At 47.9% G+C, this 63,397-nt stretch overlaps 2 protein-coding genes across 3 annotated transcripts; one reads left to right on the top strand and one right to left on the bottom strand.

The window, feature by feature from the left end:
• The first annotated feature begins 2,788 nt into the window (after positions 1–2,788).
• LOC123353837 (EVI5-like protein) lies at positions 2,789–31,146 on the top strand. 2 transcript variants are annotated; one of them, XM_044995253.1, is made up of 6 exons: positions 2,789–2,853; positions 6,239–6,320; positions 11,110–11,250; positions 12,508–12,597; positions 24,896–24,948; positions 27,441–27,643. In XM_044995253.1, exons 1-6 carry the CDS (start codon positions 2,813–2,815, stop codon positions 27,445–27,447), a joined length of 414 nt encoding a protein of 137 aa, XP_044851188.1. In that variant the 5' UTR covers positions 2,789–2,812; the 3' UTR covers positions 27,448–27,643. The 2 variants fall into 2 exon arrangements, 1 of the variants encoding a protein (XP_044851188.1); XR_006574573.1 differs by lacking the exons at positions 2,789–2,853; positions 6,239–6,320 and adding exons at positions 8,380–8,502; positions 30,515–31,146 and having other exon boundaries at positions 27,441–27,548.
• LOC123353789 (gametocyte-specific factor 1-like) lies at positions 31,143–51,133 on the bottom strand. The gene is made up of 8 exons (XM_044995201.1): positions 51,113–51,133; positions 50,792–50,906; positions 45,184–45,284; positions 43,605–43,759; positions 38,503–38,567; positions 35,788–35,836; positions 35,245–35,339; positions 31,143–33,703 (listed from the first exon to the last, which is right to left on the bottom strand). The coding sequence occupies exons 1-8, from the start codon at positions 51,128–51,130 to the stop codon at positions 33,480–33,482; spliced, it is 822 nt and encodes a 273-aa protein (XP_044851136.1). The 5' UTR covers positions 51,131–51,133; the 3' UTR covers positions 31,143–33,479.
• Between the last annotated feature and the right edge of the window lie 12,264 nt (positions 51,134–63,397).

Raw genomic sequence — 63,397 nt, forward strand, 5'->3', positions numbered from 1 at the left:
TTATTATTTGCGCATGGAATTACTATCCATAGAGATTCCATCAGACAGTTTGGTTCATTTAAGATTTTTACTTCATTTGACTTAACGCTTTCTATTGCCACACCCTCACCAGCATTTCCTGTTCTGTCCTTCCGATATATTTTGTAACTTGGTATTACTGTGTCGCGTTGATTATCCTCATTCCACCAAGTTACTGTGATGCCTATTATATCCATACCCTCATGTAATACAACATACTCTAGTTCACCTATCTTATTGTTTAGACTTCTAGCATTGGTATATGAGCACTTTAAAAACTTGTCACTTTTTAGCTCTCTGCCATTACATGATGTAATTGAATGGGACTCTTTTTTATTTGACTGTTTCTCATCAGAGCCTACCTGTATTTTATCATCTTCCATCCTCTCCTTAGCCACCTCCTTACTAGGACATAGAGAATCTCCATTAATAGATCCGCCCCTAAGGGATGTCTCTGTCCAAACCACATGCTCCTCCACACATAGAATAGAATCATAGAATCATAGAATCTCAGAGTTGGAAGGGACCTCAGGAGGTATCTAGTCCAACCCCCTGCTCAAAGCAGGACTAAACCCAACTAAATCATCCCAGCCAGGGCTTTGTCAAGCCTGACCTTAAAAACCTCTAAGGAACGAGATTCCACCACCTCCCTAGGTAACCCATTCCAGTTCTTCACCACCCTACTAGTGAAAAAGTTTTTCCTAATGTCCAACCCAAACCTCCCACTCTGCAACTTGAGACCATTACTCCTTGTTCTGTCATCTTCTACCACTGAGAACAGTCTAGATCCATCCTCTTTGGAACCCCCTTTCTGGTAGTTGAAAGCAGCTATCAAATCCCCCCTCATTCTTCTCTTCTGTAGGCTAAACAATCTCAGTTCCCTCAGCCTCTCCTCCTAAGTCATGTGCTCCAGCCCCCTAATCATTTTTGTTGCCCTCTGCTGGACTCTCTCCAATTTATCCACATCCTTCTTGTTTGTGGGGCCCCAAACTGGACACAGTACTCTAAATGAGGCCTCACCAGTGCTGAATAAAGGGGAATGATCACGTCCTTCGATCTGCTGGAAATGCCCCTACTTATACAACCCAAAATGCCATTAGCCTTCTTGGCAACAAGGGCACACTGTTGACTCATATTCAGCTTTTCATCCACCGTAACCCCTAGGTCCATGTTGGCTTTCCCTCAGTCCTTAGTTTAAAAACTGCTTTATGACTTCTTTAATTTTAAGTGCCAGCAATGTGGTTCCATTTTGGTTTAGGTGGAGCCCATCCTGCCTGAATAGACTCCCCCTTTCCCAAAAGGTTCCTCAGTTCCAAATAAATCTAACCCCTTTGTCCCTAAGCCATCGGCTCATCCATGCATTGAGACCCTGCATTTCTGCCTGTCTAACTGGCCATATGTGTGGAACTGGAAGTGTGTCAAAAAATGTTACCATGGAGCCTAAATTTGGCCTCCAGGATCTCTCTCCCATCCGTCCCTATGTTCTTACCCAGGGGGATTCTATGATTCTATGATAGACTCCACTGGGCAATGGCAAACAGGAGAGGAAAAAAATTCTTTAGCCACAGGGAATGTGTTGTTCTAAAGCAGACAGAGGAGGAAATAAGGCAGGTGAACCACACCACACTGCTCACCACAATCCAGACAGGACAGGGGTATCCACCAGGAAACACCTGAGAAAGAGGAAGTCACTGAGAAGAAATTGACTTTATATGGGCAAAACCCACTTGTGTGTGTAGTGTTTTTCCTCAGTGGAAGGTTGATCTATTTGGAAGAAACACATATGTGACACTGATTGGACCCGAGCTGTTCCTCTAGGAGGGGCCACAAGAAAAGGGGACCTGGTAAGACCCACACATGAGAGTGATCCTAGGAAGAGGAGCTTGCGTGTATTTCTTTGTCTCTCTTCACCTTGAGCTCATGGTCACCAGGATGGGAGGACTGGAGAGCCCCAAGTCCTGAGGAGTCCCTCCTTTGAAGCACCTGCCATATGGGACCATCAACAAGGACCATCTGTCGGGAATCAGGGCCTGCAGCAGAGCCAGTCTCCAGGCAACCTAACGAGCTCAGGAAGCCTGTACCAAGCTGACTGATTGGTGGGAAGGGTCAGTAGAGAGGCTCTTAAGCCCAGCAGTGGCAGTTCAGTAGCTGCTCAAAGCTTTTGCCCACAGCTATGGTAGCTCCGGCCTTGGTCCAGCCCAGCTCCTGCCTTGTCTCTCTCCAGGTAACCTGGTTTTGACCCTCAGCTCTGATTCCTCATCTCCAGCTTCGGCTCCGACCCCGATTCTGACCCTGGGTTCCGACTTCTGGCTCCTGCCCCTGGCTCTGACCCTTGGCGCTGGCATTTGGCTCCTGGCTCTGACCCACAGCTCTGGTTCTTGGCTGCAGGTCCTGCTCTGACCACTAGACCTGACCACCCACATCCCGCTCTCTGACACCATCAAGCACGGATAGTCATTAGCCGCCTCTTCCATCTTCTTCCTGTGTTAACGCTGTTACTACGGCACCACCTGGAACGGGACTGATGTTCTGTCTGCGTCTCCAAGACGACAGCTGCAGACAAGAGCTAAGGTCACAGCTGAGACTTGGATAGCACCAACTCATGCATAGGGAGCCACACTGTGAGCTGGATGAAGATCTGTTCTTTGGTTTGTTTCTGTTAAGAAGAGCTACTGCTCAGAATGTGACTTCGGCATTACAGCTGCACCACCTTAGATGACTGCTTAAAGCAAGACACAAACAACCCCAGGACACTGACATCTTTGACCATTATGTTAGCAACCAGCCACTCAGTATGAGCACCTCTTCAGTTTTACTGAATGCAGGATTTAAAAGGTTAGTTGTGAACAGATACTTCACACTGGTTAATTTTAATGAGAGGGAAGGAACACTGGCCAGAATAGGGAAATAATAGATACAGAATATTTACTAAGTGAGATCTATGCAACTCTGCAGGGCCGGATGAAATTCACCCTAGAGTACTTAAGAAACTAGCTGAAGCAATCTCTGAACCATTAGCGATAATCTTCCAGAACTCATGGAGGGTGGGTGAGGTTCATAACAAGGACAAACTTAAAAAAAAAAGGTTCTCAGGGAAGTAAAGATGGGACAGGCTAACTTCAATCCCCCAAAAAGATACTGGAAAAAATGATTAATCTACCAATTTATTAAAAGCTAGAGGATAATAGGTGATAAGTAAGAACCAACATGGATTTGTCAAGAACAAGCAGGTGGCTCTAGGCACAAGCAAAGCAAGCACGTGCTTGGGGCAGCCCATTTGCCGGGGCAGCAGGGAAGCTGAGAACCAACAGGGGGCTCTGGGAGCTGTAGTTCCTTGGTTAGCTCCCTGCCTATAGAGCCAGCCCTGGAGCAGGGAAAGAACTACATTTCCCAGCATTCCCTTGGCCACTACCAACTGGGAAGGAAGGAGGGGGACCTCATGCGGCAGCCTGCTGTGAGTGCTGTGAATGGTAGGGAGACCAGACTTTAACATTCAAAAAACAGGAGAGTCCACGGGGAGGGAAGCCCCCCCCCCCCCGCCACCATCCACTCCCTCCGACTGCCCCCCACAGAAACCCCAACCCATCCAACCCCCCCCCCCCGCTCCCTGTCCCCTGATCACCCCCTGCTGGAACCCCTGCCTCTAACTGCCCCCCAGGACCCCACCCCCTATCTAAGCGCCGCTGGTCCTTGTTGCCCGATTGCCCCATCCCGGGACCCCAGCCCCCAACTGCCCCTTGGGACCCCAGCCCCCACCTAAACCTCCCTTCTCCTTGTCCCCAACTGCCCCCCCAGAACCCCACCCCCTAGCTGTCCCCTGACAAACCCCTGGGACTCCCATGCCTATCCAACCGCTGCCTGTCCCCTTACGGCCCCCCCGAACCCCTGACCCATCTAACCCCCCCCTTCTCCCTGTCCCTTGACTGCCCCCCCAAACCCCTTACCCCTTCTCCAACCCCCCCAGCCCCCTTACCGTGCCACTCAGACCAGCTTGTCTGGTTCCGCGCAGCGCCAGACACACTGCTGCACTGTGACGGAGCGATTCTGGCGGGACCCAACTGAGAGTGCCAAATCAGGACCAATTGCTTAAACTGGGCAGTCACAGCCCTAGGCTGGGGTTTTTCCACCTCTAAGGCAAACCAAACCAGCCAGACAAAAAGGACTTTGGTCTCACCCCACTGGCTAACCACAAGTCACACGAGCAATTTCCTTAGACACTCCAGTCTCCCAGTATCACCACCAGTGCACTCGTCCCGGGGATGAATGGTTATGAAAACCAACACCCCAATAAAAGAAAAAGGTTCCCTCGATCCCAAAGGACCAAGCCCCAGACCCAGGTCAATATACACATCAGATCTTACCCACAAATCACGCTGTTGCCAATCCTTTAGAATCTAAAATCTAAAGGTTTATTTACAAAGGGAAAAAGGTGGAGATGAGAGGTAGAATTGGTTAAATGGAATCAATTACATACAGTAATGGCAAAGTTCTTAGTTCAGGCTTGCAGCAGTGATGGAGTAAACTGCAGGTTCAAATTGAGTCTCTGGAACATCCCCCACTGGGATGGGTCGTTCAGTCCCTTGTGTAAAGCTTCAGTTTGTAGCAAAGTCCTTCCCGAGGTCAGAAGCAGGATTGAAGACAAGATGGAGATGAAGCATCAGCCTTATATAGACTTTTCCAGGTGTAAGAATCTCTTTGTCTTCACTGTGGAAATTTACAGCAAAATGGAGCCTGGAGTCACATGGGCCAGTCCCTGCATACTTTGCTGAGTCACAAGGCGTGTCTGCCTTCTCTCCATGGGTCCATTGTGTAGCTGACGGTCCTTAATGGGCCATCAAACAGGCTAGGCAGAGCTAACACCAGCTTGTCTGGGAGGCTTCCCCCAGAAGCACAGCACAAACTTGAAATACAGACAGCATAGAGCCAACATTCATAACTTCAACTAAAAATGATACAGACATATAGACAGCATAATTATAATCAGCAACCCAGAACCTGGTCTTAGACACCTTATATGACCCCCTTTACTTAGGATTTGGAGCCACTACAGGACCTTGGTTGCAACCCATGTTCTATATGGTCCCCATTTATATCAATAACGTCACACCCCCCCCTTCTCCCTGTCCCTTGACTGCCCCCCCAAACCCCTTACCCCTTCTCCAACCCCCCCAGCCCCCTTACCGTGCCACTCAGACCAGCTTGTCTGGTTCCGCGCAGCGCCAGACACACTGCTGCATACATGCTGCCGTGCTCCCCCGCGGAGCCCATGGAGCCCACAGCCCCCCCTCCACCCCCACCCCAGCACCTGCCTTCCAGATTTGAACACCTCAAAATTCAGGAGTGCTCAAGCTTAGTTTGGGCAGCTGCTACTTCTTTTCTCCCAAATCAAGTATACTGATCCACTGTAACTTGCTGTAGAAAAACTAGGATAAAATTGAGCAAGAAATGCTTCCCAGCGGTTATTAGGACTGGAATTGCTATTTTCAATAGCCATTGCCTTTTGTTTGTTTGTTTAAAAGGAAGACCGTGATATTGCATTGGCAAATTCCCCATAGAAACAAAGAGTGGAACAAAAGAATAATAAAGCCACCTCAACTTTTCCTCATTTATGTAGGACAGTCTTATAATATGCATCCAGATATCCTCCAATCACACAAGGTGAAAATTGTTCCACTTTACTGCAGCTCTGTAACCATATGGGACCCAATCCTGTTTGTGTTCTGTGCACATCCAAAATTCCTGCTGAATGACCCGCCCTGGGAGCGAGTTACCAGTGACCCAGGGCTGTGGCGGAAGGAGGGTGCGGGTGAGGGGGGAGACCCCAGGGCTGGGGTTGCAGGAGGTGTGGGGGGGCACTGGTGGGGGGGCAAGCCCAGGGCTGGGGCAGCAGGAGCGTGCGGGGGGAGCCCAGGGCTGGGACGAGGGGCAGCCAAATTTTTTTTTGCTTGGGGCAGCAAAAAACCTAGAGCCGGCCCTGGCCACCTGAATGCTACCATTCTGTCCCTCATCAACAGCACGAAAAAATAATGATGTTTCATTGGCAGTTACTTGCACAGCCTATGGCAATAGAGTAATCAAAATTGTACAGCAAAGTTTGTTGCAGTTGCAACTTTAGAACTGGCCATGGATATTAAACCTCACAAACATCTTGAAAAAAATACAGCAACGAGGCATAAACCATATTACACCTGTCTTTCTACAATTTTCTAAATTTTAATAGGGTTCCAAGATTGGACAATGCGGACGGCAAAAGCGTATATCTCATGATGGCAGTTCCTAGACGGCTGCAGGAGCCAGTTAAGGTATATTAGGCAAATAGTGTGGGGACGCTTGTAAACAAGCCATATGTCCAGCATTACTCCTCTGTGACTGTGTGAGTGCTACGCCACAATTGATATTAATAACACAAGTAAAGTTTGGGCTGAACTAGGACAAAAGAAACTGGTTAATGAGGTAGTACAAATTCAGGATGGGATCTGTGCTATAGGTTTTCATAATTTTTTCCATAGCTGGCAACATTTGCCCTACAAGTGATGCTGGATTCTGCATACTTGTTACCAGCAGAATACCAAATAGGAGCCCAGGCCTCTGGCCAACAAGCAAAGGCAGTACTGTCATTGAAATGATCATTCCACCTGAACACTTACAAGACTTACTGATTGAGCTGTTCCCCCCAGTGGAACACTTGCAGTTGGATAGACATGATTTGGTGGCGAGAACCAAGGAACCTCTAATACAAATAACTTAATTGATCCAGCAGCAAATGAATGAAATAGAAAATGTACAAAGAGAGGTGGAAAGACTCTGGTGGGCAATTCTGGAGGATGTGACTTTACATCCAGTGGCCCGAACCCTTAGCGTAAGCCTAATGGGAGTCCACGCCCTAACAATTGTTATTCTCATGGGAATGTGCTGTTACATGTTATGTCAAACCAAGAAAACTAAGCTACAGTACTGAGTGAAGAAGGGGATGCGAATGTGAATCAGTACCGCTGTGGTAATGAATAATCATTTTAAGGAGTAAGGTGTTAAAGCATATACTTCTAACATATACAGCATATAAGCCCCCGTCATATATCACATATAATCATTTATCAGCCACATAGTAATCACAACATATATTCATTTATATATATCCATATATTTATTTTATTTATAAAATTTAGATTTTTTTTCTTAACAAAGCCCCAAGTGTGGACTAACAAATACCGGCAAAGGCCATCTCATACCATTCAGTGAAGTCAACAACACACAAGCACAGACCCCACAACTCAGTCGAGGTCCCGAAACTAACATTCCCAGGCCCACCATAAGGGACTAATAATAATTGGATAATAAAATTTGTCTAGCAGTCGTACGAGGGAATGTGCCGACTAAGGGACAGATGGGGCATGAGTGTATGGACGGTAAAATAAGGTAACCACATAATAATGTTTAGCCCACTGGGTTCTCTTTACTCCACGCATTATGATTTTCTGGGATGATGGGAAAACATCCTCCCCATAAAAAGACAAAAAGTGGGGGAATGTAGTAAGATGAGGTCCTGAAAGAAAAGTCCTTGTATCAGAGGCCCGGTCTGAGGCCTAAGGCCTGAGCTAAGGTAATGGTCAAGACTTTGTTGATATAAAACAAAGTTCAGCTCTGAGCCAGAGGCAGACCCTGCTCCCAGAATCTGGCATGTAGTGGGCTGATGCTATAAAAACACACATACCGAAAAGGTTCTGGGCACAAGTGATGTAAAGATGTGCCAGGATGGTACCAGAAAACTCCTGCATGGATTAGACGGTCCAGTGCCAGTCAGCTTCTCCACATCTGCTTTCCATGATCCTGTCCCATAGCTCAGCTCGCTGCAATAGCCGCCCAGCATGTAGAGCAGTGATACATGGACCTCAGCGGCTCAGGAGCTGAATTAGCCATCACCATTATGCAGTAGGTGAATTGATTGTTTCATTTCCTATAGTACTATTCATATTTAAAAATTATTATGGGAAATATTTCATTTTTTATCTATATCTATTATTCTCACAACAAATAAGTTAGTAGTTTAGTGCAAGTTGATAACTTAATGGGTTAATAACATAGTAAAAGCATCCACATTGGTTAATAACTTAGATCTGGTAATAATTAAATCACCATGTTTCAATAGCGTGTGCTGCAGAGCTGCAGGAGACACATTGAAGAGCTTCTTGCACTTCACGAGTGGTAGTCTGAAAATCACTGCTATAGAGAGATGATAGCTCCTAAGCTGTCCCACGTGGAGCAGGCTGTGTGACACCCCCCCCCCCTTCCCGTCCCTGTTGTGGATTCCGGGACGCAGCTAGCACTGCTGTTTGCAGATCCAGTGCTCAGTCACGGGGCAGGTGGCATCGTTCCACTTCCCGTCGAAGCAGAGGCTGCCACAGTCCTCCCCTTGCTGCCCAACATTGCTGGGTTCCCCGGACCCCCAGAACCTGAAATGCAAACCGAAGCCCCATGGAATTAGAGGTGGGTATGGAAGTTCTACAAGGGAGGTGGGGTACCAAAAACTTTGGATGGAAGGACCCTGGTGGATGCCAGCTGCTTCATACAGCTCTAGCTGCCTTTAAACGTCACCATCCAAACAGCAGGGATTGGCAGGCCAGGTGGTGCAGTCGCTGGGTAAGAGGAAGTTGGATGGATGGAAGAACGCAGAGGATGGGTGGCTGCTCATCTCAGCAGAGAGGGCAGTCGGGGCACAAAGAGACCGATGCTTGACTGTGCCTGCACTGCAGAAACATGATTTAGATGGCTCTGCTCCTACAGCAACTCCCACCGGTGGATGCCGTGTATCCCAGCACCCCTGCAAATGCTCCACTTGTTCCTGGCTTACACAGGCTGCCCTGGTGACAATCATCTCCCATCCAATCCCCAGTGTGGCTGGAGTCATAGCAACAGAACAGAGTCCACATGCGAACAGTGTCTCTGGTTCGAAAACCTCCTCCATGCAGGTTGAGTGAAATGAGCCAGCTCCTAGGGGACAGGTCTCCATGTCACCAAGGCCAATGGGCCGTGACTGGTCTGATAGTTTTAGCAGAGAGAGTCAAGGTGGGCATGGACTGATCTACCTACTCAATGCTTGAGGTGGTGCCTGGAGATCAGGGCCATGGCAGGTTGGTGCTAACCACTGAATAGGGGGAAGCTGGCCCAGCCACTGCTCAAGCCAGAGCTATTCTCAGCTTGGAGGACATCAGTTTCCAGTACATTTTACAGGGGAGGAAACTGAGGCATAGAGCAGGGAGAGACGTGCCTCACAGTCTGCCAGCAGAGAACACTCATGGGGCTGGGATTAGAACCCAGGAGTGCTGCCTCATTCTCCATGGCCCTGTCCCCATGGCCATGTTGCTGTTCTCCCCAGCACCTGAGTGGAGATCATATAGCATGAGATTATGCAGCACCTGTCCCAGCAAAGTTGCTAGCCCAAAGCTCTTCCCAATTCAATTAAATGCTGTGGAAATGTCACAGGATCTTTCACTCCCCCCCCCCAAGACTTGGCAGAAGGGACTTAGTTTAATGGCTCACTCAAAGGACCCCTGCCGCTTACTGCACTGTCAGTACAAATGCAAACCCTGGGACCGGAGTTAGTGACCTTCTGGACTGTGAATGCAGCCAGCTTGAGTTGTGCTGACTCATTTCTAGTTCTCTGCCATTTCTGGAAAGTGTCCTCTCTCAGGAGCCAGAGTGCCTTTTTTAGGGAACAGGAATTTTCCATTGACATTGAGCATAAAATATGGCATCCTTCCTGCATTTGTGTAACAGAGCAAAGCCTGTTTAAAAGCCCAAATCCACCACCTCACTCTGTGAAGCACATGCCGTGGAGGGTTTTAAGGAAGGACTTTTAAAGAAGAAAAGCTAAGTACAGTACTTGTTTTGTCATGAAGCCCTGCTGGAAATGCCTCTGAAACACTTCACAGGTGAATCAACACACTTATGCATCTGGCCAGGAATTTAGATGCTTTCTCTCATAATCAGCAAACCACTTGGCAAATATTTTGAATATTCCTTTGTTTCCTCTGTGCTTGTTTTGACCCTTATCTCTCACTAGTGATCCCTAAAATTGGAATGAAAGGGGTGGGTGGAGAAAAGTCATTGGGCCTCCCCTTCACCTTTTTAGAATCTCTCTGGATCAGACTAATCTGTTTGTAAAGTCCAGCATAAATTTACTGTATGCTCTGTACAAATGACACACAAAATCAATGTAGACCTACTGGGGAGAAGAGGGCCCAGCATGGTAAGGTACTAGTCAGTATGTGAGTGGGATTACATTCTCCACTGGGCATGTGTTTTATGTAAGCAGTCGCTGGCCAAGCTATTTTCCTGTTTCCACGTGATCACTGCCCAGAAGTGTCAGGAATCAAACCCAAATGTAACGCATTGTTCTATGTAAAGCTGCTCCACCTCTCATAACAAGTGTTTGTCTGATCTATCATAGAATCATAGAATCTCAGGGTTGGAAGGGACCTCAGGAGGTCATCTAGTCCAACCCCCTGCTCAAAGCAGGACCAAACCCAACTAAAACTATGTTAGAGCATCATTCTGGGGTGGTTCTGTGCCAGGTTCTGTTGCGAGACTAATGTGGGATTTGTCTCGTTTTGAACCTGTAGATGCCTGAAGAAGAGGCTTTCTGTGTGTTTGTGCGACTGATGCAGGAATATCGATTACGAGGGCTATTCAAACCCAGCATGGCTGAGCTGGGCCTCTGCATCTACCAGTTTGAGTACATGCTGCAGATAAATACAGTGAGGAGACCAGAGTGATAGTAGCTTAGACAATGAGGCCATGTGATCCAGAGTAGTAGCAGGCTAAGTATGGGGAACTGGCCAGTGGTTTCTTTGTGCACATAATGGTCTGTGAATCCAGGCTGGAGAAGTCTGGCTCCTTTCCAGATTCCCCTGGGAGTGTTAGAGAAGACCGGGGCTGCTAATGGAATTGGTTCCTGCAATGGAGTCCTTAGCTCTAATAGTTGAGAGCCTCCTCTGGCCAAGAGACTCCCATATCCCAGAGGGGATGGTGGGACCCAGTTGGCTGTAATTATCAGCAGTAGTAAAATATCTGCTGTGTCTTTCTCATATTTAGGAGCAGCTGCCGCTGAACATCCACTTCCGCTCCCAGAGTTTCCTCACCTCCATGTACTCGTCATCCTGGTTTCTCACCCTCTTCCTCACGACCTTCCCTTTGCCTGTTGCCACCCAAGTGTTTGACATTTTCATGTATGAGGTAAAGTGCTTTATTCCAGGACGACTGGGGGCATGAGCATGGGCTCACAGGGATTTCTGATATTGCTTTTCTCAGTGCAGTGTTCAAAGGCAGCATCTGGGAGGGATTAATTAAGAACAAGATAAATCATTTAAAAAAGACACAGCTGCATTTTCTGCTTGAATAGAAGAATATCATTAGATCTTGCTTAGGCTGCCTTGTAAAATAAGAAAGGGGTTTCCCTGCTACACAGTGCTTAACGTGTTTAAAAACCTGTGTCCTGATTTTCTTTTTTCCAATGACACTGAGCACCCCAGACTCCCATTGAATCTCTTTCGTTCCTGGGCGACTAGATGAGATTACACTGAAAATCAGCAATGATTAGCCCTGATGGACCAACAAGGGGAACAGCTTAGTGGCAAGAGCCCTATACTGCACTTCACGGAGTCTGGCCCTATTGGCTGAAGTATCCTTGGGCCATATGTGTATGGCCCGCTGTTGTGTGTGTAAATTGGAGTCATTTTTATGCTAGCGGTGGCCAAACTGCAACACATGGGGTTGTGGGGAGATAAGTCCTAGTCAGGCTTCTTGAGCTGAGGAGTCTTGCTAGGGTGACCAGACAGCAAATGTGAAAAATCGGGACAAGGGTGGGAGGTAATAGGAGTTTATATAAGAAAAAGACCCCAAATTTGGGACTGTCCCTATAAAATCGGGACATCTGGTCACCCTAGGTCTGGCTGACCAGACCTGCACTCAGGATGAGGTATTTGCATATTCCCATTTTCCGCAAGTTAGTTGTTTGCCCTCCCTGAGCCTGGCAAGTTGCCTTTAGGGACCATTGAGCTGGTCAGAGTTTGGGTTCCCCACACAGTATGTGCAGATTTGAGATGCAAGCTTTAACTTGTAGCTGATCCTAAGGAAACTGACACAATTTCCCCCCAGTGAGGCTTTTGTGTGACCCACTAGAAATTCAGGGCCTAATTCTCAGTTATGCTAAAGGCCCCTCTATGTGGCTCTGGCAGTGAAGTTCCTGTATCATCATTGCTTTGGCAGAGTAAAGGGAGCTTAGTGTGGGCATAAATTACATTTACTTTAAGGCTCTTTTTATTGCCAGAGTGATGTCCGGGCCCGGTTGTAAATGAGAATCAGGCCTTGGGTGCCTTTCCCTGTCCTCCTCCTCTCTGCATCTCAGAGCTTGGGCACCTAATTTTTATTGCACTCTCAAATGCCACATGAGCCTTGTGTTGGGGGCTGAAACTTCTCTGTACTTTGCCATAGGGGCTGGAGATCGTCTTCCGTGTGGGGATGGCCCTCCTGCAGTTCAACCAGGCAGAGCTGATGCAGCTGGATATGGAGGGGATGTCGCAGGTCAGAGCAGCTCCGCATTGCACTCAAACTGCCCTCTAGGGAGGGATTTATACTTCAGCCATGCAGTTGTGGTAGAAAGAGCCCCACCAAATTCACGGTCCATTTTGGTCAATTTCACGGTCATAGGATTTTAGAAATCGTAAATTTCATGATTTCAGCTATTTAAATCTGAAATGTCATGGTGTTGTAATTGTAAGGGTCCTGACACAAAAAGGAGTTGTGGAGGGGGGTTGCAAGGTTATAATACGGGGAGGGTTGTGATACTGCTACCCTGACTTCTGCGCTACTGCTGGTGGCAGCACTGCCTTCCGAGCTGGAGAGCGCTGGCTGCTGGCCAGGAAGTAAGGGTGACATGATATGGTATTGCCACCCTTACTTCCATGCTGCTGCTGGCGGGGGGGCTGCCTTCAGAGCTGGGTGCTTGGCCAACAGCCGTCACTCTCCAGCTGCCCAGCTCTGAAAGCAGTGCAGAAGTAAGGGCAATACCATGACACGCCCCCTCCTAAAATAACCTTGCAATGCCCCTGCAACTCCCTTTTGGGTCAGAACCCCCAATTTCTCCTCAGTGAAATCTGTATAGTGCAGGTTAAAAGCACACAAGACCAGATTGCATGAGGGGAGCCACGTTTTTCATGGCCGGGAATTTGCTAGGGCCCTACCCATAATCCTGTTGAGCTCTGATTGGCTGGCCATGCCCAGTGTATAAGTAGAAGGTGCCCTGTATAACTCCATTCTTGCTGCTTAACTGACACCACATGCATGTTGGCAGTCTTCAGCCAAGCATTGAATAGGGCAGAGAAGGTCATTCTGACAGCCCCAGAGCTGGCCCCTCCCCATCAGGCAGGAGCCAGCGTGAGGTGTGGGAGGGAGGTATATAAACAGCACCATCTGCTATACCTGGCTAGAGGATTCTAGAAATGTCCAGCTGCTGTAAAGCACATTAGGGTCTCTTTAACCACTGGGGCACAAGGGTGGGAGTGGGGAGCGCATCCTGTGATCTATTGTAGCAAACCTGAGCAAAGTGGGTCCCGGCTATAACTGTGGTTCCTGCAGGACTTACCCCTGTAACTCTGCCTCTAGCGCAGGAAGATCTAAAGTGCCCTGCAGGGGCAGGTGGTTCTGTCTCAAATTACCTCTATGTAAATCCATGGTACGCCCCCATCTTGAATACTGTGTGCAGATGTGGTTGCCCCATCTCAAAACAAGATATATTGGAATTGGAAAAGGTACAGAAAAGGGCAACAAAAACAATTAGGGGTATGGAACAGCTTCAGTTAATCACACTGGGACTTTAAGAGATAACTAAGGGAGGATATGATAGAGGTCTATAAATTCATGACTGGTGTGGAGAAAATAAATAAGGAAGTGTTATTTATGTTTCATAACATAAGAACTAGGGGTTACCAAATGAAATGAATAAGCACCAGATTTAAAACAAACACAAGGAAGTATTTCTTCACACAATATACAGTCAGCCTTTGGAACTCCTCGCCAGAGGATGTTGTGAAGGCCAAGACTATCACAAGGTCCAGAAAAGAACTAAGTAAGTTAATGGAGGACAGGTCCATCAATGGCTATTAGCCAAGATGGGCAGGGATGGTGTCACTAGCCTCTGTTTGCCAGAAGCTGGAAATGGGCACGGGATGGCTCACTTGATGATCACCTGTTCTGTTCGTTCCTTGTGGGGCACCTGGCATTGGCCACTGTCAGGATACTGGGCTAGATGGACCTTTGGTCTGACTCAACGTGGCTGTTCTTATGCAAGGTGGCTCAACTCTTGTGTGTGCAGTATACAGCTCCCACCTCTCTAAGGCCTGGTCTACACTAGGACTTTAATTCGAATTTAGCAGCGTTAATTCGAACTAACCGCTCAACCGTCCACACCAGGAAGCCATTTAATTCGAACTAGAGGGCTCTTTAGTTCGAATTTGGTACTCCACCCTGGCAGGTGGAGTAACGCTAAATTCGACATGGCTAGCTCGAATTAGGCTAGGTGTGGATGCAAATCGAACTTAGTAGCTCCGGGAGCTATCCCACAGTGCACCACTCTGTTGACGCTCTGGACAGCAGTCCGAGCTTCGATGCTCTGACCAGCCACACAGGAAACGACCCGGGAAAATTTGAATTCCTTTTCCTTTCTGGACAGTTAGAATCTCATTTTGTGGTTGGACATCGGGGCGAGCTCAGCAGCACCGGCAGCAATGCAGAGCTCTCCAGCAGAGGAGTTCATGTAATCTCTGAATAGAAAGAGGGACCCGGCATAGACTGACCGGGAACTCTTCGATCTGATCGGTGTGTGGGGCGAGGAGTCTGTGCTTTCGGAGCTGCGCTCCAAAACACGGAATGCAAAGACCTACGAGAAGGTCTCCAAAGCCATGATACAGACAGAGGATACAGCCGTCATGCAACGCAGTGCCGCGTGAAAATCAAGGACCCCAGACAAGCCTACCAAAAAATCAAAGCGGCCAACGGACGCTACGGAGCCTGCCACCACTGCCCCACCAGTGACCATGGACTCTGATGATGGGACAGTGTCGACGGACAGTTCCTCGACGATGTTCACGGACGGGGAAGATGAGGAAGGGTTTGTGGAGGACGAGGCAGACGATAGCGCTTACAACGCTGGTTTCCCCGACAGCCAGGATCTCTTCATGACCGTCACGGAGATCCCCTACCAGCCCTCCCCGGCCATGAACCCGGATCCTGAATCAGGGGTAGGATCAGTCGGTAAGTGCTTTAACCATGTTAACTTTTATTCTTAATATAACAGGAATCTGAAGTGTGTGAAAAGGAGGTCTCTGTATATATGGTGATAGAACAGAAATCCTCCTGGGAGAACTCCACGAAGCTCTCCTGCCGTTAATCGATAAGCATCAGCAGGAGGTTCCTGGGGAGAGCTGCCTTATTGGGTGCTCCGTGATAGCACACTTTTCCGCGTGAGGCTTTCATGCGGTATTCAGGGAGCACTGCCTCCCCGAGCACGGCTGCATCGGGCCCTGGTTCGTGCTAGATTTCACGCAGCATGCGCTCTCTATCTCCTTCAGTGCCCGTCCTCACGGTTATCTCACTGGGAGACTCCTGCATCTAAGTAGGGGAAGAAATGTTACGTTACGCCTGGTCCAAAGTATTTTTAATAAATAAACGGACAGACGGCATAGCACAGACTCAGCACGCAGCTGCGTGACGAGCGTAACGGAAAGCCAAAGAATCAAATGGACGCTCATGGAGGGAGGGGGGAACGAGGACGCAAGGTATCCCACAGTTCCTGCTGTCTCCGAAAAGCATTTGCATTCTTGGCTGATCTCCAAATGCTTCTAGGGTCAAACACAGTGTCCGCGGTGGGTCGGGGCATAGCTCGGCAATTTACGCACCCCCCCGACCCCCAGAAGTTAAAGGGAAAACAATCCTCTGTTGACTCTTTTACATGTCACCGTATCTGTACTGAATGCTGCAGATAGACGCGATGGTGCAGCACTCAACACCAACATCCTTGCTCCCCCCACGCTATGGATGGCTGATGGTACAATATGATGGAAATCCATCCTCATCATCAGCCTATTGGCACATGGGGCAGTGCAAAAGGACTGGTAACCATAACGACCATACCAACTTGCTTGGCACAGGTCGGTCAAGGCCGCCTGTTGCAAATTTTTCATGGTAGATGGTGCAGTATGGCTGGTAACCGTCCTCATCATTGCAACAGGGGGCTGAGCTCCATCAGCCCCCACCCTTCATTGTAAAGAAAAGATTCAATTGCCCCTGGACTAGCAGAGGGATGAGTGGCTCCCTCCTCCACACCCCTTAATGTCATCTCTGGACTATCATTGCAGCTGGAGGCTTCCTTCCACTCATTTCTCACAAACGACTACCTGTGTCTTATTCATGCATTCTATATTACTTCATCACACAAGTGGGGGGACAATGGTATTGGAACCCAGGAAGGCTGGGGGAAGAACGGAATGAACAGCTGGGGTTGTTTCAGGAGCACACCCTGTGAATAGCGTTCAGCTCAAAATTTATGCAGGATTGGACAGAGAGCAGCTGTGGTCTCTGGTTGTATGATACAGTGGTTCTCTAGTACACTTGCCCATAATCTAGGCAGGACTGATTCTATTTTTAGATACCCAAAAAGGAGGGATTGACTCGGGGAGTCATTCCCAAATTTTGCTTTTGCGCCCCTGGCTGATCGACCAGGGGCACTTATGACAGCACCAAATGGCGCAGTGCAAAAGGACAGGTAACCATGACCATCTTATTACCGTCTTCTTACCAGTTCATGGTATGGTAGACGGTGCAGTATGCCTGGTAACCATCGCTGCTGTCATGCAAAAGCATAAGCATGCTGCTGTGTAGCGCTGCTGGTCCGCCTCTGTCAGCGGCATCCAGTACACATACGGTGACATACACAAAAGGCAAAATAGGGTCCATTGTTGCCACGCTATGGCGTGTGCCAGGGCATTTCATGGAAAACGTGCTCGAAATGATTGTCTGCCGTTGCTTTCCCGGAGGAAGGAATGACTGGCGACATTTACCCAGAATCCACCGCGAAAATGATTTGTGCAACCGCAGGCACAGGGGTCTCAACAAAAAATTCACAGAGACAGCCTAGACTCAGTTAATTGTTCGCAAAAAAGTATCATTGCAAGGAATTAACTAACTGTTTCCCATCTCACAGCTTCCACTGTCTCCAGACCTTCTACAGCATCCACCTCGCAGAGGCTGGCGAAGATTAGGCGGCGAAAGAAAAAGACAAGGGACACGATTTTCGATGAATGTGTGGGCTGCTACCTAGCCGAGGCGGACCAGCAGAGGCAGTGGAGGGAGAAAGTCTCTCTGTACCAGCGCTCACACAGCGAATGGGAGGAGAGGTGGCGTGAGGAACACAAGCAGGCGACTCAAGCAATGCTTGTACTACTGAGGGAGCAAACGGACACGCTCCGGCGACTTGTGTATGTTCTGCAGGACCGCTGCAGGACAGAGCCCCCGGCAGTATCTCTGCAACAGCCCTCCCCCGCCACAGAGTCACATACCCCCCTCACCCTAAATAACCAGGAGGATGCCCGCCCTGGGCCGTGAATACTGTCACTGCACCCCAGCAGAGTGCTCAAGTAACCAAAAGCTTTCATACCCTACGTTTGCATAAGTCCTTCCCTTCCGGACTCAAACAAGTCCCAATCCCAGTCCCATCCCATAACTGTGTACTTAAGTAATAAAAATACTTTGCTGTTAAGTACTGTTTCCGTCATGTTTCTTCACTGAAGACTGTGTTTGAATGGGGTGCGTGGGGAAGTGCGTTGCTAATTGCATAGGACAGGCACCTTTCGCAGGGTACAGACACGGGGGCCGGATCAGCAGCGGGTAACACACACAGTGCAGTCAGCAGGCACCGTGGTAGGTATGGGAGGTGGTTTCCAGGTTCTGTGTGGGCGGTGGGGATGTGACTTTTTAGCGGGGGAGGGCGGGTACAGATCTTATACAGCGGTCCTTGTCGTGGACCGCTGAGTCACGCAGCAGAGGAATCTGTATCCGTCCTCCTCCGCCACAAGGCCACATAGCCCCCCGCACACAGAATCCCAAAAAGGAGGGATGGCAGGCTCCGTTGAAACAAGCAGTCCGGCAATGCGGACCGCTGTAGGAGCAGGAGCCTGTCATTCCTTGAGTTTAGAGGCGGTCTTTACATCAGCGCACACCCTACCCACCGCAGTCTGCGTTCCAGTTTCGACCCTTTAACGAAAAGTCATGAATAAAGAAACCTCTCCTCAGTAACAGTGTGACATGTATTTTATTTTTACACGTGTCTTGGAAGTGGAGGAAACGGGGAGAACGGGGTATTTAACCGAAGAGGAGAGTCAACAGTAACTGGGTAAAGAAACAGGGGCAGATTCAGCTTCTCTGTAAAGAAACTGAACAGTCACAGGTCACGCTGCTCGCTGGTATTTAAAGAGTTCCTTGTCGCTGTCCCAGGCGCCTGTATAGGGCTTCATGAGCAAGTGCATTAGCGGGCAGGCTGGGTCACCGAGGATCACTATAGGCAAATGCACATCCACAACAGTTATTTCGTGGTACGGGAAGAAACTACCTTCCAGCAGGCGTCTGAGCAGCCCACAGTTCCTGAGAACACACGCATCAGGAACCTTGCCCGGCCATACGACGTTCATGTTGGTAAAAAGGCCCCTATGGTCCCCCAGTGCTTGCAGAACCATTGAAAAGTAGCCCAATTTCTCAGCAGCTGAATGTGGAAGAGGTGGACGATAAAGGGCGAGGAGGAGAAAACGGCGAGGATCGCAGCGGGCTCCATGCTTGCAGTGCTGTGGCGTCCACGCTGTCACTGACCAGAAAAGTGCACGAACAGATTGCCCGCAGGCGCTTTCAGGGAGGGAGGGAGTGAGGGCGTGATTGACGGTTCAATGACGACAGTTACCCAAAACCACCCTCGACACATTTTTTCCCCCAGCAGGCATTGGGGGCTCTACCCAGCATTCCAATGGGCAGCGGGGACTGCGGGAACTGTGGGATAGCTTCCCACAGTGCACCGCTTCGAAAGTCGACGCCGGCCCCGTTAATGTGGACTCAGAAGTTCGAATTAGTGTATTTAGTATGGATACACACATTCGACTTCATAAGGTCAAATCCACAAATTCGAATTAAGTAGATTCGAAATAGTCCTGTAGTGTAGACAAGGCCTAAGCAGCCCTTGCATGGCATTATCACCCTTCTCCCCTGCCTCCTACGTGAAGGAGCAATGAGCCTTTTTACTCTCTGTCCTAGTCCACTCTAGTTAATAGCAGTCATTGGAGCAGTGTGATGAAGAGGAGACCCATAATGCTGTGCGACAAGGGTGGGGGAAGACTCTTACTTTGATACCCATTGCCCCCGACTCCTAGAACTAGAAGATGGGATGGACCCAGCTATGCCTCACTTCAATCAAAACAAATTCAGGGTTGGAAATGCCCACCTCACACCGTGATCCTCACCTGCAGTCACTAGGGGAGTCTGCATTGCCATCTAAACATTGGGCCAGGGTCTTCAGTGCAAAACGGACTAAGATGGGGTAATGGAAGCCACTGGCTAACAGCATGAGGCTTCTGAGGCCAACTTCCTGATTGTATTTGCAGCTCCCAGCTTTGCTGCCTCTATGGAGGCCATGAGTGAGAGCCTCTAGATCACGCTAGCATTAAAAGTAGCAGTGGGGTTAGCACAGCCACTTATATGCATTAAGTATGTTGCAAAAGCCAAAGCCACGAAGCTAAACTACTACAGCTTAGTCTCCACACTGGCTTTACTCAAGGGGTGATGCTAAACCAGTGCAAACCCCCGTGCAGGCACTTGAATGTATGTAAACCTGGTTTGTATCAACTTAGCTTAAGTCAGTTTTTTCCTGTTTTAACCAATATTGACAAATTGGGTTTGAGTTACGTTTTATGAGTGGCTACATAACAGGTTTGCACTGATTTAACTGAAGTGGTTTTAGTTAAACTGGTTGAGGATACTGAGGCCAGTGTTCACACTGGTGTGCATTCCTCTTCTGGGAGCTGAGTTCGTCATGCTATTCTTTAAGTGCCAACCATTCGCTTAGTGCTGTAGAAGATGCAAACTGAAGAGAGAAAGCAAAGTCACGGGAAGGACAAGGCAGGAATAACTAGAAATTCACCCTTGTGTAACTAAACTGCTGTAATTAAACCACTGCACACCTCTGTTGAGATGCAGTGCACCTTAATCTGGTAATTAACGCCGGTGTTAGCACCAGTGCTGCATACCATTAGTGGTTGTGCTGGTGCAGCTACATTGATTTATTTGTATTATTGTAACACCTTGGAGCCCCAGTCATGGCTCAGACCCTCATTGTGCTAATTGCTGTACAAACACCCAACAGAATGATGGTCCCTGTCCCAAAGAGCTCCCCATTTAAGACAGTGGTCCCCAAACTTTTGAGTCGGGCCCCTCCTTCCCCCTGTCCATCCCCCGCTGCCCCTCCAGGGCCAGGAGCAGGGCTGCGGCTCTGGGGGGAGGGGGAAGCAGACAGAGTAAGGAGGATGAGGCTGGGGCTACAGCTAGGAGTGGGTCTGAGGCCAGAGTTGTGGCCAGGAGTTGGGCTGGGAGCAGAGCCGCAGCTGGGGGTGGAGTCATGGTGCTGGGCAGGGGCAGACATGGTGCTGGGAGCAGGGCTGGGGGGCGCTCCCTCCTTGTCCCCTGTGGAGGCTGGCCTGGCCCGCCTTGCCCCTACGAACATTCCTCCGTGCTCCCCTAACAGGGAACAGCCTGGAGTTTGGGGACTTCAGATCTAAGCCAAGAGCCAGCAGATGAATACCAGCCAACCAAGTAGTACAAGGAAACAGGGAGACAGTACTGGACAGCCTGATAGGCAGTGGGCTCAGCACACCAGCAGTCTCCCCAGTGTCAAGGGTTTTGTAGAATTGTGGCAAAGGAGTGTTTGAAGGAGGACAATGGCTTTGTGGGTATTTACGGAGAACTCCTCCCAAGCCTGGGGGTGGGTGGGGGAGAAAGGGGCTTGCTGTAGTGATCCCACTCAATTTTGGTTGTGTACAGCCAGCCTCAACTAGGGCCACAATCTCATTTACACCACTGAGTGTGCTCGCTTCATGCTGCCAGCACCATGTTCAGCAGAGTCAGCCCCATCAGCTCTTCTTAGCTAAGAACTCTCCCTCTTCAGGGGTAGCACAGCAGTGGGGAGTCTGTCATGAGACCACTGGGCCACCCTTATGGGGATGAAGGGAGGGTCATGGACTCTTTAAGTCAGATCATGAAAAGTGTGGCTCTTGCCTAGAGGAAGATAAGTCCCAAGGCAGTTTTCCTGGGCAGTGTCTCTCAATAAAACTAAACAAACCCAACCAGAATGACTCTTGAATTACAGCCCTCAGCCCCAGTGCATTCCTCAATGCCAAGTCCTCTGCCTAAGCCAGGGCTTGCTCAGGAGTCTCCTCCACTGGAGGAGACCACTATGGCTTCCCTCACCTGGGAGGCTGTAATGATGCTGGTTCTGGCAGAACCCAACTGAGAGTGCCAGTTCAGGACAAATTGCTTAAAGCAGGGCAGTTACAGCCCAAGGCTGGGGTTTTTCCACCTCTAAGGCAAACCAAACCCGCCAGACAAAGGACTTTGGTCTTACCCCAGTGGCTAACCACAAGTCTCAGAAGCAATTTCCTTAGACACTCACCAGTGCCACTCGTTATGGGGACAAATGGTTATGAAAACCAATACCTCAGTAAAAGAAAAAAGGTTCTCCTGATCCCATAGGACCAAGCCCCAGACCCAGGTCAATATACAAATCAAATCTTACCCACAAATCACACTGTTGCCAATCCTTTAGAATCTAAAATCTAAAGGTTTATTCATAAAAGGAAAAAGATGGAAATGAGAGCTAGAATTGGTTAAATGGAATAAATTACATACAGTAATGGCAAAGTTCTTGGTTCAGGCTTGTAGCAGTGGTAGAATAAACTGCAGGTTCAAAATCAAGTCTCTGGAGTACATCCCCCGCCGGGATGAGTCATCAGTCCTTTGTTCAGAGCTTCAGTTTGTAGCAAAGTCCCTCCCGAGGTAAGAAGCAGGATTGAAGACAAGATGGAGATGAGGCATCAGCCTTTTATAGTCTTTTCCAGGTGTAAGAACACCTCTTTGTTCTTATTGTGGAAAATTATAGCAAAATGGAGTTTGGAGTCACATGGGCAAGTCCCTGCATACATTGCTGAGTCACACGGTGTATCTGCCTTCTCTCAATGGGTTAATTGTGTAGCTGATGGTCCTTAATGGGCCATCAAGCAGGCTAGGCAGAGGTGACACCAACTTGGCTGGGGTGTTACCCAGAGGCATAGCAGAAGTTTGAAATACAGACAGTATAGAGCCAATATTCATAACTTCAACTATAAAAATGATACACACATACAGATAACCAGCAAACCATAACCTTGTCTTAGACACCCTATTTGACTCCTTTTATACAAGATTTGGTGCCATTACAGGACTTTGGTTGCAACAATGATCTATATGGTCCCAGTTCATGTCAATAACGTCACAGAGGCCCAGCTATCAGTACCTCCTCCTATCAGCTTAGCAAGCCACAGCTCACATCTCCTTACCCTGGCAGACCAGCTTCCTTCATTGTGCCCAGAGAAGAGGTTTAACCCCTTCCTGCATGTCCCACACACCCATGTCGCATGTGAGGAGAGGTTTGAACCAGGAGAAGGGGCAGTGGGTAGGTGAACCAGGCTGGAGGGTCTGCTGCATACAGAGATGGGAGTGGGAGGAGAAGTGAGGCATGAAGGCTGGCATCGTTTGTTGAGCTGGTGTGATAAGGTGTAACGTAGCTGTCATCTCGTTAGTGCTAATACTTTATATTTCAAAGCATTTCTCATGCCAGCTGCAAACAGCTCCTCTGGAAACACAGCAATGAGGGCAAATTTTGGCTAGAGACTGTCACTGAGCCCACTCTTGGTGAAAAGTGCAGTGGTTCTCTTCACCAAGTAGATGGGACCCCGTGTCTGTACCCTGGTGAACACTAGAGAACCCGATTGCCCTCAGAGAGACAGGGCTAAAGCAACCCTGTGGAGCTGAGAACAGAGGCTTGGAGGGAGGAAACTGAGCTCATCCAGCGGGGGCACAACCACTGCCAGCTCTCAGCACCATCATGATGAGAATTTAACATTTAGATGGTCATAGCACCTGGAGCCCAATCACACTGGTGTCTTGTTACGCTAGGCACTGCACCCACCCACATGCAGAGTAAATGACCCCCATTGGCAGTGTGCGAGGTGCTGTACACATCCAAAAATGACCACGCAAAGTAAATGGCCCCTTGCACATGCATATGCAGAGTTTATGATCTGCATTGGGTGAGGCAATGTGCACATATGCACAAAGTAAATGACCTTTTGTGCAAGTTTTGCACCATGCACCAACATATCCATGCAGCAGTGGGTGGGATGTGGGTAGTAAAGATCCCATCTCTGCTGCAGTACATTGAAGGTAAAGTGCTAGTTAGGAGGAGTGCGGTCCAGGGAGCATAGAAGGGAAGCCAGAAAATGCAGCTTCGTATTGACACATGTGCCATTCCTGTTGCAATATGTGGGAAGAGCGGGGAATTGAAACTGGGCTTCTAGGCCCTCACTTTTCCTTCATCTGGATAACTGTGAACCACTGGGGTAAATCTAGAGTTAAACCACTGAAGCCAATTCAATCCGGGCAGAATCAGGCCAGGAAGGTTTCAGCTGAATGGAAATTTTACAGCAGTTCCCCCCACACCTTTGCTAGGTTAATGTTTGGGAAGGTGAATTACGCATGAAGCTGGAGGTTAGTGAAATATTTTGGGGTTACATATATAGTCTGATTTTGCAAACTGAATGTTTCTGAAAATTAAACCCCATGTCTACTTTCAAGGGTGATTCAATTAAAAAACCCAGAGTTTTTCTTTCTGTGCGGAAACTTGAGCCATAAAAGCTAGGTTGGCCAAGTGGGTGCCCTATGTAGAATCTAGGTATTGTGGGCCTAATAATGTCTTTCAGCAATTTTACAGTGGTATGAATCTATTGACCTCCTCAGTCAGTGTAGGCTGCGTCTACACTATGGGGTTATGCCAGCAGAGCTCCAATGACATGGCTGTGCCATTGTAGTCTCTGTGGAGTATGACAGACCCTACGTGGAGCACAAACCCGATAGGTTTCTGATGAAGGTCGGACCCCACAATGTTCAAGTGGGTTTGATAGTCAAAAAAAGATTTAAAAAATGAGCTGTATCTTCCCTAGTTGTTGTTGATGTACAGAGTCCCCAGTACTGCCTTGTGCCGACATTAAAGAAGGGTAGGTTAGAGCTGGACATTCAGAAACAGGGCCAGATTGTCAGCTGATGTAAATCAGTATCATTCCATTGACTTCAGTGAAGCTACACCGATTTACATCAAGTTAGGATGAAGTCCAGAATCTCTTGTTATGCAGGAAAAGTTTGTATTCACATTAAACCCAGTCTTCTGATGTGCTGAACCGTTTTCTGAGATGTTAAGTACCCTCAGCTCCCATTAAAGTCAAAAGGAATTGGGAGTGCTCAGCATCTCACTCCTGGTGGGTTGACTGACCCTGAATAAAAATGCCAGCAGGGTACATAATATGATACTTTCTGTTGGTCCAGCAAAGAACGTTGGCGTAGGTCCCATTTAGCTTTGAAAGCCCAGGTATGTTACAGCTTGGCAGAGCAGGGGTTTTCGAAGGACTGATTGCAAAGGAGATTCCTGGGACGACTCTTCTTGCTAACCTAGCTGACATTATTGTTTTTGCCTCCTGCTTCCTAGGAAACACAGAGAATTCCCTGGACCACGCGCGGTGGGAGCACATGCTGCTTCAGGTACAAGATGGCTTTCAGCTGTATTGTCACAGCCCTCCCTCCCCCCTCCAAATGTATCAGCTGGGGAAAATATTAATGATAAACTATTCATTATAAGCAGAGCTGGTCAAACCATTTCATTTTGTTCAGTGAAAACTGGCCTTTTTTATTTTCATGGGACATTATCAATTTTTTCCCCCACAAAACAAAACCCAACCCAACCAACCGGAAAATGTTCAGTTGAAACTGAAGTTGATTTTTTGGGTTTTTTCCATTTGCTTTCCTGTTTGTCTCCTTCCCCCTGCCCCGCTAACCCCCCCCCCCGGCTTTTTCAGTCACAAAGTGGAAGAGGGGAGGAAAGGCCTGGGAACGAGGGATAAAGGGAAGGAAAGGGGGAAAACAAAGAACTGAATAATGGTCATTTTTGATTTTGAAAAGCAAAATATTTTTGTTTCTTTCACTTTTCATGTGTGTGTTGAAAAATCAAGAAAACAAAAAAATTCCACTTGTTTTGTGAAATGGACTTACCATTGTTCAACCTGCTCTAGTTATAAATAACTCTGTGTTACCACTGGGAACAACACAAAACGTAACCAGAAAACCAGCATGCTCATGGTGCTAATGCACCACTGGGGGACATCGAAAGGATTCTTTTTTTCTCTTTGCCACTCAAAAGAAAATTTGCTGTGAGAAACCCCAAAAGGAAAAGAGACAAGACAGGGTTTGGTGACTGTATCTCAGGGAGAAGCCTTTCTGCTCAGAAAGAGCTCTTTGCAGCCTCGTGTAAATCCAGACAAGGAACATTTTGATGGTGAGTGCTGAAAATGAAAGGAAGGGACCTAGTGACAAATACGCCCCAGAAGGTTTGCAGTTCCATTTGGGGTTGGATTACACTCTAGAGTTCCCCATTCCAGATCCAGCCTCCTTTGAAATTCTTTGGGCTAAAAAATCAAATAAGATTAGGTTTTCTTGTGAGGTTTCTGATATTTCCTGGCTGCTGTTCAAAATTCGGGCCTGAAACAGCAAAGTGCTGAGAGTTACTAACCTCTGGCTGACTTCAATGGGAGTTGAGGGTGTGACCCTGGGTCCTTTGGGTGCCAAATGGCTGAGGCCACAGGATTCCCAGGATTCCCTGGATCTGATCTCTATATAATCAAAGGGTGTCATGTAAAGCCTTTACTGGATACCCGTGCCACACGGCTCATCATAATCATCGCACAGTGACTGGATGGATAATATATAAGGTGTTATGGTTCCCTACTGAAATTGATGCTTTTAAGGTCTGAGTTGGGGCTGGTCACCAGAAAGTGATAAACAAGTTTCTTTCAGGCAGGAGATGCTTATCTGCCTGAATGGCTGTATGTAGATTGAGTTTTATTCACAGTGGATGCTAATCAATAGAGGAAAATTCTAATCAAGTGATTGTGAAGTCTCCAGAGGAGATTTGATACAAGAAAAACAAACAAACAATAGGGGGTACCCTGTTTACAAGTGAAGACAATGGATGCTTGGAACCCTATCTGGAGGTCCAGAGGTATCCGGCACCAGGAATCCTTCACCTATTGGACGAACTGCCAGCTGGCTTGTCTTATGAATGGAGGATGACCTTTGGTCTGAGTGTTTCATGCTGGGAGAGAGATTTGGGGGAGCTATCCTTTGTGAGACAGGGGAATGTTTGGTTATCTAAGTTTAAGCTCTAGAAGTGTGTTATGATTTTATTTTTACGTAACCATTTGTTTACATTTATTTTACTTGCTGCTTCTCAACTCTCTGATCTTTGTCAATTGAACTCTGCTTGTTTTCACTATAAATGTATCTAAGTGTGTGAAATGGAGTGGTGATGCTGAGGTGAAATTGGTAAGGTGGTGTGTAGCAAACCTATGAATTCTGTGAGTGTCCAGTGGAACAGGGGCTGGACATTGTGGGGCTGCAGAGAGGGCTTGGCAGTTGGACTATACTGATTGCTTGTCTGTAGAAGGATAGTGGCTCCTGAATGGGGTGAGAAGAGCGTGCTTGTATTTCCTGTGGCTGGCAGAGCACAGAGAAGTCTTCCTCCATGCTAAGGGCAGGTGGTAGTGAGGTACCTCACAACCCTGGAGACCCTAAGGAGGTGGCATAAAGGGTCCATAGCACTTCAGATAAGGTGCCTGGTCCTTTGTAGTCCAGGGCCCTTTGTTCAAAGTTTACTAGGCCCATCCTCCATCCATTATAAAATCACTCCTCAATGGTCAGATTTCATGGCTCCATCTCATTCTCCAATTCACTGTCCATCTGGGTTTGGGGACTGAGAGGAATCATCAGACAAAGGTTAAAGAACAACAGCAGAGGAAGTCTGGGTTGTCGATGTTTATAGTTCTCAATAGGGAAATAACCTTCCCATGACACCTGAATATTGGAAAGTTTACAAGAGAGAACAAGGAAGGAAAAAACCACCAAACAAATAAACAACCAACCCCCACAACAACCCCCAAATTCTTGCAATTAACCATCTGCTATAAATCTTTTACACTCAGTTCCTAAGAACATCTCTGGCGATGATAGACGACAGTGCCTGGAGCAGCCAGATAAGCCTTGAGTTGAACCAGCAGATGGCCAGCTATACCAGCCCCTCCCATGAGAAGGTTTGTTCTCTGTTAAGGCTTAGTTTCTAGTTAATTTCCCTTGAAATTCTGATTGGGGGGCTGCATAAGGCTTCTCTCAAGGCTTCATTACTTTATATTTTATTCTGCATATAAAATTTGTTTTTACTTGTTCCCTGCTCTCTTGTCCCCCTGCCCTTCCAATATTTGCTTGGACAGGCTGCTTGTCTGTGCTGCATTGGTGGTTCTCTGGCTGGGCTAGATGATGGGATGTTTCTGCAGTATGGGTGCTTGGACTTGGCTATCTTGTTCTTTCCTGAGTGTTGCTGAGCTGGGTCTGTACTGACTGGCACGTTCTGTTACTGGTATCTCAGTGCCGGTCTCTTTCTTTCAGAGTTTCCTGTATAAGGCGCTAGGAACATCCTTAGCAGTTTGTCAGGAAAGTATCCTTCTCAGAAAACCTCATCTCACAAGATTAATGTACTAGAAAATCTAATCAGATACAGGTGCACACACTCCCATGGTGGCCTGCCCATACAGTGACAAGACCAATTGCAGGTTTTGTCTGTGAAATGTTCCAGTACCTGTCCAATGATTCCAGGTGGAGAGTCCACATGTAGCAGGATACCTACTTTCCAGCATCTGGAAATGGTCTATTATTCCATAAAACAGCCAGCCAGCCCATAGTGATGACTGTAGCAAAAACTGATGAGCCGTTGTTTTACCAAGTACCAATTTCCCATCCATGCACCTCTGCATATATAAAAAAAAAAAAAAAAGCAGAGGACTGCCAACAATGCATCCTCTACTCCCTAAACACATGCACCAAACAGGTTTTATTGTGAAATTGGTACAATATCCTGGGCTGGCTGGCTGGCTGGCCTTTTAAATGTGGGAGGTGATTAAGCATCTGGTTATACCCAACAGGTTTGGTTAAAAAGGAGTCCAAAAGGGGTGTTTTGAAGGCAAAATGCAAACTTCACAGCTGCTCTAAGTACATCCACTTAATGGGGCATTTTTCAAGTATAGTACTGGCTTGAAAAATCAAGGATATTAGACAGTTCCCTTAATTCTGACCTGCTACTTAGGTGCATTTGTTTGTTATCTTTCTGCTTACTTTACTGACCAAACTACTTCTGTTAGCACTGCAAAGCCAGCACAGCTGAGAGTGAGAGCTGGCTTGTGTATAGCCAGATTAGTCAAACTGAGTTCCAGGTGCAGAATTTCTAATTCTTGGCAATGCACAAGCCAGCATGACTTTCAGATTCTAAGCTCTTTGGGGAAGGGACTGTCTTTTTGTTCTGTTTGTACAGCCCTTAGCACCATGAGATCCTGGTTGTAACAACAATATAAATAATATCACCATGAATTTGCAGGCCTAACAGCTGGGGAAACCACATTTCTTGGGAATTAATCACATCTCTCTCAGCTCCCCTCCCCCATAGTATAGTGTATTATGATTTTCAGATTTTTCTTAAATCAGAGTATTACAACCAGACTGTTAGACATTATGCTTTTGAAACGTATTCATCACTCAACACTTCAGAGTTACAGTTACATGAATCCTGACCTGCTAGCTCAAAATACAGTGATAAAAATAAAGGGTGCGAAAACTACAGAAATAAGCTTCACACCAAGCCCCCATTTATGTGGAGTGTATTTTGCATCCTCAGTTCATTCATGCTTTTGCCTGGCAATTTACAGCTGGTATCAAGTAATGGGTGTACTTCAATGGGGATCTCCTGCAAAGAGGAGGCCTGCTTTTTTTAAAACTGGCAAATTCCTACTCAAAGCGTAAACCCTAATAATGCTATTTTGTGCTTCTCCTTCATAAGTTACATGTTGATCTTCTCAGATAGCTAGTAATACTTAGCTTGCAGGGTATTACTATCCCTCCATTCTATAGATGGGGAAACTGAGGCACAGAGCGCTTAAGTAACTTGCCCAAGATCAAGGAGACAGTCTCTGTAGCTGGTGGGGCTCACACTGGGAACAGATGCCCAGATCACAGAAACTCTGTCATATACTCAGAAGTAAAAAACCATAATCCCCCCTAATGTTTAAACTAATGGCCACTTGAAAGAGAGCAAGATATTGCCAGAGAATTCCTTTGAAGCCTCAGGCATCCACAGAACGGGACAGCTTTATGGTCAGGACGTCACAGCTACAGTTTGACAAGGGGACCAAGACAAACGCTCAGTGGGTCACACTTCCTTCCAGTTAGGGCTTGTTGCTGTCTAAGGGGTAAAAGATTTTCAAGTAAGTACGGGGCGAGTACATGAAACTCCCTCCATAAGATCCAAATGGCATGGAATACAGTGAGGCTGTTTAATAATAGTTACCCTGAACTCCATGCTTTGGGGATCGGGCTATTAGGACACTGGGCAATTGAATCAGTTTTTAAAAGAACAAAACCTTGTGAAGAGTCTCATGTGGCAGAGTTCATAAGAACATAAGAGCTGCCATATTAGGTCAGATCACGTTCCATCTCACCCAGTGTCCTGTTTCCATTGGTGGCCCCTACCAGAGCTTCAAGGGGAATAAACAGAACAGAGCAATTATGGAGTGATCCACCCCTCTCTTCCACGCCCAGCTTCTAGCAGTCACAGGTTTAGAGTCACCTAAAGCATGGGGGTAACATCTTGGCTAATAGCTATTGAAGGATCTATCCTCCATGAACGTATCCAATTCTTGCTTAAACCCAGTTACACTTTTGGTCACCACAACACCCCAAGTCAATGAGTTCCACAGGTTAGTTGTGCACTGTGTGAAAAAGTACCTCCTCCTGTTTGTATGAAACCTGCTGCCTATTCGTTTTATCAGGTGACCCCCTGGTTTTTGTATTGCGTGAAACGGTAAATAATGCTTCTCTATTCATTTTTCTACAACAGTCATGATTTTATAGGCCTCTATCGTAACCCCCTTAGTCATCTTTTTAGTCTCTCCTTGTATGGAAGCCATTCCAGACCCTTGATCATTTTTGCTTCTCTTTTCTGAACCTTTTCTAGTTCCCACAACCGGACATCAGTTTCAGAGACCCCCATCCCCTCCACTGGCATGATGTGTAGCTGACAGGAAAGCAGGACAGCCATGCAGCAAAGGGCTGAGATAGGCCATTCACAGTAAGGCATGGAGCTGAAGCCCAGGGTCAGACTCTGGGAGGGGTAACAGCCATTTCAGCACATCAGGGATGGACTCAGATGACTGAGAAAAATGCCAAGTCTTGAGCCCACATTCCCCAACAATGACAATAGACTCATCCAAGACACTGCTGTGCACAGACCCAGGCTTGTATATAGGGGAAATTTTCCAACATTTACTCCAGGAGGAATTTTGAGCCACAACGCAATGCACAAATTTATTTCCTCCCCCCCTCACACACACACCCCACCGCCAGCAGAATTAGCCAGCAGCTCTGCAGCACTGTCAGTAGCAGATGCGGGACCAACCAGAGCCTGGCTCTCCAACTTGCAAATACATGACACTGCCAGGGGGACGGGGAGCTGGACTGTTCCATGCAGGTGCAGTTCCCAGCATGTCCTGAAGGAAGGAAGTGGCATGCAGGAAACTCTGTACAAGCCTGGGACCCAGCATCAGGCTGTTTCTCCCTCTCAGTGGCGTAGCCAGGTTCTAACATCAGGGGGAGCGAATACATTAAAAAAAGGCACCACCCGACATATCAAATTACTAATTACATACTTTTAAATTCGTCATACATATTTATTTTGTACTTAAAATAAAAACACAAGAATGATACAGGCAACTGAAGTGTTTGCACAGATTATACTTAGATATACTTTAGATTCTAGAAAGTAAATGACAATACAGTAGTTTATAATTGGCCGGTATTTTTTTAAACCTGTGATTTTTTTCCAGTTACTAATTTCATTTTAAAAATCAATGAAATGCACTTTATTTATAATAGATTGTAATACTAAAGTCACCAAAAAGGCATGACAAATACAAGAATGAGAATTGGTGAGCAAAGATCTCATAGCTCTTCGGGGTTGGACAAAGCAGTAATTTCCCCTAAAGTAGCTTTATTCATGGGTTTGGTTTTTTTTTAAACAAAAGACATCTCTACGACACAGGTTGGCAGTCTAACATTTTTGAAACACTGAGTACTGAAAGTTAGGGTTTTTAACCAATTTAAACTGTGTATGTGCACGCACACACACACCCCCCCCAACAAAAAAAACTTTCTTCCTGCTTTCTTATCAACCAGTTCTGTTACTACAGGAATGAAATCTAGACATCCCATAAAATAGCTAGTTTCACATTGTTCTTCAAACCTCAGATCAGTGAAATGCAGCTTTGCATTTGAGATACTATATGACTTGAGTACATTTTGCACTGCCTGCAGCTACACTGACATCAGGAGAGGAGAAGAGGACATGACTGTCCCTAGCATATATGATTTAAAAAAAAAAAAGGTGAGACACACCCACTATCAATGCAACAAGAAGGGAGATCAGTAGCTGGGGCCAAGAGATAAGATGCAATGAAACCCTCCTGTACCCACAACCCATATCTGAAAAGCATCAGTCGCTCTGCAGATCAAAGAAAGAAAGAGCAGCCAGTATTCAGCCAGACAGGATCCTTATTGACCTATATAGGAGAAGTGCACTCAAGTAAACTGTAGCAGTTTCCCAACAGAGTTTTCTTATAGACTTATTTATTAAGCAAAAATTAAGATTAGGAGTCTGATTTAAATTATGTAAATTTTCAGTTTGAGTTAACCGTGGAACTATTGCAGCTACTTTTATTTTACTCATGCCTTCATAAAAAGCTACAGAGTTATAACAGATAATTACAAAGACTAAAGTACATGCTTTAATATAATTAGGACCGGGCCACCCAAGATGAAAACTATACCATGGAAGAGTCCTACAACCAGGTATTTGAGGCCAATCCTCTTATCAATAGAATCCTCAACCAAACTGTGAGGAAGGAGATGTGTACACCCTCTAACTTTTGACAATAATTCAAGGTCAGCCAGCCACCAAGAACAGCACCATTCATATTCTGGTTTTGGATAAAACACCTGATCTTGCCTACATCATAGAAACCTTCCTCCCTCCAAGCCTATAGCAATAAAGTAATCATTAAACAAGTTCTGAGTCAATCGTCTTTCTTCCCAATTTAGTTTTAACAAAAAAAACTGCAATGTAAGTAGCTATGGGAGATAACAGTGCAACTACTAGGTATCCATGGGGGAAATGTGCTAGTTATGTCCTGGATACACTGGTCTGTTAAGTGTTATTGCTTTTAATATGCTAATGCAAACACTGTAATAGAGTATTAGTGTCCCAATGTACTATAGCTTGTTTTAACTTACCGTAATACTAGAAGAGGTGCATGTGAAGCTCTCTAAAAGTTGACACTACAGCAGTGATATTCCCAAGCCAGCATGCATAGAGCTGGGGGTGGGGAAGGGGAGTGCATCTAGGTATAAGTAACATCTCACACCAAACAGGAACTTCTCCACAGTTCATTGCAATTTGGAAGTGTGATTATTATACCTTGTCTTACAAACACCAAACACCATTACATATGCACAAGGTCAATAATTGCCCCCTCTCTCCCCATATACAGAGTTGTGCTTCTGGATACAGTATCTATCTGAGATTAATATTGAGCTCCCAGCTCTTCAGGAAGCAGTGAAGAGTCAGCAGCCAAGCCACAGGCTGAATCCTATTGCAAACAGTGTGGGTGACGCATGAGGCATTCTGAAGCAAGAGGAGATTACTGGAAAACTTTAAATAAGACACAGAAAGAATACAGTTTTCCTAGGTTTTGTTTGTCGGATTTATTGTATGATGTATAGTAAGTGTTTAATATAAAAATCAGGTAGTAGGGTTTAGAATGTTACAACAAGAGATTATGCTATTACCATTATCCAGTCCACTTGCACACTACTATTTTGAATTAGTGATAATTTACAGAGAGAGAAAGAAGAAAGAGGGGAGGGGGTTAAGCACGGGAAGGGGGGCAATAACCCAAAGTCTCTCCTTTGCCTCCTGGTCCTGCCACTCCCTCAGCCCCCTCCGCGGGGGAGAGCCCGGCATCATCCTCGCCTCCCTGCTCCGCTGGACCAACTTCAGCGCACAGAGACAGCAGCGGCTGGCGTCCCCGCGCACCCCCTGGAGCAGAGCGGCGGCTCGACTGCAGCAGAGTCATTCCCCGGGCTGCCGCTGCTTGCAGAGAAAAGATGCCACTGAAGACAGACCACGAGAAACACCCCCGCCCGCCTTTTTCTTTCCTTCTCCACCTCCTCCGTCGGCACCAGCTGGGCTTCAGAGCCACCTTACCCACCGTGTGGCCGCCTCGCTCTGCATGGGGCTGCCGGGGGCCAACGGGGCTGCTGCTTCTCAGCCTCCCACACCGTGCTGCCGCACCTTCCCCTCCCGGCAGAGCCCACCCCTGCCTGGGCGGCATGCGCCAAGCGGGGCTCAGCTTAGCGAGCCGGGCAGCTGCAAGTGGGCAGGCAGGAGCCTCCTCCTCCTCATCATCCCTGGAGAGCCAGGCAACCAGCCGCTGCCGCTGGCAGCCTCGGAGCAAGCCGGGCTGGGGATGCAGGAAGGCAGTGCAGAGCTGAGAGCCAGCCGGCGGCTGCACGCAAAACCCGGCTCCAGAGTTCAGTGCTGGCTGGAAAGGCGCCACTTTTGGAAAATGTGCTCGGGGGGAGCGGCCGCTCCCCCTGCTTCCCCCCAGCTATGCTCTGGGTGGTAGGGGGTGTAGGTGCCTGGGCTAGGGGGGTGTCCCACAGCTGGATGCTGGGGGTGTGGGTGTCAGACTGGAAGAGCAGAGATTTCTCCCAAGATGCGTCCAGCTGACACGTGTGACACACTCAGACAGGTGCCCAACAAAAGCGTAACAGAGAAACAGGAACTGGGCTGTTGGAGGAGTTTCTTTGACTCTCTACTCCTGGGGGAATCTTTTTGCTGGCTGACAGGTATTTTGAATTAAATTACCAAAATAACTGAAACTGGTGTGATAATATTGTGTTATTTTGATAAATAAAATATGCAGATTTTTAAAATATTGTGTGCAGAATGTTTAATTTTTTAGCGCAGAATTCCCTCAGGAGTACACATTACTACACCACTATGTGGGTGGTTTCCTATGTGAACACTTATTTCAAATAACAAAGGCCTTTTCAGTTTAGGTTACATCCCCTTGGAAGTAATACTGGTAGGTCTCCTTGGATAGACACACCCTAGCTATGAGATTTCAATCAGGTTTTGCAAAAACCAAACCAAACGCTACAGCTGCTACACACGTGTATAGCTTCCACTGACTCCCGTAGCAGCTACACCTGAAGAACTACAACTGTGTTGAGCTCCACTGTGCCAAACTCAGACCTGTTTGTAAGCCTCAACTTTTGTTCAACCTATAGCAGTGAATAATAATCTGACATTTAGATGTCAGATGCCATAGTAATGGGGGCAATACATGGAGCCAGACAACCTTTGCCACAATGCCGCCTACAGTGAAATAAAACCTGGACATAGAGGATACTCCACCCTCCACAGAAATGTACCTGCTTCTAGGGAGGACTGTGTTACAGAGCTCTCTATCTCCACTTGCTGATGGTGGGAATAAGAGCATTTCAGTTTATGTAGGAGAATGCTGACACACGGAATATAAATACAGAGAAAAGTTATCCCGTTCCACTTTGAGCTAACATGTAGGCCCCAGCTTACAGAATGGGGAGACCACCTGCCTTTGCACTTACTGCTTTTCCAGGATAGGCTATATGGCAAGGACCTGGGTGCTCTCATGCCTGGCATTAGGTTATTCTTTGGTTCCATCACTACGCTGGACCCAGGGCTGAAAGAGATCAAATAAGAATTATCCTACACACGTGTACTTCTTCTAGCCAAGTATCTTTTACTATAAATATTTGAGTATTTTTCTAACATTGAAGAAGACAGAGTATGTTAATTTAAACAAACCTTCATGCAATCAGAACAGTTACTTCTCCTCGCAAAGGCTAGACAAAAGTGTAGAATACGGTGATGCCATTTACTTTTTGACTAAAATCCCCAATTAATCAGTTATCCAAACAAGAAATAAATAAACCAAAGACAGCAAGAAAAATCAGAGTTAAAGCTTGATTATAAATATTGCACTGCCCTCAACTGTAAATGGCCTCTCAGCACACATGCCCTAGTCGTCTCTATATACGCAAACTTCGACATCTGCATGAACAGTGAATGCCAGTGAAAATGAGGTAGGATCAGAGGCTAAAACAGGGAAAGAAAAAATTAAAAATTACTTAGACAAGTTGAATGTCTTCAAGTCGGGAGGGCCTGATGAAATACATCCTAAAATACACAAGGTGCTGACTGAGGAGATATCTGAGCCATAAGTATAGGCGGCAGGTTCGTATAATTTTTGGTGGGGCCCAAAATGGTGGTCCCCGGCCCCCCCCCCCCCCCCCGCTCTCACCCTGTAAGCTGATATAAAATGAAGTTACAATGCGTCAGCACCACAAGATTACAAGGGTCAATTAAAAGTGGAAAGTCAGAAGCAGCACTTGCCTGCTTCAATATACGGTATTAAATTTTGTTGCACCTGTTGTGACAAAGTGGGAATGTTCTTAATGTTTTCTCTGAATACTGTGTGGGTGCCTCAGTTTCCCCTGCAAAGTGCCAACTGACGGTGTTGGGGACAAAGAGATCAGGTGGCCTCCTTGTCCGGAAGAGACACAAAGGCCAGATGAGGGAGTGTCAGTTTGGAGCTGGCTGGGGAAATTGGGAGAGGCCCAGAACTTGGGTCTGGGCTCCCCACCCCCCAAGATGGACCTGACTGAGGGGTCCTGTTTTCTGTACCTACAAGCTCCGTTTTAGACTGTAACCCTGTCATCTAATAAACCTTCTGTTTTACTGTCTGGCTGAGAGTCACATCTGACTGCGGAGTTGGGGTGCAGGGACCTCTGGTTGCCCCAGGACTCGCTGCGGAAAGTGCATGGTGTGGAAGGGCATGCTGAATGCTCCGAGGTCAGACCCAGGAAGGTGTAAGCTTCTTGCCCTGGAGACAGTATGCTCAGAGAGGAGGCTCCCCCAGAGTCCTGACTGACTTTGTATGGAGTTGTTCCAAAGCATCCCAGCATCCCCTTCCACACCATGCGCTTCCCGGAAGTCTGCACAGGCACTGACACTCCCTCCTCTGGCCTTTGTCTCTTTTCCAGGCATTAGGAGGCCACCTGATCTCTTTGTTCTCCAACACCTTCAGTTGGCACCTTGCAGGAGAGTGGCCCAGGCCATCAGTTGCCTGGAGGCAGGGTTGCACCCATTCTCTGTGCAGACGGCATCACACTGGTCCTCTAGGGCTTTACAACAATCACACCCCCTTATCCCACCATCTAGAGCCTTAAGAAATGCATTGGGGAAACTGAGGCACACAGACAGTATTCAGAGAAAACACCTGTATACGACCAGTTACATACTTTGAAGGGTGTAAAATAATCAAATATAGTGCTAAATACAATGATACTCCAAACACCTTCAGTTGGCACCTTGCAGGAGAGTGGCCCAGGCCATCAGTTGCCTGGAGACAGGGTGTCGGCCATTCTCTGTGCAGATAGCATCACACTGGCCCTCTAGGGCTTTACAACAATCACACCCCCTTATCCCACCATCTAGAGCCTTAAGAAATGCATTGGGAAAACTGAGGCACACAGACAGTATTCAGAGAAAACACCTGTATATGACCAGTTACATACTTTGAAGGGTGTAAAATAATCAAATATTGTGCTAAATACAATGATACTCCAAACTGACCACCAAATTTAAGTTGCATGTTTTTCCCCTCAGGTGAGGGTTCTGGGGTGGGGCTGGGGATGAGGGGTTCACAGTGCAGGAGCGTGCTCGGTGCTGGGGGTGCAGGCTTTGGGGTGAGGCAGGGCTGAGGATGAGGAACTTGCGGTGCAGACAGCCTGCCCCAGGGCTAGGGCCAGAGAGGACTCCCCATCACCACCACTGGCAGCAGCAAGCTCCAGGGGAGGGACCCCTCCTGCCCCCCACGGCACACACACTCTGCACATGCTCCTAGGGCCCTTCTCAGGTCCAGAAAGCTCACTCCCCTCCCCTATGATGGGTACTGGGTGGGGGCACAGGTGGCCTTCCATGTTGCTGCCCCTCACCATAACTTCACTGTGGATGGGGCTGCCCCTTGCCCAGCATGGGGCAGAAGTGGGGTAGGCAGGGTGGTGGCTGGCTATGGGACGGGGGAGCAGGGTGTCATAAAATTCACCCAAGCCCCAGCTGCTCAGGTCTAGGAAGCCTCCCTCTCCCATCCCTCCTGTGGCGGGTGGGTTGGTGGGTGCTGGGGGAGGGGGCATTGCCTTCACATGTGGCTTCCTGCCTCCCCTGTGCAGCCTGCTGTGCCTCACTGGGGGTAGGAGTAGGGGCTGGGACTGGGGCTGGGGCAGGGGGGGAATCATAGGGTCAAACTCTCAAACATAATAAAAAATCATAGGGTCAAACACTCACGGAAGCCCCAACAGCTGCTAAGGTGAGTGATGTCTGTCTCCTGGCCCGTTTGTGTCTCCTCCAGGAGGGGCAGGAGAGGGAAGGGGAGAGGAGGGGAGGCCCCCTTTACTCCCCTCCCCCTCCTGAGTGCTTCAGCAGCAGTTAGCATTCCTCTTATGCTAATGCTGCAGCCCTTAGGCTACGGCAGCAGCAGCAAAGGAGAGAGAGACGCGCTGTGCGCTCTCTTTACATTCAGGCAGGGAAGCTCCGGGGAGGGGGAAAAATCTAGCTCCAAATATTGGTGGAGCAGAGCCCCTGATTATGAATATTCCTGGGGCTTTAGCTCCAAGAGCCCATATAAGTTGGCGCCCATGGCCATAAGCGATTATCTTTGAAAAGTCATGGAAGACAGGAGAGATTCCAGAGGACTGGAAAAGGGGCAAATATAGTGCCAATCTAGAAAAAAGGGAATAAGGACAATCTGGGGAATTACAGACCAGTCAGCTTAACATCAGTACCTGGGAAGATAATGGAGAAAACAATTAAGCAATCCAATTGCAGAATCCTAGAAAATAAGGCGATAAGTAACAGTCAGCATGGATTTGCCAAGAACAAATCGTGTCAAACCAACCTAACAGCTTTCTTTGACAGGGTAACAAGCCTTGTGGATGGGGGAGGGGAGTGGTAGATGTGGTGCATCTTAAATTTAATAAGGCTTTTGATTCTGACTTGCATGACCTCCTCGTAAACAAACTAGGGAAATACAACCTAGATTGAGCTACTATAAGGTGGGTGAATAACTGGTTGGAAAACCGTTCACACAGAGTAGGTGGTTCACAGTCAAGCTGGACGGGCATATTGAGTGGGGTCCCACAGGCATCAGTTCTGGGTCCAGTTCTGTTCAATATCTTCATCAGTGATTTAGACAATGGCATAGAGCACATTTATAAAGTTTGCAGACGATACTAAGCTGCAAGGGGTTGAAAGTGCCTTGGAGGATAGGATTAAAATTCAAAGTTACCTGGACAAACTGGAGAAATGGTCTGAAGTAAATAGGATGTGCGACACTACACTCCATATTCATCATAGTAATATTATTAGGATATGATCATGGCATAATTATGAAGCATTTTGTACAAGATGGGTCATGTAAGGAGTCATTGGGAAAATTATGATTTGCTGAATACAATTATCCTATTTGTATGCATGTATCATTTTTGTATCTGAAGTTATGAATATTGACTAGGTATCTATATTTCAAATGGGCTTACTCTAGAAAACACCCACAGCCAGCCTTTCAGATACAACAATGAAAAAGCCAAAGGCGGCTACTGGCTCATCAACAAAGACAACGGATTGTGGAATAGCTTAGCCTTCCTGGAAGGCCAGTCTGTAAGTTATGGCTGCTACGACTCTGCAAGGGCATGTGACCAGATAACGTGTCTCTGGACTCCATTTTGGGTACCTGAATTTTTCCACAAACTGGTCTGGAAACCAAGTTTGAAACAGAGTTCCTGCCATATGAAAAAGCTATATAAGGCAGAGAGTGACATCATCAGTTGTTCTTCACTCCCCTACAACTCAACAACAGACAGAAGCTCTGAAAGAAAAAGTCTTGGAACGGGGTACAAGATCCCAAGCTGCAAAACAAATGCAGCTTGTCCCTTAAGAATCTGCAAGCCTGCTTATATTGTCAGCCAGGGTGAGAATTTGCTAATTCATATCCAATCTTTCTAGAATTTTAGGCTTAGTTTGCGGTTCTGTTTATTTACTAGGTAATCCGCTTTGGTCTGTGTTCTATCACTTATAATCACTTAAAGCAAAAAACAAGTTTATTAACTACAGAAGATAGATTTTATCTAAACCCGTGTGCCTGTGACCAAAGTGTCTTGCAAAAAATCTCAGCCTGCTTAACACAAGTATGCATGGTCCTCTCCACATTGAGGGAGTGGCAAACTGGGTAATAAATTCATACTGGTCGATGTTTTGATCAGGGCAGGATGGTACAACTCTGGGGTCCCAGGCCGGGGGTTATTTTGGCTGTAGCCTCTCTATTGTTGGTTCATGCAGTGGCTGTCCAAAGCCTGCATGCAACTGCAGCTGGGTGTGTCCCTGCCTGTGTGAATGCTGGTGGGAGCGGTCTATAGCTTGTCACAGCAGCACAGTGCTAAGAGGGAGCCCAGGCTGGTGAGTCACAGGGCTCAGTGAAACCCCAGTTCCAGGTGGCACCCTGTGGGGAACCAATCACAGGATGAAATTCAATAAGGACAAATCCAGAGTACAGGTCTGTCGCATCTTACGTACATTTAGCATGCGCAAATTCAGCTTTACGCGGCTGGCAAAAAAAAAAAAGAGAAAAATAATTTAAATACTGTTCCTGTAGTGCGGGCGATTTCGCCTGCCATTCAACTCAATGTAATTTTGATTATACGCGGTTTTCACTTTACGCGCTGACCGCGGAACGTAACCCCAGCGTAAGATGAGAGAGACCTGTACTCCAATATCAGTTGCACACATACAAAAATGGGAAATGACTACCCAGGATGGAACACTGAAGAACAAGATCTGGGGGTCATAGTGGATCACAAGCTAAGTATGAGTCAAAATCATTTTGAGATGCATTAGCAGGAGTGTTGTAAGCAAGATCCGAGAAGTAATTCTTCAGTTGACATTTAATCAGCATGGAGTAGAGCAGGGGTATTGTGTCCAATTCTGGGGGCCACATTTCAGGAAAGATGTGGAAAAATTGAAAAAAGTCCAGTGAAGAGCAACAAACATGATTCAAGGTCCAGAAAACATGACCTATGAGGGAAGATTGAAAAAAAATGGGCTTGTTTAGTCTGGAGAAGAGAAGACTGAGAAGGGACGTGATAACAGTTTTCAAGTAGATAAAAGGTTGTTACGAGGAAAAAGGAGAAAAATTCTTCTCTTTAACTTCTGAGAATAGGACAAGAAACGATGGGCTTAAATTTCAGCATGGTTTAGGTTGGACATTAGGAAAAACTTCCTGTCAGGGTGGTTAAGCACTGGACTAAATTGCCTAGGAAGGTTGTGGAATCTCCATCACTGGAGATTTTTAAGAGCAGGTTAGACAGACAGCTGTGAGGGATGGTCTGGATCAGTGATTTTCAAACTTTTTTTCTGGTGACCTAATTGATCCAAGAGAGCTGGGGATGAGGGGTCTGGGAGGGGCTCAGGGCTGGGGCACAGAGTTGGGATATGGGGGTAAGGGCTGTGGGGTAGGGCCAGGAATGAGGGATTCAGGGTGTGGGAGGGGGCTCTGGGCTAGGGCAAGGGGTTGGGGTGCAGAAGGGGGGGTCAAGGCTCTGGGCTGGGGCCAGGGATATGGGGTGCAAGAGGGAGCTCTGGGTTTTGGGGGCTCAGTGCTGGGGCGGGGTACGGGGTTACCTCGGACAGCTCCCGGTCAGTGGCGCAGCAGGGGTGATGAAGGCGGCTTCCTGCCTGTCCTGGCACCACGGACCACGCTGCGCCCCAGAAGCAGCCAGCAGCAGCTCCAGCTCCTAGGCAGAGGCGTGCAAGCGACTCCGCGTGGCTGTCGCCCACAGGCACTGCCCCCCACCAGCTCCCAGTGCAGAGCTGGTGCTCAGGGCAGGGGCAGCACATGCAGCCCCATGGCTCCTCCCCAACCCCGCCACCTAGGAGACGGACCTGCTGCTGGCCGCTGCGAGGGTGCAGCACAATGTCGGAAAACGTAGGGACTAGCCTGCTTTAGCTGGGCAGCACCGCCGACAGGACTTTTAACAGCCCGGTCAGCAGTGCTGACCAGAGCCACCGCAACCCAGTGCCTTCTGTTCCGTGACCCACTTCTGGGCCACAACCCACGGTTTGAAAAGCACTTGTCTAGATAATACTTAGTCCTGCCACGGGTGCAGGGGCCTGGACTAGATGACCTCTCGAGGTTCCTTTCAGTCCTTCAATTCTGTGTCACTGTTACAGGCTGTAGAAAGTCGTACGTTGATGACCTTTGATTAGACAGGTAAGACAGTACAATGATTTGGTTGTTCTGTCTCACCCCTGATAATGACCAGACACATTATGCTTTATTTTCCGAACCTACATTGTGATTATACTTCAAAAATAAAATTATTTCTGACTCAGGGCTCTAACTGCCTGCAAAATCTCCTGGCTGTTAAAAGTTACTTGTAGCAGGTCATGAGAGATTAGATTAGTGTCAGAAGTTTAAGCCTAAATTGCCTAAGAGCTGACATCAGTCTGCATTTCTATCATGCCCAGCATAACAGTTTAATGTTTAATAACCCCCCCAATAAATATATAACCAGTGGGGATTGAATCCAGGACCATCAGCACTAATAGTACTACAGTAGAACTAGAGGAGTAACCATTATCTGGTAGCAATAGTATGTTCTTATACTCTCCTACGGATCTGCAACTAAAAGGAGACAGGAAACACTGACCAAGAGGCATAGGAATGTTGATTCATGCCAGTGGGAACTCCCCCACCATCACCCCAAAGTGTATTTCTATTGTCATGTCACAAAAATCTGCTCAGGATTTTTTCCACTACTGTCATGCTCCAAGCCCTGTGAACATGCACATCATTGCTAGCTTCAGTACAACTCTACTTTTGCCAGAGAGCAGGTACGTTTTCCAGTGTAGTGACAGCCACATAGACATCAGTGGGGGGAGACATTGGAACACGACCCACATAACCAAGTGATTTAGGTGCTGGGGTGACAGACCTGGACAGTGAACTCCTCATCAGAGCCGACATCATGGGCAGTGGTAGGAAAGCTTCCCCATAGTCCCCTCCCCAACTAGCTCCACTCTGAACTGGAGGAACCCACCTTCAATTGGGAAAGTTATTCAGCCTCCCTGGCCCAGTCATGGCTCTTCAGCTAAGATAGTCAAGTAGGATGTAACAGAAGTGAGGATTGTTATGATCTAGACACTTGTCCATTAAGAACTGGACTGAGACCAATTTATTTCACATATGCCACTAGACAGGCTATGAAGATTTTTGGTCACTATCAGGTCAGATCTGCATTGGAGACCCACCTCTCTCATGGCCACTATCTTTCCGCTCTAAGCGGTCCAGATTACCAGCTAGATCTCATTTCAGCACACACAGTTTAGGGCACAATGTACAGTTCCCATTTTAATGCTAAAATCTCTGGCAGATAACACATGTAATGCAAGCCAGTTGCCTCTCAGATGCTTAGGAGAATTTGCATGAACACAGAATGAATGAAACTCAAGTCTCCCAGGGCTCCTGTTGCTTCTGTATCACATAGCACTATAGGTAAAGGATTGCTTATGGAATAACAGAGTAACAATCTTTAACAGCAAAAATTAAGTTACAATGCTGTTAGCCCAAGAGTTCCAGAAGTGACTTTGGCTCTGTAAAGGAGTTTTTCTCACCAATGTCTTGCTCAATGCAGCTTTTGTCATCACAGCTTGATATATGATGTCTGATCTCAGCTCTGGGAACCTGATGGCGGGCATTAAAGGGGCATGTGGCTAGCTGCTGTGCAATATCAGGGTGGTTCTAGAGAAACAGGAATATGGAATAACAGAGTAACAATCTTTAACAGCAAAAATTAAGTTACAATGCTGTTAGCCCAAGAGTTCCAGAAGTGACTTTGGCTCTGTAAAGGAGTTTTTCTCACCAATGTCTTGCTCAATGCAGCTTTTGTCATCACAGCTTGATATATGATGTCTGATCTCAGCTCTGGGAACCTGATGGCGGGCATTAAAGGGGCATGTGGCTAGCTGCTGTGCAATATCAGGGTGGTTCTAGAGAAACAGAAAAAGTACGTGCTATCTCACTGTATTCATCCTAGCCCTTGTATTTTCTAGTCACTAGTGAAGGGTTTGTGCAATCTGCATCCTGAAAAAGGTTGAAAACATTTAAACAAGGAAAGCCAAAACTTAGTTCAGGTCCTGAGCACAAATGCAGTGTAGAAACAGCGAAGCATATGCATCCTTTATGATAGAGGTTATGTTTGTTCATTTTTACATTTAAACACCACCCTGAATTTCTCTGATTGAAGATCAGCCCCAGATCAAACACAGTGAAACCCCTGCAGTGTCATCACTGGCATGGTTCGATGCACAGATGAAATTGCCCTAATAAGCCTCAATCGGGAGTAAGTGCCTTGAAACCCTAAAAAATTCAGCCACTTTATTTTTAAATTAAGTAAGCAACAGACTAGAGAACAAGTTCCTGCCTGCACTAGAGCTTAAGTCTTTGCAGTAAATTTAACTCTCCTGAAACAGGAGGGAAGTTACTCAGTGTTCCAGCTGAGGACACATCTATATTGGGGGCATTCTGCCAGTATAGGTAAACGAGTGTGGACACAGAAGAGCGCTACTATCCCCCACTGAATGAAGAGCCTCTACGGTTAGAAAAGAGCAAGACAACAAAGAGGAAGAACACACACTGCTCAGGCCTGCTCTGCACAGTTTTTATATTACTATAGCTGTGCTGGCTAGGGGTGTGATTCCTAACCAATACAGTTATACAGTACATCATCTTAACATGTGGATGCAGTTATACCTGTATAAGTGTGCTTATATCAATACAACTAATATACACTAGCACTGGAGAGGTTAAAATAAGCTACTGACTGAGAGGACAAAAGAAAGGAGCAGCTTCTCCTGTTAAATATATAGCATTCTAGCCCAGAATAGAAGACTGAGAAGAGACAAAAAGTTTCAGACTGATGTACATTGAATAGAGTTATTAGCAATATAAAAAAAGATGGTTTATTTTGCAATCAGAGCAGTGCAGCTGCTAAAGAATTAGCTGCAACATCAGATCATTTTTGCTTTGGCCAGCCAGAAGGCATCCATATAACACTGGCTGCATTTGCTCCACGCCCTGAAGTGGGAAGCAAATACCCGGATCCCACAAGTGAACTGCTGGAAGAGAATAGAATCCCGTCACTAACCTAGGTATTCTGAAGAACCTATATCACCTTTCTTTGGGGCAAATGCACTGATCTGAAGTGCATTACTAAATATGAACTGGATGCTTTTACTAAGTGGTAAATGGATGACAGATATAAATATGAAATAAAGATGGCTTCTTCCAGCCTAATAGCAAGTGAATGCATCCTTCTAGCAAAAGGCAACAAAGCATACTGAGCTCACCATGCATTAGCTTTACAAAAATATGATTTCCCAAGTGCATTAGAGACCTTAACATCCTGTCCTACCTTCCTGCACTTTATAAGATGATAGGGAAACCGACAGGCTCGGATTTGATGATAGCGATCATATGGACATTGTATTAACTTCTCTGGATCCAAAGCATCAACTGGAGGAGAATGAATAAAAAGACAAGAAAACATTCTGCCAAACAAGATCTAAGAACATCATCAACACAATTAACAAGTGTGGAAACATACTAGGTACTGGAGCTTTCCTCTAATGGGGTTAAGCCATTAATTTTTAATAGCCTAGACAAAAATTTAAAATTGCTACGGTGGCACTCATTGTGTACACCCAACCAAATTCACTTTGGACTTTTTGTGAGTGGAATATTAAATTAAAAATGAGGAAAGTGTAGTCAGTAGTGCAGAGTGGCCAGTATATATCAATGAGTACACTTATGCAGAACAGTGAGCTGGAAATACATTACTAAAAAAACCCTTGAAGCTACCAAATTAGCTAGCTGTATAGCAGTGACATGCTAAGGGTCAGCAGAAGCATGGCATTCTGAAGTAAATCCTTTTGCATTTACCTTCAATGCTCAAAGGCCATCTCTGCTGGAGTAAGAAACAAATCAAACTAAAACAAACATGGCTGGAGTTAAGGCTGCAATTTGCACTACAGAGCACTTGGCCCTATAAAGTGCAGAGGTTGGCAGGTGCTTAAGAACCCAACACCCACTGAATATAGTGAGGGCCTAAGTCACAGGCACTATTTGAAAATGTTCCCTCCTAGTCCACACTAGGACTCAGAGAGGCACGAGTCACCTTACTCACTTAAAAGTTACATAGAAGGGACAAGGTAGGTGAGGACCAACTTCCAATAGTGAGAGAGACAAGCTTTCAATCATACACAGATCTCTTCTTCAGGATTCAGTTTGTGTTCGTGCAGCAGCTTTCCTGCCATTACACTTGTCTCCCCTCACACCTTCCATGCTATTTACCCACATTTGTATCAGTGTATAGAGGGCATGCACACAAAGGAACAAGGGACAACAGACTGTGGGATGTTCTCTAGAGAGCTGGAAGTAAGGAGACCGGCCAGACTGATTACATAAATCAGTGTTTTTTAATTTTTTTTGATACCAGGGACCAGCTTGCAGCCTTTCTAAACAGTGTCAGAGAGATAAGAGAGACAGGCCACTGAGAAAGACTGACACAGGTCATTAGGACAAATGGCTACTTCTGACCAAGTGGGAATTGTCAATGTTTGTATGAATACTGTGTGCCTCAGTTTTCCCTATGTGTTGCACAAGTATCTAGGCGGTGGGATAAGGGTGTGAGAGCTTTGCAGATACCCCAAGAGGGAAGGTATAAGTGCCATCTAGCTACCTGGGCCCAGCCAATGGTTGGACATTCTGTATCCTGAGGCCCATTCTCCGCAAGAGCCAGTCGGAGGAATTAGAGAACAAAGAGGTGGAGGCCAGATGACCAGTTTGCCTGGGTAACATCATACAGGATGGAGGAGGGGCAACTGGGTGTGACTGAGAGTGAGCTGCTGAAAGCTGGTCAGTCTCCTGGTTTGGGACGCAGTAGGGAGAACCCAGGGCTCTGGGTCTCCTCAAGATGGACTTTGCTTTAACTTCCTGCTTTCTGTACCAACAAGATTCTGCTCTATGTTGTTTCAGATGACTGAACCCTTCTGTTTTACACCGTCGGGGGTGCATGGCCCCTTAGGGGGGCATGCAAGGTTTCCCCAGGTGTTCTATTCAGGTGGACTCGCTGCAGGCAGCTTATGGCGTGAAACAGGGATGCTGAATGCTCAGAGGTCAGACCCAGGAGGAGCTGAAGCCCAGGAGGCTTGTCCTAGTGAGTGTGCGCGCCGAGGGGTGGTCATACTACAAGAGGGTCCTGTCCGAGGGCTAGTCTACACTACTACTGCGCTGCTCTAGTGAGTCTGGTGAAAACACTCTATGCTGACCGGAGAGCCCTCTCCCATCAGCACAATTACTCTGCCTCAGCAAGAGACGGAAGCTATGACAGCAGGAGAGTGTCGCCCACTGACTTAGGGCTGGTGTGGACAGCTCAGGTGGTGCGTTGCTCCGGGGGGTGGCTTTTTCACATCCGTGATTGACATAAATTATATCAACTTAAAAGGTAGTATAGACAAGCCCTGAACTTCATTCAGTGGTTCCAGAGCACCAAGCCTGTGTATCCATGAATTACTCTGTGTGTGGGGTGGGGGGAAGGGGGAGTCATCCCCAATGCATCAAACCAGCACCATATGCCAGGCTAGGCCTCTGAAGAGGGCAGCTCCCTTACCCGACCATGGTACTAACTAGGGCTGTATATTAATCACAATTAACTCATGCGATTAAATAAAATCACAATAAAAAAATTAATCACAGTTTTAATCATTGCACTGTTACACAATAGTATACCAATTGAAGTATAAAATATTATTGGATGTTTTCTACATTTTCAAATATATTGATTTCAATTACGACACAGAATACAAAAGATACAGTGCTCACTCTATTTGCACTGTAAAAATAATAGTATTTTTCAATTCACCTCATACAAGTAGTGTAGTACAATCTCTTTATTGTGAAAATGCAACTTACAAATTTAGATGTGTGTTACATAACTGCACTCAAAAACAAAACAATGTAAAACTTGAGTCCACATGTCCACTGAGTCCTACTTCTTGTTCAGCCAATCGCTAAGAGAAAGAACGTTTGTTTATATTTATGGGAGATACTGCTGCCCGCTTCTCATTTACAATGTCACCTGAAACTCCTCAGAAAAGGAGTTTGTATGGCACATTTGTAGCCAGCATCGCAAGGTATTTACATGCCAGATATGCTAAACATTCATATGCCCCTTCATGCTTCAGCCACATTCCAGAGGTCATGCTTCCATGCTGATGACACTTGTTTAAAAAAAATAACGCATTAAATAATTTGAGACTGAATTACTTGGGGGAGAATTGTAGGTTTCCTTCTGTTTTACCCACATTTTGCCATATATTTCATGTTCTAGCAGTCTCGGATGATGACCCAACACGTTGTTCATTTTAAGGACAATTTTTAACTGCAGATTTGACAAAACGCAAAGAATGTACAAATGTGAGTTTTCTAAAGATAGCTACAGCACTGGACTCAAGATTTAAGAATCTGAAGTACCTTCGAAAATCTGAGAGGGATGAGGTGTGGAGCATGTTTTCAGAAGTCTTAAAAGAACAATACGCCAATGTGTAAACTACAGAACCCAAACCACCAAAAAAGAAATTCAACCTTCTGCTGGTGGCATCTGACTTAGATTATGAAAGTAACATGCGTTGGGCCACACTGCCTTAGATCGTCATTGAGCAGAACTTGTCGTCAGCATGGACACGTCCTCTGGAATGGTGGTTGAAGGGACATATGAATCTTTAGCGCAGGGGTCAGCAACCTTTCAGAAGTGGTGTGCCGAATCTTCATTTATTCACTCTAATTTAAGGTTTTGCTTGCCAGTAATACATTTTAATGTTTTTAGAAGGTCTCTTTCTGTAAGTCTATAATATATAACTAAACTATTGTTGCATGTAAAGTAAATAATGCTTTTAAAATGCTTAAGAAGCTTCATTTAAAATTAAATTAAAATGCAGAGCCTCCCAGACCAGTGGCCAAGACCCAGGCAGTGTGAGTGCCACTGAAAATCAGCTCACGTGCTACCTTTGGTATACCTACCATAGGTTGCCTATCCCTGCTTTAGCGCATATGTAAGTACGTAAGTATAGCACGTAAGTATCTTGCAACTCTGGCTACAATAGTGCCATGTGAACACCTGTTCTCATTCCAGGTGACACTGTAAACAAGAAGTGGGCAGCATTATCTCCTGCAAATGTAAACAAACTTGTTTATCTTAGCAATTGGCTGAACAAGAAGTAAGACTGACTGTACGTGTAGGCTCTAAAGTTTTACATTCAGGGGCGGCTCTACAAATTTGGCCGCCCCAAGCAGTCATGCCCGGGAGGCGCCCCCGAGCCGCGGACCTCCCGCGGGCATGACTGCAGAGGGTCCGCTGGTCGCGTGGCTCGGCTGGACCTCCCGCAGCTGCGGGTGGTTCACTGGTCCGGCGGCTCCGGTTGAGCTGCCGCAGGCATGCCCGCGGGAGGTCCAGCCGAGCCGCGGGACGAGCGAACCGTCCGCAGTCATGCCTGCGGGAGGTCGACTGGAGCCGCCGGCCGAGCGCCCCCTCCGCAGTCATGCCTGCGGCAGGTCCGCTGCTCCCGGGGCTCCGGTGGACCTCCCGCAGGCATGACTGCGGCAGGTCCGCCGGCCCAGCCTGCCGCCCCCCCGGGAAAGGGCCGCCCCAGGCAGGTGCTTGCCCCGCTGGGCTCTGGAGCCGGCCCTGTTTACATTGTTTTGTTTTAGGATGCAATTTCTTTGGTACATAATTCTACATTTGTAAGTTCAACTTTCATGATAAAGAGATTGCACTATATTATTTATATTACATGAATTGAAAAATACTATCTTTTTTTTACAGTACAAACACTTGTAATAAAAAAATAAATATAAGTGAGCACTGTACACTTCGTATTCTGTGTTGTAATTGAAACCAATGTATTTGAAAATGTAGAAAACATCCACAAATATTTAAATAAATAGTATTCTCTTACTGTTTAATCGTGTGATTAATCTATTTAATCGTTTGACAGCCCTAGCACTAACAGGATATTAACCATGTTGTGTCTGCAGCCAAACACATTTTGGAGCCAGCCACTGGTAATAAAGTAAATTATGAATTGTGGCATGGATAGGGCCTTAATAAGAAGTCACTTTACTGGGATGATCCACAGGAAACTGATTTAGGACCTGTCTGCACCAGACATGACTGTAGTTTTGTAACCAGTTTGTACCCCACACAGCAAATCTGCTAGTTGGATCAGCCATTTCTCCAGACCACTGACATGCTGCAGCTGGGGGACATAGTCCACTAGGTCAGTGTGGGAACCCACAAACACAGTGGAGGACTGTAAAATGACAACTTCCTGGAGGCCTTCATGCCTTGAACATTACTGATAAGAACGCTGTGGCTTAGCCAGATTGCATATGCTAAATAAATAAAATGAACCACACACAGCTGAGTTACGCCACCACTCCAGCCTTCCTGGCTCACAAAGGTTGGGGCATGGTGTTGCGTGTCTGCACCCAATATGCTGCCTAGAAGAGTTTGTCTCAGTACACCCAGTCACCCACCCAGCAACTACATATTACCCAAGCAGTCTCACACCCACCTTGCAAAACCTAGGTATGGTTTCTTGCTGTGATATTGACCCACATCATCCTTTATTGCCTCTAAAGTTTGTGTGGTTTTGAACTGCAAGACGACCACAAATTCTTTCATTCTGGGACCCAAAATCAGGTGCAGCGAACCGCTGCTCTAATACACAGATGCATATATCCACCAAACTTAATGCCTAGAGGGGAAAGTTACTTCCCTAGAAGCCACTCCCGCCTTTAACCAAGTTTAAGATACTTTAATACTTTCAAAGATCTAAGCTGTCTCTCACTGTATCTGCAGGAACCATGAATAGAATCAGAATTATAGGACTGGAAGGGACCTCCAGAGGTCATCTAGTCCAGGCCCCTGCATGAATGTTACAAGCCAGCAAAGAAATACTTACCATAGTTGTCTTCTAAATCCATTTTACTGATGCTGAAAGAACGCTGACTTAAGTTTCGCTGGAGGACCCTTTGAGCCAGTCTCTGAGTGTCACTCTCCTCCTTAAAATATCTACCCTATAGACCAAAAATGAGGAGATTCACAGATTGCTAAGGCCAGAAGAGACAATTATGATCATCTAGGAGGTTTCAATCTGTGATCCGCAGACCCATGGGGGTCCACAGACTATATCTAGGATTTCCAAAGGGCTCCTGCACCTCCATTCGAAATTTTTTAAGAGTCCACAAATGAAAAAAGTTGAAAACTACTGATTTAGGCTGACCTGCATAACACAAGGCATAGGACTGCCCTGACTTAATTCCCATTTGACCTAGTGCAGATCCTTTAGAAAGGCATCCAATCTTGATTTCAAAAATTTGATGGAGAATCTACCACAACAGTTAGTGAGGGTAATTAACCATTGGAAAAATTACTGTTAAAAATAAACCTTATTTTCATTCTGAATTTTTCTAGCTTCAACTTCCAGGCACTGGAAATAACTTGAAAGTTATTTCAATTTATACATCACAGCTACTAAGGGTCAAAGATCAACTGCATGACAGCAACCAGTAGACTTTATATCTATGCTATGTATGCTCAGGACACAAGCTTATTCTTGGTGGCCCACATATAATGTAGGGCACCGGGAACCTCATATTCTTCTGCTCCACAGAGAAAGGTTTCCTCCAAGATGCTAAAATCCAAAGATTTTTGTCTGAAACATCCTCTTTGCCCAATACATTTAAAAGGGTTAAAAGAACCAGTTCCCAAGAAAAATTAAGCCATGTATTTTGGCAGCTCAGTTATCTCTTCTCATACACACTTTAGTGCTCCATCCTGAGCCAGTCCACCTGCCTGACAGGTCAACACTTTTACACCTACCTTGTGGCTCATGATCTGTATGGAGGCGGAAAAAAAAGGGGGCAGAGAGTTAGATGGTTGCTGCTTTTTAAAAAAAGCCAAAAAGGAGGTGCCTAATAAAACTGGCACACATGGGCCGCGTGTGTCAGCTGCGTATCCCTCTCTAAAGTGTGAGCTGCAGATCTGACCAGCACCAAAATGTCCGAGTTGCCTTTGACAAACTGGTTGGTCTGGCCTAGGGCACCCCCGCAAGGGCACTGGTGTGTCCTACCCCACCTGCCCCCGGGGCACTATGGGGGGCATCCATCAGCCACAGGACACTGCGGGGGGCACGGACCACAGCCTGGGGGTGGCGCAGAGCAAGGCTGAGGCGCGGGCAGCCAAGGACCCGGGCTCTCCAGCATCCCCAGTGGCGCGGGCCGCTCCCGCCACACCGCGAGCCGGGGTGCCGGGCAACACGATCCCCCCGGCCCCGCGCAGGCTCGCAGCGTCCCGCACAGCCGGGAGCAGGCGGGGCACGGCAGCCGGTGTCCGCCCCGGGGCCCGCAGCAGGGCCCGAGCCCAGGCCCCCCTACGCGGCACGCGGGGCGCCCCCCCCCCAACCACCTGCACCTAGCGCGAGAGAGAGGCGAGAAGAGCCCCCACCCCGCCCCTCCCCCAACGACCCGGCCCGCGTCTCCCCCAACGACCCGGCCGGGGGCACCTGAGGAAAGGGGGAGGAAGCGCCCGGCCGTGCTGAGAGGAATCGCGCGCCAGCCGTTACCCACCAGGCTTTGCGCGGACCAGCGCGTGGCCTTAGTGCGAAGGCGGCTCCTTCAGCTCCGGAACAACCCGTGCGAAACTCCTCCCCCCACCGCTGCGAGACCACAGCGAGGCTCTAACCCCCCACCCCCGTTTCGGGCACCATAACGAGGCTGCTCAAGTCACCTCGCCCAGCTGAAGGGGCGGGGCTAGCCGGGCAGTGGAGGGAGGGGCGGGCTGTGAGGGAGGTGACTGAGCATCCTGCGCTGGGCTTAGTTAGCGGCAGCGCCCCCTGGGGTTGGGGTTGGAATGGCGCAGGGCGTGTTGGGAGGGCGGGGTGCATGGTGGGAGTGTGGCTAAGGGGCATGGTGCATGCTGGGACAGTGGTGGGGAGAAGCCAATGCAGCCTGCATGGGAGAGCACTGCATGATGGGACTGTACCCTGAATGGGGGCAGGGCATGTTGGGAACATGGCTCAAGGTGGAGCAGTGTGTGCTGGGACTGCAGCTGAGGGGGAAGCAGTGCATGCTGGGACTGCAGTTTGAGGGCCGGGGAGCTGTATATGCTTAGGGTTGCCAATTTTCTAATCTCACGAAACGAATCACCCTAGCCCTGCCCTTTCCCTGAGACCCTGCCCCCCAATCACTACATTCCCCCTCCCTTGGTGTCTCGCTCTTTCCCACCCTCACTTACTTTCACTGAGCTGTGGCAGGGGGTTGGGGTGCAGGAGAGGGTGAGGGTGAGGGCTTTAACTGGGGGTGCAGGCTCCAGGGTGGGGCCAGAAATGATGGGTTTAGGGCATGTGAGGGGCCTCCAGGCTGGGGGCAAGGGATTCAGTATGCGGGAGGGGGCTGCATCTTGAGGCAAAGGGTTGGGGTGCAGAGAGCACGAGGGCTCCAGCTGGCAGTGCAGGCTCTGGTGTGGGGCCAGGGATGAGGAGGTTGGGGTGCAGGATGGGGCTCTGGGTTTGTGGGCAGTGCTCAGGGCTGGGGTTGAGGCACAGGTTTACCTCGGGTGCCTCCCAGTCAGTGGCACAGCAGGGCTAAGGCAGGCTGCCCCCGGGAAGTAGCCAGCAGAAGGTCCAGCTCTTAGGCCGGTGCCAAGGACTCACTGCATGCAGGCAGTGCCCCACCAGCTCCATTGGCCATGGTTCCCGACCAATGGGAGTGTGGAGCTGGTACTTGGGGTGGGGGCAATGCACAGAGCCCCATGGCCCCCCTGCCTAGAAGCGAGACCTGCTGGTCACTTCTGGGGCATAGCACAGGGCCAGGACATGTAGAGACTAGCCTGCTTTAGACCTGCAGCACTGCCGACTGGACTTTTAACAGCCTGGTTGGTGGTGCTGACTGTAGCTGCCAGGGTCCTTTTTTGACCGGGTGTTCCGGTAAAAAACCTGATGTTTGGCAACCCTATGTATGCTGGGAGCGTGGTCAAGTAGGGAGGGCTGCATCCTCACGAGCTATGGGCTGCCCTGCTTAGACTAAGCTGCCCAGCACATGCTGGGGCTCTGGAAGATGTCATTTCAGTACTATAACGTGCTTTTGCTCTGAAACATGACTGTCTAAAAATGGCCTTGCCTTAGCTGTCCTGCTGTGTGTGTGTGTATTGGAATCAGAGCTGTGACAAAAATGAGAATGGGGAGAAGTTGTTGCATTTTGATCCTCTTAACTCTGCAGAGCCAGCCCAGGTACAGGAGAGAGAGCTTGGGTCTATTCTGCATCATCATTGTTACTATTTATTTGTCTTAGCATAGTGCCCAGAAGCCTTAGTCATGGACAAGGATCTGTTGTGCTAGGCACTGTATAGTGACTAATCAAATGCAACATAAACAGAATTAATATCATATTGCCTCTATATAAATCCATAGTACATCCATATCTTGAATACTGTATGCAGCTGGATTCGCCCCATCTCAAAAGAGATACATGGGAAATGGTACAAAAAAGGGCAACAAAAATGATCAGGGATATGGAACGACTTCCATATAAGGAGAGTAATAAGACTGGGACTTTTCAGCTTGGAAAAGGGATGACTCAGGGGGGATATGATAGAGGTCTATAAAATCATGACTGATGTGAAGAAAGTAAATAAGGAAGTGTTATTTAATCCTTCTGTAAGCCCCTGGACTCACCACCACAGCACCTCCTGCTGGTGACTTCTGGGAATTAGCTCATTCCAGCTCCGGGAGTGCCTTCTGCAGGCCAGTGATCCACCTTACCTGTGGTCCTCCCAGGACCCCAGTGCCCCTTTTACCAGGGGTGATGCCCCCTGGCAGTAACCCCTCACAGCCTTAGAGTCTCCCCCTCCCAGGGGAACCCCCACCCACTATTCCCACTTCACCTCAGTGTTTGGCTACTGCCAGTCCCCATCTAGCCCCCCGCTCACTGGGGCAGACTGCAGTGTAAGCCACTCATCATAGGCAAAGGGGGTTCAGACCTGCTGCCTCTGCCTACCCATGGGCTGCCCCCTGCAACCCAATACCTGATGGGCCTTACCAGGCTTCAGCCTCAGGTTTTCCTAGGCTGGAGCTCCCAGGGCCTTTCCCTAGCCCTGCTCCACTCTAGGTTCCCTTCTTGACACCTTGCAGACATGCCCTTCTCCCTCTACAGGCAGAGGAAGACTGCCTAGGCTGCTGGCTCACAGTCTTTTATAGGGGCCAGCTGGGCCTGATTGGGGCATGGCCCCAGCTGAGCCTACTTTCCTCCAATCAGCCCAGGCTTCTTGCCCCAGTCACAGCCCTCTCCTGGGCTGTTTCAAGCCCCACAGGGTCGGAGCGGGAATCACTCTGCTACACCTTTTCATAACACAAGAACTAGGGGTCACCAAATGAAATTAATGGACAGCAGGTTTAAAACAACAAAAGGAATTATTTCTTCACACAATGCAGTCAACCTGTGGGACTTCTTGCCAGAGGATGTTGTGAAGGCCAAGACTATAACAGGGTTTAAAAAAGAACTGGATACATTCATGAATTATATTATATTAGGATGAGCAGGGATGCAAAACCATGCTCTGAAGTGTCCCTAGCCTCTGTTTGCCACAAGCTGGGAATGGGCGACAGGGGATGGATCACTTGATGATTACCTGTTCTGTTCAGTCCCTCTGAAGCGCCGGGTATTAGCCCCTGTCAGAAGACAGGATACTGGGCTAGATGGACCATTGGTCTGACCCAGTATGGCCATTTTTTTGTTCTGATTGCTCATAATCTTAATCAGTTACTACTGTGCCAACTAAGCGCATGTGTCATTGAAATTGACCCACAGAACAGTTATTACAGGCAATGATGCATGAGGAGAAAAGCCCAGCTTAACTCTTTGATCCTGGCATTAGTTTGCAGGGTGAGTAGAAGAAAACCTCTGCTTGCTTGCACGGTGAGCGCATTTACTATGGCATCTCAGAGAGATGATGGACATGGGCCCCCTTGATGAAATTTAGACAGTCTCTCTTTTCAGAGTCAAAAGCACTTTGAAGACAATAGTTCCTGCAGTATGGTTCATTTCATGCAAATTAGTTGCTTTCTGCTGGCTCTGCTTGTGTCTCCTGTAGCTTTGTTTAAAGTTGCCGTGGAAAATGTAAAGTTCCCAAACTACTGTCTGCTGGCTTATTACAACCCCTTCCATGCAGGCTGTGCATGGAGCATCTTCCCCATGTCTCCATCAGACGCATCTAAATACGACGTTCCATCTTCAGTCTGTAAGCTGCGATAATCGCAGTGAAATTGTTCATTCTGATCTTTGCTGACCCATAAATGTTATTTGTTTAGATCCCAAACAGATTGGAATTTCTATAGAAGGAGGTATAGGGCCTCCTAAACAAACACACCAATGTCAGGCTTCATTACATTCAGTAACGGCTGTCTCAAAGCGGTGGTGCCTGACCAATCTGCTCCGTTGTGCACTCGGCAAACAAGCCTGATGAGTGTTCAACAGCCCAGAAATGAGTGACGTTAGCTTTGACTTTCAGTAGAGGTTAAAATATTGGACCGGATTCTGATCACACTTGTACTGGCATGATCAAGTTTAGCACCTTTGAGCTAGATGCAGTGTCTCATTTTCACTGAGTTCCCCACTTAATTTTTAACATAAGAACGGCCATACTGGGTCAGACCACAGGTCCACCTAGCCCAGTATCCTGTCTTCGGACAGTGGCCACTGCCAGGTGCCCCAGAGGGAATAAACAGAACAGGTAATCACCAAGTGATCCATCCCCTGTCACCCATTCCCAGCTTCTGGCAAACAGAGGCTAGGGACACCATCCCTGCCCATCCTAATAGCCATTCATGGACCTAATGGACCTAATTAATTTTAAATTAAATTATTTTCTAGTTACCTTTAAGATAAAGAAAAGCCAAGGCCTGGCCCCTATGAAGCATTGGCTCAGCCAGGATCATGTCTTGGGAATCTTCCACAGCTGTAATCACAGCACCCAAATTGCAAAGGGGTTGCTGAGCATCTGCATCAGCCCCAACTGAAGCCAGGGAGGTCCAGCATTTTGAAGGTCATTGGCCGTTCATTAGAATTTGACCAAGGGATGGGTATTTGGACCAATCTGTTCCCATTTGGGTGCTTTCAAGTTTGGTACCTACATCCCTATTTAGGCACCTAAATAAGTGGGCTGATTTTTCAGAGTTGCTGAAATCAGCAGGAGTCCAGTGTCTCCAAATAATCAAGCTGCTTTTCAAGGTGCCTAGGTCTGGCTTTAGATACTGGACGTTAGATGCTTTGAAAGCTTTGGCCATAGTTTTTCACCCCAATGCTGGATTTTGGCTAGTGGGTCTGCCATGTTCAGCCCCCTTTCTTATATGTACACTGGGGCTTCGGGTTGAGAGCACCAAATTGCATGTACAGTACAGGCAGCTGGACAGCTCCCAACACGAAGCGCAGGTAGTTGGGGCAGGATTCCCTCTTAGCATGGAACAAGCTGGGGATCACAATGGATGAAGTGGCCACAGGCCCATTGGACTGGCAGCAAAGGACAAAGGACAAAAACCCTGGAAAAGTGGTTCAGTGTTGCTGCGTGGTGTGTGATTTGCCCTCTGTTAGCCCCCTTGCCAGGGGCGGCTCTACAAATTTGGCCGCCCCAAGCAGTCATGCCCGGGAGGCGCCCCCGAGCCGCGGGAGCAGTGGACCTCCCGCGGGCATGACTGCGGAGGGTCCGCTGGTCGCGCGGCTCGGCTGGACCTCCCGCAGCTGCGGGCGGTTCGCTGGTCCAGCGGCTCTGCTTGAGCTGCCGCAGGCATGCCTGCGGGAGGTCCAGCCGAGCCGCGGGACCAGCGAACCGTCCGCAGTCATGCCTGCGGGAGGTCCACTGGAGCCACTGGCCGAGCGTCCCCTCCGCCGTCATGCCTGCGGCAGGTCCGCTGCTCCCGGGGCTCCGGTGGACCTGCCGCAGGCATGACTGCGGCAGGTCCGCCGGCCCACCCTGCCGCCCCCCCGGGAAAGGGCCGCCCCAAGCGGGTGCTTGCCCCGCTGGGCTCTGGAGCCGGCCCTGCCCCTTGCTGTGCTGAGCACTGCCTGCACGTATAGAGACGAGGGTCCCTGCCCCAAAGAGTTTACATTCTGTGGAAAAGACCAAGGGTGGAGTGAGAGGGATAAAATAGAGAGTCAAATGTGTCTCAGCTCTTCCCCTTGGGGCCCCTACTTGGCCAGGGCTAATTCCTTGTCGGGGCGGGGGGGGGGCCTGGAGGAAGGATTTGAAGGAAAGTGGCTTTATGGATGAGTTCTTGGAGGACATTCTACAGCATAAATCAATTGGAATATAACTATTGTACTTACATTTCAGTGTACAGTCTATAGAGCAGTATAAACATGTCATTGCCTGTAGGAAATTTTAGTTTGTACTAACTTTTCTAGTGCTTTTTATGTAGCCTGTTGTAAAACTGGGCAAATATCTAGATGAGTTAATGTATCTCCTGGAAGACCTCTGTGTGCCCCTAGGGGCTCGCGTCTCCCTGGTTGAGAACCAATGGGCTCCTGGCTGAGAGGAAGTGGTCACCATTGAAGGGAAGGTTAAAAGGTGATTTGAACTCAAGTACCTACACAGCGAGGAGATTTCCAATTGCAGAATGTTCTTCAATGGAGCTGACACTAAACTGGGAGGAGTGGTTGATACGCTGGAGGGTAGGGATAGGATACAGAGGGACCTAGACAAATTAGAGGATTGGGCCAAAAGAAATATGATGAGGTTCAACAAGGACAAGTGCAGAGTCCTGCATTTAGGACGGAAGAATCCCATGCACTGCTACAGATTAGGGACCGAATGGCTGGGCAGCAGTTCTGCAGAAAAGGACCTAGGGGTTACGGTGGACGAAAAGCTGAATATGAGTCAACAGCGTGCCCTTGTTGCCAAGAAGGCTAATGGCATTTTGGGTTGTATAAGTAGGGGCATTTCCAGCAGATCGAGGGATGTGATCATTCCCCTCTATTCAGCACTGGTGAGGTCTCATTTGGAGTACTATGTCCAGTTTTGGGCCCCACACTACAAGAAGGATGTGAATAAATTGGAGAGAGTCCAGCAGAGGGCAACAAAAATGATTAGGGGGCTGGAGCACATGACTTATGAGGAGAGGCTGAGGGAACTGAGATTGTTTATCCTGCAGAAGATAAGAATGAGGGAGGATTTGATAGCTGCTTTCAACTACCTGAAAGGGGGTTCCAAAGAGGATGGATCTAGACTGTTCTCAGTGGTAGAAGATGACAGAACAAGGAGTAATGGTCTCAAGTTGCAGAGGGGGAGGTTTAGGTTGGACATTAGGAAAAACTTTTTCACTAGTAGGGTGGTGAAGAACTGGAATGGGTTACTTAGGGAGGTGGTGGAATCTCCTTCCTTAGAGGTTTTTAAGGTCAGGCTTGACCAAGCCCTGGCTGGGATGATTTAGTTGGGTTTGGTCCTGCTTTGAGCAGGGGGTTGGACTAGATGACCTCCTGAGGTCCCTTCCAACCCTGAGATTCTATGACAAAGGCAGAATGAGAGCCAATGGTTGGAAGCTGAAATTAGAGAGATTCAGACTAGAAATAAGGTGCAATTTCTTAACAGTGAGAGTAATTAACTACTGGAACAACTCACCTAGGGTCATAGTGGATTCTTCATCCCCTGAAGCCTTTAAATCAAGAAAGTATCTTTCTAAAAGATCTAAAAGTGATGGGTGTGATGCAGGAATCACTGGGCGAGGTTCTCTCTGACCTGTGCTAGGTCAGACCAAATGCTCACAATGGTCCCTTGGACCTTAAAATCTATGACTGAGACTCCTCCTTGCTACCACAGTACAAATAATAAGCCTTCCTACTACTTGTATTTGCTTATACTAGACAGCTGCCAGGTGAACCCTATCCATAAGGCGCCTCATATACTCAGGAGCCAGGTGAATTAGTCCACATAGTGGCCATTAACACCTGCCAAAATGCTTAGGACCTAGAACTGCCAACTTCCCAGACTGGAAGCTCTCTGGGGCAGGGGCCATCATTTTGTTCTGTGTTTGTACAGTGCCTAGCACTATGGGCTCCTGATCCAAGACGAGAGCTCCTAAGCACTACAGCAATACAATCAATCATATTAGTATTTAGGTCTATTGCACTAGTGCCCAGGAGTGTTAGGCTTGAAGCAGGTATCACGGAGTCCCCGGGCGATGCTCTGGAACTGCTCCCCACAAAGCCAGGCAGGACTTTGGGGAGGCTCCTCTCCCTTGGAGTAGACTCTCTTCAGGGCAAGAAGCTCACACGGCTTCACCTCCTGGGTCTCTCCTTGGAGCATTCAGCATATGCCCCTCCATGCGCTTTCCACAGCGAGTCTACCCAGGCGGGATCCTGAGGAAGCCAGAGGGTCCTGCACACACACCCACTTCGCAGTCAGACGTGACTCTCAGCCAGCCAGTAAAACAGAGGTTTATTAGATGACAGAAACATGGTCTAAAACAGAGCTTGTAGGTACAGAGAACAGGACCCCTCAGCTAGGTCCATTCTGGGGCCCAGCGAGCCAGACAACCCCGTCTGCCCTCACTTCCCGTCCCCAGCCAGCTCCAAACTGAAACCCCCTCCAGCCCCTCCTTCTCTGCTGAGTTTCCTTTCGCCAGAAGGTCACCTGACCTCTTTGTTCTCCCAAACCTTTAGCATCCCCTTGCAGAGAGGAAGGGCCCAGGCTATTTGTTGCCGGGAGACAGTGTGTCAGCCATTTATGCATGCTGGAGACTTAAGAAATGCATAGAGGAAACTGAGGCACCCCCACGGTATTCAGAACCGTCCCACTTCGTCACAGCAGGACCCCACTGTGCTAGCCCCTGTACAAAGCCAGAACAGAAAGACAGTCCCTGCCCTAAAAAGCTTCCAATCTAGGGACAAGAGAGCAGATGGATGCTGACAGTGGAGGACAAGGAAACAAATATTGGTAGAGCTTTAAAAAAATTGCCAGTTTAAAACAGGTAATCATACATTTGTTTTGCAATTGCCAGCCTAACACATGTGAAATTGGTTATCCTGGCTGGTTTCTGACCTTGATTTGACCTTCCAAATGCATCACACCTCAAGAGCTAGACAAATACTATGAACAAAGAACTGGCCTTGACATAAAGAGATTTGCTCTCTGCTGTTCTGCATTTAGACTCTGATACATATTGCAATTCAATAAAACCTAAAGCTGGAGAAAAGAAACCTGACAGTTTTGTGTCAAAATAAAATTACAGGGGCCCACTGCTCTATGCATGGTAATCTTCCTCTTTTTGCATCACTGGGTTTCAAAATATTCAATCTCACTCCATGACACCTGCTGCTCCAGTAATTTCAAAATGCAAATGATAAATGAGTGCTAAGACTTTCAAGAAGAATCATGTTTAAATATGGAACTAGGACTCTGTTCAAATTTAATTCATCATCAGGACTTTTCTTTCCACCACATGGTGGGAGTGTTTGTCCAGTGATTACAGCACAGTGCCAGGCAGCTCAGCATGACTACTGTCTCATGAGGTCTGTGTGTTAAAAACACACCTGGCCTCTCTGTATGTCTACCCTTCTGTCAAATGGGACATTAAGTCTCCTGTATCACTCGGGGAGAATGGTAGGCCATTCACTAGAGTCTGAAGAATTTTCAGATCCTTGGAGAAAAGGTATGAAACAAAGGCAAAGAGAACACTGAGGTGGCACATGATACGTCTTCAAATATGTAAAAGGTTGTTAAAGAGGGTGGTGATCAATGGTTCTCCATGTCCACCAAGGGCAAGACAAGATGTAATGTGCTTAGTCTGCAATAGGGGAAACTGAGGTTGGAAAAACTCTGACCATAAGGCTAGTTAAGCACTGAAACAGGTTACCTAGGGAAATGGTCATTGGAGGGTTTTAAAATCAGGTTAGACAATCACCTCTCAGGAATGATTTAGGTGTATTTAATCCTGCCTCTGCATGGGGGAAGGACTAGATGACCTCTTGAGGTCCCTTCCGGCCCTACATTTCTATGATTAGATTTGTCAAGCTGTCTGGAGTGACTCACAGGCAGGGTAATAACTTTCTATTACCAAGAGAAGTTGGTCCAATGAAAGATCTTACCTCACCCACCTTGTCTCTCTTCCGATCTTGGGCAGGCTGTGAAGAAGCAGGGCACAAACCCAGACTGGTTGTGTGTTCTAGACTGAGATTTCACCAACCAAGTATCCCATGTGAACTCCTCAGCCGCTACAACAGCCTTAACGTGACAGTTCCCCAGGGCCGCCCAGAGGGGGGGGCAAGAGGGGCAATTTGCCCCAGGCCCCGGGCCCCACAGGGGCCCCCACAAGAGTCTTTCGGGGCCCCTGGAGCGGGGTCCTTCACTCACTCCGGGGGGCCCGGAAAACTCTTGCGGGGCCGGGCCCAGGAGCTTCTTCCGCTCCCGGTCTTCGCCGGCGGGGGGTCCTATAACAAACTCCCTATAAAAAGTTCTGATTTAACAACGGGTTCCCTATAAAAAGTTCTGATTTAAGGGATGTGCGACAGCATGTATTTTTTGTACCAATAGGGTTACCATACGTCCATATTTTCCCAGGAGGTGATTAAGAACCGAAAAGCCTGACATGTCCAGGAAAATACAGATGTATTTTAACCCTACCTAAATTCTTTTTTAAAAAGATGGGGCTGAACTAGAAATGAGCTCCGTTTCACATGTGTGGGTGATCAGGGACAGTCTCAATTTTTGGGTCTTTTTCTTATATAGGCTCCTATTACCCCTCACCCCCATCCCGATTTTTCACACTTGCTGTCTGGTCACTCTAGGGTGTGCACATGTGTGGGTCCCAGCTGCTCCCTGCCCCCCCCTCATTAAAGCAGGTGTGCAGGGTTACTGCCCTGGGAACTGCAGGGCACCAGTGGATGTGGGGCTGGCTGCAGATAGGGGCGTGGGGCAGGGCTAGCTGGAGGCAGGGAGTGACACGGGCTGGCTGTGGGCAGGTGATGCAGACGGGCGGGCTGTGGGTGGCTGTGGGGAGGGGGTGGCTGCGGGCGGCTGTGGGCAGAGGCTGGCTGCAGGCAGCGGGTGGCTGTGGCAGGGGCTGCAGGCAGAGGCTGGCTACGGGCAGGGGCTGGCTGGGGGCAAGGGCTGGCTGCGGGCAGAGGGCGGCTGTGGGCAGGGGCTGGCTGCGGGTGGCTGTGGGCAGGGGGTGGGGCAGAGGGCGGCTGTGGGCAGGGGCTGGCTGCGGGCAGGGGCTGGCTGGGGGCAAGGGCTGGCTGCGGGCAGAGGGCGGCTGTGGGCAGGGGCTGGCTGCGAGTGGCTGTGGGCAGGGGGTGGGACAGGGGGCGGCTGTGGGCAGGGGCTGGCTGGGGGCAGAGGCTGGCTGCAGGCAGGGGGTGGCTGGGGGCAGGGGGTGGCTGCGGGCAGAGGGCGGCTGTGGGCAGGGGGTGGCTGGGGGCAGGGGGTGGCTGGGGGCGGCTGGGGGCAGGGGCTGGCTGGGGGTGGCTGGGGGCAGAGGCTGGGGCTGGCTGGGGCTGGGGGTGGCTGCGGGCAGGGAAGGCGG

The sequence above is a fragment of the Mauremys mutica genome, chromosome 20 (assembly GCF_020497125.1).
Source record: "Mauremys mutica isolate MM-2020 ecotype Southern chromosome 20, ASM2049712v1, whole genome shotgun sequence".
Lineage (NCBI taxonomy): Eukaryota > Metazoa > Chordata > Testudines > Geoemydidae > Mauremys > Mauremys mutica.

Bases quoted from the DNA above. Each gene is read 5' to 3' on its own strand.
- LOC123353837 (XM_044995253.1), top strand. From the start codon at position 2,813: ATGAGCACCTCTTCAGTTTTACTGAATGCAGGATTTAAAAG. The intron at 2,854-6,238 runs GTTAGTTGTGAA...AAATTTTAATAG, and splicing joins CTGAATGCAGGATTTAAAAG to GGTTCCAAGATTGGACAATG. The intron at 11,251-12,507 runs GTAAAGTGCTTT...ACTTTGCCATAG, and splicing joins TTGACATTTTCATGTATGAG to GGGCTGGAGATCGTCTTCCG.
- LOC123353789 (XM_044995201.1), bottom strand. The intron at 43,760-45,183 runs GTAGGACAGGAT...CTGTTTCTCTAG, and splicing joins ATCTTATAAAGTGCAGGAAG to AACCACCCTGATATTGCACA. The intron at 38,568-43,604 runs GTCACTTCTGGA...CTGACTGTTACT, and splicing joins AACTCCTTTACAGAGCCAAA to TATCGCCTTATTTTCTAGGA.